The 67,812-nt window shown below is 39.4% G+C and overlaps 1 protein-coding gene across 3 annotated transcripts; it reads right to left on the reverse strand.

Annotated features, from left to right (window-relative positions):
* Positions 1-10,746: 10,746 nt before the first annotated feature.
* LPIN1 (lipin 1) lies at positions 10,747-60,171 on the reverse strand. Of its 3 annotated transcripts, XM_074895625.1 has the most exons (22): positions 60,063-60,171; positions 50,857-51,057; positions 49,442-49,537; positions 47,924-48,258; positions 47,468-47,587; positions 46,211-46,318; positions 41,349-41,478; positions 39,136-39,448; positions 37,553-37,646; positions 36,032-36,219; positions 34,801-34,894; positions 33,367-33,436; positions 30,650-30,727; positions 30,433-30,525; positions 28,966-29,042; positions 26,723-26,867; positions 24,992-25,140; positions 23,277-23,363; positions 20,261-20,413; positions 18,589-18,703; positions 15,157-15,260; positions 10,747-14,314 (listed from the first exon to the last, which is right to left on the reverse strand). In XM_074895625.1, the coding sequence occupies exons 2-22, from the start codon at positions 51,046-51,048 to the stop codon at positions 14,155-14,157; spliced, it is 2,901 nt and encodes a 966-aa protein (XP_074751726.1). In that variant the 5' UTR covers positions 51,049-51,057; positions 60,063-60,171; the 3' UTR covers positions 10,747-14,154. The 3 variants fall into 3 exon arrangements, with proteins under 3 accessions (XP_074751726.1, XP_074751727.1, XP_074751725.1); XM_074895626.1 differs by lacking the exons at positions 30,650-30,727; positions 46,211-46,318; XM_074895624.1 differs by lacking the exons at positions 30,650-30,727; positions 60,063-60,171.
* Between the last annotated feature and the right edge of the window lie 7,641 nt (positions 60,172-67,812).

A 67,812-nucleotide genomic window follows, 5' to 3' on the forward strand; every position in this document is an offset into this window, starting at 1 on the left:
TATTCTGTGCCTGATGCAATAGCTGATTTTTATGAGATAATCAGCCAGAGCTCTCCAGTTATCTAAGGGAAGGCTTCACCTCCCAGTGAGCAATGAAATACTAAACCCACCTGGTGTCAAATGGCATAATTTAACTGGTGGTAGTTCGCACCAGTGGATATCAAAGAAAGATCTGACTCGGTAGCTGCCAAGGCAATGTTAGTGAAAGGTAATATCTGTCCACTACATAACTGGGGGTTGTGGCAGCATGGCACCAGAAAGTCTATGAAATAGAGTATTGTCAGCTTGCATGGGACTTTCATCCCCAGGTTTCCCAAGACTTTTGTGCTTGCTACATCCTGTGAATCGTTCCTCCCTATATAAAGACAACAGAGTTGTGTCCACCTTTGCAAGACAAAGACTAGACTCCCACAACCACTTTACTGATTTATGCTGAAGATCTAGAAAACTGACACAACACTCTAGAAAAACAAGGTTATGGATATTATGATTTATCAGAGAAGCAGGGCTACCACATTTTCTTTATGATAAAATCAAGGCATAATGCATTCAATAATTGCCAATGTCTTTTTTTTTTTTTAATTCCACACATGTTGAGACATGGAAAATTGGGTATGGGAAGGTTTTTAGGAAGGAAATTGTATCTTAAATTTTTAGTATATTTCCATAACTTCCAAGCTTTTCGAGAGTTCCTGATGAATTAGAGGATCTCAGTCCTGAGAACTAAATTTTAACGACCATAAAAGGACTTAAATTTCAGATCATGGGTGCTCAGCCATTCTGAAATTCAGGCGTTATTACAGTGTTTCCAGTTAGGCACCCAAAGTCATTAGTCACTTCTGAAAACCTTGGCATAGAGTAAAAGAGAAAATCTCCAACTGAGCTAACATCCTTCATGTACAGTCTCGTAAAACAAAAACTAGAAAAGATGTCCTAAAGCCCATGAGTGAGTCAATCTCATTCATTGTGACTGTGGTAAGCTGTAAATTATTTTTATTTAATAATAGCTAATACCTGGCTTTTATACAGCTGCTTTTTTCTTTTTTATCAGTGGGCTATAAATGTATTATAAGCTTTAAATGCAGCATCATGGAGCCATTAGTACAAGAATTTAGTCAGTGTAGACAGACCATCATAGCAAAAGAATCCAGCTAAACAAAATATACACCAAAGTATTTGCTCCTTAGAAGACAATGGGAAATTTCAAGCAGGCAAAAATTCTGATGCCTTTCTCACATATTATTCTTGAGAAATCATTTCTCAGTCGGATCAAAGACAGTTATGTTATTATTTCTTTCTCCAGTTTCTTTTGGTTCCTCCTACTAAGCCAAAGGGAAGGAAACTGTATCACACATCCTAGTGTCGGGTTTTCTATTCTGTCCTTCAGAGTAAATAGGCAGGAGGTTGCACCATGGTTCTACAGTGTCTCCCAGGACCACTTGCAGAGCAGTTGCTTAGGCATTTACCCAAGGTTGTATGTGAAACAATCTCCTGGCCCATAAGCCACAGGAATTAACTCAACAGTCAAGGGACCAAAAATCATCCTCAGCACCACTCTCAGCCTGGAATATTTAAATATTGTGGGGTACCTACTGGAGTACCAGTAGTTTGGCTGCAGGAGCGGACTCATTCAGGATGTGCCAGCATCATGTTTCTGCTGGCCAGGCGTGTTTTACCATGGAGCAACATGCTGCCAGCCAAGCTACTGCATGCCTGCATAGGCCTGATCAAGCAGAGGAGCCCTTTGTCAGATTGTTCTGACTTTTTCAAATTCAAAAGTTTCAACCTTACACAGCCAGCAAGCACCAGCGTTGGGCTGTGACACAGAAAAGCCAAAGCGGTGGTGGTTGCCCAAGCAGGGCCATGTTTCATCCAGCACATTAAGTCTGTGCCAGATCCATCACCCTGTGGCTTAGATAAGCCCCAAACTGAGCCCAAGTTGTACTGAGCTCTACTCTCACCACAATATTTTTTCTGTCTGGGGCCAACTTTCCTGAACAGGATTGAAAGTATGTACAAAGCCAGGCTAGAGCTGCGAAAGGAGCCAGTCATCTGGCTCCTCTATGAAGGCCTTACAAAAGTCACTTTATAAGTATTTTTGTAAGCGGTGCTATACTTTTCTGCACGTACCTGTTGCATCATTACTCCTAGCTAAAACTGGTTTCTGGACTGGGCAGGCTGAGGGTTGATTTAAGTGGGGCAGCTCCAGCAATTTTCAAGAGGTTAATAAATAAAGTAAGTCCTTGTGAAATCTTTGCAGACAGCCTTGGTGCCATGAGCAGCTATCATTTTGTTCATGCTGAGCCTCCTGACAACAGAGAAGCAGATGAGCATATAATGGCAGGATCAGGCCCAGTGCAAGCCCATCTCACAGTCCCTCTTAAATAAAAACAGATCCTGACACTGCCATGCAAAACAGGCAGGTCTTAAGGAAGGTAAGAATAAAAAATCTAGGAAGAGAACACAATTTAAACTGCAAGCACAATTTTCCAGGAAAGAAGAAGGGAGAAGTCGATGCAAAAGAAAAGAGAAATACATAATAGGCCGTCCAGAACACCAAAGCAAATGTCCTGGATAGATGCAGCAGTCAATACAATTTTCCGGATATTTTCTTTCTAGCCCAATCCTAGAATACTGTGGCTATGTGTTAGTTTTATATATTAATTTAACAGTTAAACCAACCCTCTGTTTCATTTTTACCTAGCTTTAGAAGCTGAAGTTTCGTTTGCTTTGCAAATAAGAATTTTTTTAATATAAAATGATTCCAGATTAAAAAAAAAAAAAAAAGCCCACACCTGTCAAATTGTCACATAAAAACTTTTCAAAGCATTTTAAAGAGTTAAGGACTACAATATACTTGTATAGCCCATCCTTAAAAGAAATATTACTTTTTCATCCCTAAGTACAAAATATTAAATAGTCACAACAAAGTATTTTACCAGAAAGGATCATAAAAATGATTATCCCACTCCTGAAAATAGGCAATGGTTGTATTTGACTTATGTGCTTATACCTATCGAATTCAAGAAGTGTTTGCTCACCACTGTGGAAGGTGATGCACGTGGTTATTACTAACATATATCAATCAGTTTCACAGGTAAATCAGTAGGTGGCTAATTTGACCAGACATCTGAAATTTTCCATTTTTTTTAGATTGAGAATTGCAATCAGAGTATTATTTTCAGGAAGGGTTATTGCTGTTATCTGCAGTATACCCCAAATGCTCTCTCTTCAAAGGCAGTATTTAGAAATTCACATTAGCCGAAACTCTACCTCTCTGTTTGTCACCAGTACATTGTGGAAACATTATCCCTGGGTCAACACTCATCTTGCTGAATTTTAATGAATGGTGTGAGCCCTTCTGATTTGCATGATAGCTAATGTTTTCAAATCCAGCTGGAGCTAACACCATATCATCCCCTTTCACAGGAGTACCTGGGTGGCAGTGACCTGGACACCTCACCGTTGCCATTATTCAGTGGATGTGATAAGTGCTAAGAGCTTCTGAAAACCAGCCTGCATTTAATAGGTTGCTAAAAATACATAGGCACAGGCTTGCTTGTGAGCCGGAGCCCCTTAGCTGCCCCACCCTGCCTACACACCAGTGTCCCCAGCTATTTCACCTTCTTCTTGCTGATAGGGGTTTGGAAGTGGTCTGATACAGAACTGCATCGCTGTCACTTAGCAACCTTTGCTGTGTTCCCTAAATGAAGTGTTTTATTGAGGAATTCATGCAAATACGGTATTTATAACCAAATCAAAGGCTTTTTCCCTCTGTCACCAGATAATTAAAGTATAATAATTAAAGTTTAAAATAAACCTGTGAGGGCTGTTTCTCCCTGATAGAAATAGAAACTAGGAAAATCTGATCTAAGGTTCTGCTGCCAGTTACTGCGATTGCATTTACCTAATTTTTAACCTCTTGCCTGCTTGCTGTGAAAGGACATTGCTGAGCTGGGGGGCTTGCCAGGAGCAACCACCTTGGAAATTGCCTATTGCCAGAGCCTCCATCAAGCCTCAGCGACACTTGCAGTTTGCTACAGTAAGAACAACTTTAGTGGGAGATGTGGTTGTTTCCTGACTTATTTATATCAGTACAACTTTTAGGTTGGATGAATTTAAGCATTACAGTTTATTCCCGTCTTTAATGTAAATAATAATGATAAAGTATTGTTAAGTATACATGTGAAGATTTGAAGCAACATAGCTGCATGAGAGTCTTGTACAGATTTAATAATACACATATGGGTAATGCAGCAATATTTTTTGCATATACCAAGACAGTGACTATTTAAAAATATGGCCAGTAGCCCTGAATGTCTGAAAATGGCTATAACTGCATGCTCCTCTACTGACCAGATAGGGGGTGGTGGTCATCCCTCTGAAACTCTTGATCCTCTCCACCAGCAACCAGCCCACCCTTGGCTGCCTCTCCCTTGTCTGGTAGAGACAGTTTGGAGTGGGGAGGGAAACTGAGGCAGGGCTGCATGTGGCTGGAGACAGCTTGTACCGTGGGTCGGGCAGCAAGGAGGGTCTTGAGAGGACCATGGGGGGCCATGGATGCTAGGTTCATGAACCAGGATGTTGGTGCTCAGGTCCATCAGCCAGAGTCAGGCTGCAGCTGGGACTGAACGCCAAGAGCTGGCTAAGCCGGCTGCATGGGCACAAGTCCCGCTCAGCCCTCCTTGCAGGAGGGGGTCTCCACCCCTGGCTGAGAACTTCCCGCCGAGCAGCCCCAGGAGGCACCGAGCAGGAGACACAGGTGTGTCAGGCTCTTCAAGTGATTTTTTTCCCACAAGACAGCACTAAAAAGGAAATGAGAAGCGGCCTCCTTCATGGCTGAGATTCGCTCTGGAGGGCTGCTTCTTGCCTGCCGCGCTCCTCCTATGTTGCAACACAGGAAATTTGCTTCTGCTAACACCTGGTGTTGTTTCAAACAGCCAGATGGTCCTAACCTCAGTCTCCTGTAATTGATGGCCTACTTGTCTAACCCTGTAACTATCTCTCACTTTAGACACAGATGCTGCATCTCTCTAAATACCGTTCCACATTAAAACATCCTACTTTCCTGTTTCGCATATCAATCAACACAGCAATTCTTACAGAAACCAGCAATGGCCTGTGTAAACCAGGAGACAGTGGGTGTAAGCAAGCAGAGATAAAATTATGCAGGCTTAAATTACAAATTGGATGTGTGGTTGAAGGATTTAGACTCACATTGCAAAATTAGCTGGGACATAACCAGCAAACAAACAAACATTATGCAGTGACCCCAAGAGCAGATCTCCTAGCTGTTTGGACTTGGCCCACAAAAGTCAGGATGCCCTGGTATATACTATTGTCTGTTGCAATGACTAATGTTAATTTGGCGTTTCTACACACCCTAACTCTCTGCCCTTTTCTAGTAAATCCAAATAGCCTTATACTTGTAATACCAGTTTTCTGGGTTCTTCTGGTAAGTTGTTCTCTCTGGGTCTCTTACTTCAGGGATCATGATGAAACCTCCTAGAAGCCACCACAGTAGCAGAAGTCATTAGCAAAGCAGTGACACTTCATGAGTTTGAAGGCCAGAAGCTTTTTCCTTGACAAATTAAAGCAAGGAGCTCTGGCCTGTGCTCCCCGCTTCCTCTCAATCCTTGTTCTGAACAGACACGGTACGTGACTGACATAGAACCTGGCTGACACAGTACCTGGGGCCCTGATGATAGACTCAGGAAACTGAAGGTGAATTTACTGAGGCTACCAAGACCTTTTGTTTCCTGATGTTAAATGGAGACAGTATTCTTCCCTCTCTCATGGGCCAGCAACGACAAAACTTGACTGTCAGGTGTTCAGAAGCTGAGCCACTGGTGGTGGTTCAAATATCTTTCTTGCGTAACCCCTCAGTTCTGTATCACAGCACCTCATAGGCATTAATGCTTTGTCCTCAGAGCATGCCTGGGACAGAGGAACTGCCATCATGCCCATCTTGTGCACAGAGAACTGAGGCACAAAGCACATTGAAGGATTCACCTCAGCTGACACAAGATGTCTGTGTTCAGACATGGGCTGGAACCTGTTCCTGACTTGGGACCAGGTTTTTGATCCCAATCAGTCCTTCCATTTAGGGCAGATGGTTTTGATCCTGCAATTTCTTTACTTGTGGTATGTCACCACTCATGGTCTCATCTGGATGTGGTTAAGTCCATGCTCTCATATTCACTGATTATCACCAGGCATGTCACTTTATAACGCCTGCCCACAATTATATGGAAATTATTATAAGAATAAAGAGATCAGGTGTAGGATAGAGATGGACATAGTAAAATTTAGATTGCAGTTTCACAGGACATAGACAAAAGTGTAAGGTCCTGCTTCCCTCCGAACCCATTTAACTCACTAACGCAGAACAAAACTACCCTGGAAGTACAGTGAGGGGGTAGGATGAAGAATCAGGAGAAGCAAAGGAGGAGGCAAGGAGAGTGACTTTTTCCTTTAGACAGTAACCAACTGGTAGATCAGATCAGTCACCCATGAAACCACAGCCTTGTTTTACAAGAATTTATGAGGTCAAAAGAAAATGGAAGTGATTCCATGCCAATGATAAGTGTGGAGAAGCAGTCCAGAGCAAGAGAAGAAATGAGCCTTGCAGGGAGGTGTATTACTGTGTGGGTTCTCTGGTTGTGCAGAGAGTGCATTAGAAAGCAACATGGCTGTGAAAGGCTGAACTGCTCCCTAAGTCACTGTATCTCAATACAATCTGTAACTGACACAAACCAAATTAACAACTCTGCAAAAAACCCCACTCCACCCAATCAAACTTTGAGAAACAAAGACAATTCTCATGTTATTTCCATTCACACAGTACATGGATCAGAAATTAAGTCCACAATACAGGGATTGTATACATTGCATTTTTACATGATACGTGGACCCTTAGTGCATATGATAATACTGGGTCTCCCTCTTTCTTTCCTCTCAGTACTTTCCCAATACAGCTGCTTCAGTTTCCGAGCCAGTTTTTCCTTCCGATTGTCTCTGCCAGCCTAAACTTGACAGCTGAGATAGGTAACTGAAAGGTCATATTTTTAACATGATCTGTTGAATTTCTGCTTTCCCAGCATGTTTATTTGCTCTCAAGTACGTTTTTTTGTACATCCCCATCCACACTTTTGTCTCTAAGAAGCCTGTGTTAGCAGAGCTTTTAGGGTTTTTTTCTGGCCTTTTTGCAGAACTGCAGGGATGATCTCAGCCTCCCTAACATGCTTTAGTATTCCACAGGCTTGCACTAGACAGAGATGAAAGCAGTTCAGGACCAGATAGTGCCTTCTCATGAGATCGAACTGAACTACTGAAGAACTGAAGCACCTCCTCAAGCCCACAGGAAGACCACAGCTCATCCCAAAGCCTCTGGAATGAGAGGTCCCAATATCTCGTTATGTGGCCAGCTGGGATGCACCTGGGGAAAGGAGCTACAGCCCAGACCCAAGACTTAGACCCGGCTCTTTCCAGGTACAGCGTGGACACGTCAGCAAACTGACAGGGCACAAGTCCAGGCTCAGGCATGCAATTGCCTATCCGTTAGCGTGGTCCCCAGCCTAACCTCAGCCAGGCCAGGCAGTGCTCCTCCAAGCCATGACTGGACACATTCTGAGGGTCAGCAGAAGCCTGCAATTACCCCAGCTTGGCAGGCAGGCAGCTGGACACTTGCCAAAGCCTGCCAGTTGGCAAGGGGACCAAAGAACAGTCCCTGCCCTTTACTGGGCAGCAATTTATCTGCACAGACATAGCCACTGAGCCTGAAATATAAATAGTTATATCTAGCAATGGGGAATGGAAACTGTCCCAAGCATCGGTTTTGATGTATTTATGGCTGCTTTTAATGTAAATCTGTTTTCAGTGCTAACCGTCCAAGCTTGCAGAGTATTCTCTCCTTCTACCACCATATTTTTGGCAAAAGTCAGAAACAAATACATTCACATTTCCTACTCCTTTGTCTCCGGCACCCTAAAGGGATGAGTGGGATCTGGAATTGGATGGAAATCTGTGGCACTTGCTATTCACACTTTAGATTGCAGTTGTAGCTGTGCGTATCTGAGCAGCCATCCAGATGCTAATGGAGCTGCTCCTGTGTCAGTAAGATCAGTGAAAGGCCTCCACTGTTTAATTTTTTGATATTTATTGGCTATAATTCAAAGGGCCAACACATACTGAGATACCAGGGAAAATGTCTCTTTTGGCTGTGTTAACAGCAATGTTCTAAGATAAAGCTGTTGGTTTAAAACATGACCTATTTTCACTTTGTACTAGTATTCCTAACTGTCCTGAAAAGAAGGATGTTTATACAATTTTGCAAAGAAACGTGAACTGTTCTGCTCCATTTACATTTCTTTGTTCCAAAATGTATTCCTCTTGTTGAGATTCCAGCAGACAAGGAAAGCAGACACAGCGGTTACTTTCCAACGTGAAACTTAAAACCACAATCTCCTGCTCAGAAAACACAGAATGAGTCACAGGAAGGGGCCACTTGCTTGCAAAACTCATTAAAAGCAAGGCACGGCAAAATGGATTTCCTGTATCAATAAATAGATTGCTGGCAGCAGGCAGAACACCTGACAGTGCTGGAGGCTAAAAACTGGTCCAAGGGTAACCATTAGAAAAGCCAGATCAATTCTTCAGCTCAGAAACTGTATCTCCCCAGTACACAGTTTTCTTGGCATTAGTTGGCTTAATCCAGTAAAGTGCTTAAGAATATGCATAAATTTCAGTGCAGGGAGCAGTGACTTAAGCACATGCTTAAATAGGCTGATAAATTCTGTATTTATTTTCTGAAGCAAGCCTTATTAAAAGGACACATGCATGTGACTAGAGGGGTATATACACTGCAGGTGAAAGTTTTGTTTCCCAGGTTCATGAAAATAATAAGCTCTAGTGCTTACCTAAGCTTAAATTTTAGCTTTAATTGCAACTTTGTTTTGCTGTTAGCAAATACCCCTTGGACACTTAAGCACAGATTTCCTTTTGGTTAATGCTATTCTCTCCTGTTTGGCAAGTAAAGCCAAAATGGCCTTCTCGCCTCTTCTGTGCAGTGCAGACATGCAGGATTTCAGGCAAGACTGCTTAAGAGACAAAAGGCAAAACTCAGCACCTGACCTGGTACTGCTTAGGTTCAGTACTAGGGTTGAAACAAGAAGCTGCTTTTTGGCCACTCTTTTTGTTCCCTTTCTCTAGTTCCTCCTAGAAGAAAACTAAGTTCTCATTTTGCCTTTATCTTTCTCCCTCACATCCCAGTGGCTGGAAGGGTCTTGAGGAGGATCTCTTCCCCAAAGCATCCAGCTGCTGCAACTCCTCTGCACCACTGCTGGGTTTTCTTTAAAGCCAGTTTCTCACCTCTCATTTACAGACAGCCCTTTCCTTGCCTATCCCCAACACACTACAGAACAAAATGAAGGGCTGGATTTTACTGCAAGCAAAAGAGTTAGGACTACCTGAGGTTGTGGCACTGTGAGTACTTCCTTCACCACCCTAGTTTGCTGGGCTTTTATGAAAAGAAAAAAGAAAACCAACCAAAAAGAAAACCCACACCAAGAACAACATCCAGGTTTCATCTTTTTATGCATTCACAGAAGAGTTGAAAGTGCTATTAATTATATTTTTAGGCACTGGCTTTTAGCACCAACCGTCTTCTGCTTCTTGCAATGAACTATCCTGAGGTACTTGATGGCATCTGCAATGCATATTGAATTAAGACTATTTATTTCTGAGGAAAAAAAAAATGATGTTGTATTCTGGGAATATTCTCTACCTTCCCCATGCCATCAAGAAAACCCCAACAACTTCCTGGTCTTTGCTCCGCAGGAGGCTTGCTCCCTCAGACATTTCTACCTCTAGCGTTAACGGGATATTCCAGGGGCAATGAATATGTCCTTAGAAAGTTCAGTTTGCTGATGCAAAAGCACCATTTCTTTGACTTTTAATTAAAAAGGCACCTTCATTTCAAATCCTGTCTCCAGAGCTCCAGTGTAAATGTTTGTACAAGCCAGAGACATACAGAAAATAGAGAAGACTGAAGAATCAGTGACTGCAGGCTGTCCAAATACGGCTGCTTTTGTATTTTTAACACAGAACTTGAGCTGCTGCAGAGCCTTATCAACCTCAAACATCTTTGTTTTCATACCAACTAACACAAGCCCAGCAGTATCACTACACTGCAGTTAGTTTGCTCAGCAAACCCGGCTGAGGGAGCAAAAGGCAGCGCTCTGTTCACACAGACAGGAGGAAAGGGTGTTTGCTTCTCACCAGCAGAATGGCCAATGTCAAAGAAGAGAAGGAAAAAAAAAAGGCTATCTGGTCTCATAGCCATGAATGACAAGACTCCCATTCAAAACATATGGCTAGTTTTTCCTTAGGTCACACCAGGAGTTAGAGAAAAGGAAGATTCAAAAAAAATCAGTAGGGTAGGATTCTTGACAGGTCCAATTTGCTCCAGTCCCCATCTGGTTGCTCTTGGCTCCTTGGTGCTGCTCCCACACCCCAAAACAGCCAGAGCCCAGATCCTGGCCCTGTCTCAATAAATTCTTTCCATTTGAAAAGGGTCAAAGGCTGCAGGTGATCATCAAAAGTGTTGCAAATGCTGGAAGTTACACCGGATAGTCCCAGTAAGAGACACACAATTGAGACTGAAGCTACAAAAGCCACGCTTTACAGAGTTTCAGCAGTTCTGCAAAAGCACTCTGCTTTTATCAAAGCATACAGGAAAATACAAAAGTCAGAAAAAAATTTATATTTGCCTTTATTATAATATATATTTCTACCCTTGTCGCATTCAACAGATCAAAATTAAGTGTTAAAATTTGCATCATTGCAGTAGCACATACATATACACTGTAAATATTGTATATAAATAGGATCTGAAATAATAAACCATATCTACAAATAAAAAATACCCAATAACCTGTTTCTCCTCCCTCCCCAAATTACAGCAGTAACGTTTTATCTTCAACATAACTAACGCAAAAAGTATGGTATACTTTCCCTCACATGACACAGCTGGAGCAGTATGGTCATCAGCTTCAAGAAAATAAACATTAGTCATTCCTCACTGCTGTATATTCTAGTTTGTATATTGTATAAATAGAATATACTGTGATTTAATGTGTCTGCATATTTATGTTAGCCAAATATTCTTTCTGTAACAGAAACCAGGATTACACTGCAAGCAAGGCTGAATACTTTTTTCTTTCACAGAAAGAGTAAGAATTTGTTAAACCATCTCTTTTTCTTCTACATGACTTAACAAAGCAGTTTAAATATTATGCATAAAGTTGCTCAGCTACCCAATCAAAATGTCTTACAGTCTGAAAAAGTATGGTAATGTTTCTAGCAGGTCAAAACTTTGATTTTCACAAGTGTCTTTTCTGTGAGAAAATTCGATAAACATTAGTTAAGGAAACACACATTCATTTCACCGTTCAGCTATATTTCAACTTTCAGATACAAAGGGGTATACAGCATGTCAGAAGTAAGGCGTTTAACTTCACAGAATCACAGAAATGTTGGTGAGAAGGGACCCCTGGAGGTCATCCAGTCCAACTTCATGCTTGAAACTGATGATTGCCAACATTAGATCAAGTCAGCCATAGCTCTGTTTAACCAAACCTTGAAAAACTCCAGGATGGAGATTCCACAGCATCTCAGGGTTACATTCTGTACCAGTGCTGCACTACACCTACAAATCTGACAGAACTGTAATGACCACTCATTCACACTGTCACTTGATTTGAAATACTAATGGCAACAAACCACCCTGAATTAGTTATTTATTAAATTATAAATAAATACATCACAGGCTTTAATTGTGGAGAACTTTCAGGGACCATCTTTTCTGGTGTAAGCTACTGTGTGTGGTACCTTAGGAAAACAGATCTTTACCGTTAAGGATAAAGGCCACAAAACTGACAGCCTCTTCTGAAGAGAAGCATTGGTTTAGTTTTCCTTTTACTTTGCATAATAAATGGATTGAAATAGGCCTTTACCAAAACGGAATTAAAATAGGATGCAGTTAGTATATTCACCCATTTATTCAATCATTAATGACAAGTATTATTAGATACTTAAAGGAAAGTGTAGCTATATTTAGAAATGCACCCATCTCAGTTTGGCAACCTGCAATCCACACTGATTGTCTTTCAGAAAATCCATATCACATTTCTTCCATCTTTAAGTAAAAAATATTTGCATTTTCTTTAAACTTTCATGAAAGCATAATCAGTCTGGGTTGTTAAACATACATTTCTTCTTCTTCATGTTTGTCTAATCCTGGTATCTCTTAAGTGGACATGCCTCTTACCCAAATCAGCAATGTTCGTGTGAAAAGGAAGACCTAGGGAAGGCTCACCACTGCACACTGCAGCTGTATAAAAGGATTGCACTTATATTCATTACTACTGAAGGCACAGAGAAATCATAAATTGGCCCCCTGACATCCCAGATAAAGTATGCAGCACTAAAAGTTAGAAAACCCCTACTATAGAATTACCATCCTACCTATCACTCTTGACATGCAAACCAGAATTTGTTGAAACAGGACAAATGTGACAGAGCGGCTGTTCCCAAACTTTTGGGTGCTAACTGACCACAGTCACATCTTGAAATTTCTCCTGGACCACTCTGCCTTCCTATTATTAAACTCCTAACTAAAAACACTACAAAGCAGCTGCAAAACATGTACCACAGCCTCGCAAGTCACAAGCTGGCAGAGACCGCAGCTTGTGAATCACTGTTTTAGTCATATTGAAATAGAATATACATGGAATCCCATGATGCCATTTTCAGTGTTTCAGAGAACAATTAGACTTTTAATATATTTTTAAAAGGAAAAAAAATAAATAGTTCTTTCTTAGCTACAAGCACATTTGAGAATCATTTGGCATATGGTCACTTGATGTCTACATTTTAAGTACCACATTGTGTAAAGGCAGACCATTTGGAATACATTATCAACTGATCTGCAGTATTGCTTTTAGTACGCACAGTCAAGTCTTAAGGCTGTCAAAAGCAGGTAGCAAAAACAGTATCTACAGCTTGTGTCTGGACAAATAAAGGAAAAAAAAAAAAGATGAAAGAGGAGATTTCATTATCTTGGAGGAGAGTAAATTGCACTAAAAGTATCCATTCTTTATGATACAAAACCAAAGAAAAAATCCATACAGTAAAAACCTGAGATGCATCATTCACCAGCATCAAAGTTCACATTTTAGCCAAAATTATGTTTCAAATAAAACTATTCCATTTTGACAAAATCCTTAGTGTTCCTGGCTCAGTAACAATCTTGAAACTCAGCATGTTCTGTGGGTAAGATATCTTTACTGAAAATCACTGACTTCACTAAGATGGGAACTATGCACAGTAGCCTGTATCTTCCACTTGCACACTTACCTTAATCCAAATAGCTATTCTTGAAGCATGGTACTTCTCAAATTGAGATAGACTGCCAGTATCTGGACATCTTATTTCATTTGCTTTCTATTTAGATTACACATCATTTATTTCCTCTGAGAAGTGTTACTGTGTCAAATCAACAGGCTGGAATAAATCAACACAGCTCAACTGGCTTAGATAGCTACACCGACTTACAACAGCTAGACCAGTAATTAACTCTTAACCAGTTGTTGGTCAAGCAATGGGAAAAAAGAAGAATCATTTGCTCCTTCAGAGAAAGGAATTCTGACATATGGATTGCAATCCCTGTCCGTGTCACCAGATGATGTCAGGAATGGTGAGCATCTTCAACTCCCTTACTTGCAGGGTGTTCTGATGAGATAAAAGATTCCTTCAGTGATGCAGAAAAGATACAGAACCACTTTACAACCTTATGGCATGTTTAACTGCAACACCAATATCACTTTTATTTGATCTTAAATAATGAAACTGTATGGCACAATTTGAGGAGCTGGGTGAGGAACTAGAAATGCAACTCCTATTCCTAGTAAGACTCCTTATCATCTGGAAAAGTGACTATGAAAAAGCATTTCTAAATTTGCTCACAGCAAAAGAATACAATGCTCACAATGTCACCTATTCCAGTTGAACTGTCAGCAGCAAAAGCCAACAGGTGCCCTTTCAATACAAAGCTAAGTCATTCTTTGAGCTGAGGCCAACAGTTTGGAGATGCAGTTAAGATGAAGATGGCTGTACGTCCTGAGTTTCAAAAGGTGGTAGCGGTTCTCTCCAGTAGGTGAACTGACTGTAGGTATCTGAACAAGGGAAGTCTGAAGAATGGCTTCTTCTCAGCAAAGGGAAAATGTGATCTACCACTTCACATAGTCTGACATAGCTGGAAAATAAACAAGTGAAAAGAATGCTGAACCATTTCAGATCTTCTTACTTTGAATTTTTTTAAGTCCCCAACCACTAAGGCATGGCTTCTCTTGCATGGACAAGTCATCCTCCTCAAATGAAGAAAACTGAACCCAACTTTGGTGGCTAGCTTCCAGAGAAGATTCACAGTTTGGAGAAGAAATCCATTCCTTCTAAGCAATGATATTTACCTAATAAGAAACAGATGCCATTTTCCACCTAGATCACCTGATAAAATATTCAATCCCCATATTCTGTTTCTCCATTTTTGTCCAGCTTGGCTCAAGCAGCTCCCTGCTCAATTGATTACTTGTATTTTATACACATATGGCTCCCCCTTCAATTAAGGACACTCTGAACATTACTAAAGGCCACCTCCATTCAGTGTTAGGTGCTACAGTGCCTAAGCATCTTGCCGGAAGCCTTCAGCCCTGTCTTCAGGTTTTGTTTTCTGGCTCTTCTAGACAGGAGCTCCAGGAAAAGGAAGTTTTTGAAGAGGCCATGAAAGCACAGATGGCTTCAGGAAACTAGATAGTCTCATTTTTATGCAGACTAAAACATACACTGATAATTCCTTTACATGATTAAAGAAGATGGAATATATTAAACTAAATACTGAACCATTTCTTTTTGTCAGTTTTTTTTATCAGTTTAACTGAAGGAAAATGGAAAGTATATTTTACTCTAAATTTTTTATGTTTGCTTGAAATATTCTAAGAAATCTTTCATTAGTAAAATCAAATGTATCTTTGGGCAACTTGAGTCATAAATTAGAACAGCAAATTAGTTTAGAATGTGTTAGGGTAAGAGATTACTTACGATGAGATGTTTGTCTTTGCATGCTCTTGTATAAGTTCTCCTTTGGGGTTAACTGTAAATATCCTGTTTAAAGAAACCCCCACCTGTTTGTATGAATAAACATCCTAAACAGAAGAGAAGAAAAAAATAAAAAAAGAAGAAAAGAAAAGAAAAATCATGATTCTGCCTTCGCAATAATGTTTATTCTTGCTGGAATATATTACACAGAAGAACATAATTGCACAGTATTGGTACTAAATTTACCTAGTTATTGTGTATCTGAAATTCTTCAATATGCCACAAACGAAGTCAGTCTAACAAAATGCTCATGAAACAGACAATTTGCAGCTAGGCAAGGAGTTTGCCACTTCAGTTTAAACTACTGATCAAAATCATGTTCATTTTTTCAATAATGTCCCTTGACACAAAAATAACATTCAATAAAAATACTAATGATATTTGGTGTAAAATTTGCACTTTCATTCTTCTTTCAGAGAATATTTAATTTCCTGAGTCCATTGTACTGAGTATCCTGCAGCAGTGTACAGAGGTTAAAACATAACTGACATGTAAAATAGTGATTAGTTCGTAAGGACAAGGTCACAAAAGGAAGTCATAACTGTGTCTACATTAAAACCCCTGGAAACATCTCTTAGCTCCTGAGTTTGGATTTGTGACACACTCATATATTGACTCCATGTCAGAGCAAGGGGGAAAGAAGGGAAAGAAAAGAATATATGTCAAAATAGCAGCAGGGAGCCCCAGCAGGTAATGCAGATCCAACTCTAGGAAATACAATTAGAAGCAGGAATTAAGAATATCTTCTAAGAAAATCAAATTGTTAAGGAAAGCAGCAAATAAGTTTTGATCCCTTCTAAAAAGAAACTTGACAAAAGGAAAGATGAAAATAACTCTCAAAAGATCAGAGCAAAAAAAAAAAAAGCTTCCATTTTACTAATATAAATCATTGGATATTATTTTAAAAGCTGGGGTGGTGAAAGATTGGCATGTTAATAAAGACATAAAGGTTATTTTGATCTCTATATTGTAAAGACTGTCCCAAAAAACTTAAGTAACTGAACAAGAGTGAACAGCAGTGACTTCAAGAATTCAGCATCCTGGCAGTCCACACCTGTGACATCCATGAGTACTGAAATTTCACTGAGTTTGTTCTGGGAAAAAAAAAAAAAAAAAAAAAAAAAAACCAAAACAAGCAGCACAGAAATTTGAGAAAGAGATGATCCCAATCTTCCCAAAGCCAGTGGCACATCTCATACCTGAAGACTGCACTCCAGCAGTGATCAGAAGAGTTACCAGTAATTCCTTTAGAAACATTGTTACTGCTTTACTTGAAATTTCATTGAAGTACCCATGAAAATAATTATTTTATTTCCCCGAGGTTCAAAAAAACAGAACCAGAGGTAGACATCATCCGTAACACAAAACCACAGAAGTGTTTAAAAAGTTATATCAGAACCATATGTCTAAATGTACCTTGATAATGGAAATTAAGCTGTATGATATAACAACTTAATGTAGCAGTTGGACAGTGAGGAACTCCTGTCCTCTCTGACATAATGCTTCTAAAAATGTAGTTTTGCTAAAAAGTGAAACTGAAAAAGTTACTGCTAATGAATGTCAGCAACCCTAAAAAAAAATACCAGAGATGTGAAAACAAAGCCCCACCATAAAGGCATGCTGAATCCTCTCAAATGTAGTGACAACATCCATGGTTTCAGTGCCAAAATATCTTACCAGGCACATCTGTCCAACATTTAGGCATCTAAAGTGCCCAGTCTCTGAATGTCCATATTCGAACTGGCAGTGGCCTGTGTCCACATTTATACTGATAATTTCCCCAAGCTATCAACATTTCTGCTATAGTGAACGTATCTCAACTCTTATAGGGCTGAGCAGCCAGGGCTGGAGTTCACAGTCCTTAGAAGCCTTTAGCTCTCCTGGACTCAGCGAAGACAGACAGTCACCTAGCACCTGAATTACTCTCCAGACATGTCCCATTCTCTCCACCAACTAGAGACACAGGTAACCAACTGAAGTCTTCTCTTGCTAATCATACTAGGAAATGTCAAGGGCCATTCTCTCAAGACCAAATGGCATGGACAGGATACAGGTATACAGTTAAGTGGGCTTAGCTTCCAAAACAGGGTGGATATAACCCAGGGTGCATGCCAACAGTCCTTAGCCATAAACCTCACACTGGTGTTACCAGGCTTCTTGTTACACAATGCTGTACCACACATCAGTTTCTACAGGAAGTATTACCTGCCAATACAAAACTGGAGGAAGTACCACACACTCTGTGGAGCTCCTGGGCACAAATAAGGGGCTCATCTGCCTAGTTAAGTTCGCATCTAAACTCATGTGCCCAGTGAAACTGTAAACATCTAAAGAAGTAGGTTTTTTATATATTCCCTTCTGCTTTCAGAGATCTTAAGTGAAACAAAGCTTCTGTTTTTCCTTAGGCACCTATGATGATACCTATACCAGTAAACTAATCACTAGTGTGATTGCCCATTCTCAGAGATAGAAGTCTCTTGACATTGTGTCAGTCTTTTTAAACTCTCTATACCCCTCCCATCAAAAAACTCCCAAAACCCCAAACAAAAAAATCCCAACCCAAAACCAGCCCACAACAAAAGCCAAGCCCCCACCCCCCCAGTATAGCTATATCAAACACCCATTGGGAAGAGTCCATTCCCCATACTAACACATCAATCATATCCAGGAATTGCCTGGAAAACTGCTAGCTGCCTGTGTCAAAACAGTCTCTTAGATCATGTTAACAATTTAAAAGACAGGATAATCACATGCCAGTGTCCCTGCCTGTGTCCTGGCCCCTGAGACTGTTTCCTTTTCTGGATGCACAAAAGTATTCTTTGGGCTAGGACAGGAGTAAGAAAAGCCTAGAGCCCAATTATACAGCCTTCAAATGGGTGACAGACACATATCTTCCCCTCTTGATGTCGAACAACATACCACTTTCCATACAAAGTGTAACCTTTTGATTTCAGTGGGACATCCAAGTTCTTCTGAATGTACTGAGTTTGAAGTCAAACACCCACCAATATTAATCTGAAAGACTTTCTGTCTGTCCAGAGGTATTTCACTGACACTGTATCAGTGTGGAGTAAAATGAGATCGGTGTTTTCATACGAGCTTAAGGGTTTTTTACATAGTTAGGATTTTAACCAGTATTTACAGTTAGGCTAACTTATGCAGATATAACATAATTACTTTGCTGCACATCCATCTCTCTTTGTATCCTACATTGTGAGGTCTTTAAGGAAGAACCTTTATATCTTCCTTTGTACAGGGCCTAATAAAATATTCTTAACTCCCATTTAAAGCTTTTAGGTTCTAATGCAACAGACCTAAGAAATAACAGCAACGTTTCTGTTCTTTGCAATAGAAATAAATTCAGCTATTACTTACAGCAGGTCTGTTTCCAAAAGCAGCATAAAAGGGTTCTGTGTTAGGATAAAACAAGTTTTTGATGTCTGTCAAACACTGAACTTTAAATTTTTCTGGCTTCTTTTCTATCACCTCCCTGAAATGATAAAAAAAGGGAGGCTGAATAAGTACACATGAAATACAGCACAAACCATTTTATTTTCTTTATTCAACATTTTTCACCTAGCTAGATACTCCTACAGAGTCCCCATCCTTCTTCAATATATCTTCATAATTTTTTTTTTTAAAAAAAAAAAAAAAAAAAAAAGAACTGCAATTACCATATGTGCTAGAAGCACCTCAGCCTGTTAAAATACTTCTACAGTCAGGGTCCTCCACCACTGCTAATTACCAGAAGTTAAGGAATAAAGGAATCTTCTATTTCTCCTCAGTTGATCCTTACAGTACACAGAATTCATTAATGAACAGAGGAGTTCTCATCTCTGGGCAAAAGCCCTTTCACAACAGCTTCTCTTGGCAAGGAGACTGAACAGGTGGCAGAGTCTGGAGTTCCCATAACATAGGAAGATGCCAGCATGACACAAAAGCCCTTAAGAAGCTCAGAATCCCACATCCTAGCACCAACACATATGTCAAGGAAGATGTGAATAGTACAGAAGCTTCATAGGAGTAATACAGCCCTTTGGAACAGCAGCTCCATGTATAAACCAAAGTTTGAGAATGTGCAAAAGAGGAATAAAACCATCTTTCCTGAGTCTCACATGCACCTGATCTCAGAGCCCTCAAAGTCACAATAATTACATCTAAAGATCACAATGAATTCATTTATTGCCTACACATCACAGCAGTTACAACAGTGTACACTGAAAGATGGACATTTTTTAGTCTAAAGATACCGAAAGAGTATTAAATATATTTCTAGATATGAGGAGCATAAGATAACAGTAACTACTCTTTCACTGCATTTATTATTTAATCAGTCTAAGTAGTGCTCTGTAATACCTCCACAGTCTCTTATATTTAGAACACGACTGGTGACAGCCTGTGGCATGTCAATCAATCAGGAGAACATCTGAATAACTTCCCATTAAAAATTCTAATGAAATATATCCTGTCACAGCAGCTTTTAACAGCTTAGAATATTTACAGTAATTACTTGACATGCTCCACTGAATTAGGAAGAAGGTACTATTCAAAATCTGTACTATTATTATTCACTTATTACAGTTCACCACCTAGAAAGAAAAACATTGTCCACACAGAATCCCACACTGCAGTCAGGAGTATAAAAAGTTAATTTCACTTTCACATTGATTTCTTCAAAACCCACCAAGTAATATTCTTCCATGAAAAATATTTATGACAACCTTACAAGAGTGATTGTTATTAATATATGAATGTTTTTCCCATAGCTAAATATTAACACGACATGTTAAACGCATGAAGCCAACAGGCCATGCATATTGGTTAACAATGAACATGGACGTATATTGAGGTATGTCTAAGAGATAAACTAAGCAACATGACTATCCACTGAATTTTTGTCTAACGAAATTTCTTCTTAAATAAATTTTGCACTGATATGCAAGAAAAAACATTATGAGTGATGTCAAGCACTCACATAAAAAAAGCTGGTAATACAGCCTCCACCAACTTCTGAGTTTGTTTCTGCTTAAAAGTAAAATTGCATTACCTGTGAAAAGCTGAGAATAAGCTGCTTGGACTCAACAACACTGGCCCTTGAGGCAGCACAGTTCCTCGTTCATTGACCCAGTGCAAGTATCCTCTGGTCATGTCTGCCATTCCAATAGCACGGGCCGAGCAATACAAAAATTTATATCCATTTCTGTGAAGGGAAATAAAAGAAGAAATTACTGCAAAAATAAAGAAGGTATTTTGACATTAATAATTTTGTGGTTTATTTTTGCATGAATCAGATTATGACTGTTAAAACAGACTTATGTTTAACCTAGACTTATTTAAAAGGAATAAAAACATTTATGCCAGAAACTTGGGTAAGTAAAATCAGTCTATCTCCACTGCAGTTAGTGTTTTATACCTAAAGAGGGTTCATTTATCTCTGGTCTTCTCATGACTTATGACTTCTTATGGTTTTCTATCCATGGTTTCTAAGGACCCATACTCCTTAGAATTAATTGAAATGGTATCTGCTAAGAGGAGAGCACTTGGCATAAAGCAGACAGTGGTGTATTAGTCTTTGCTGTATTAACAGTGTTGTAGCCCTGCCTCTTGGGCCTCTGAAAATAAAAGGACTAGTCTATGTGCAGCAGTAATATATTTCTTCAAGTTGGAGCAAATTTGAACTTCAAAACACAGTATGAGAAGTAATCTTTGACTTGACATTGAAATAAACATTACAGAGAGGTCACAGGTTACCCTTAGTTCTGTTCATGATAAAACAAAGTCCAGTGATGTTAGTTCAACCTAACAGCAATTTACTTTGCAAGTCCTATAAAGAAATTATTGTTCATAAAATAAAGAACTACTGTATTCAGTGCATACACGGTCATTAAATCTAACTATTGAACACTTATATGGTGTTCAGCTGTAGTATCTAGCCACTACATAATTAACTCGGGTAATTAGAAAAACAACATGACTCAAATCTATTTTTTTTTCCCTATCTTTATGAACAACAAAGCCCTAACAATTGACAGTGCTGGCAGGCATAGAAATAACAATGCAATTTAAAAAAATTAATTAACATTTTCACCAAATGTAATACAGAAGTTATACACAGAACTAAATACTTCTCAGCATGTGAATTATCAGGCTGTCCTGTCTTTTCTGTGACCACATATGCCTATAAAGAATAAAAGCACAGACAAGTGTCTCTGGCATAATTTAGATTCCATCATCCATAATTTATAATTTATCAGTGTAAAACAAAAAGCAATAAACAAACTCTAGCGTAACCCTAGTACACAGAACAAATCAGATTAACTAAGAGGACAGTTGTGATGTGTACCAGAGGCTCTTCAAACATTTTACTGTAACAGCTGAAATTAATGTAATAAAAGATGACCAATTTTATTTTCTGTATAAAGCAGAAGTACCAACCTGAACAAACAGCAATCAGTAATCCTCCTTCTAAAAGTTAAAATCAGATACTTCATCCGATCCCATTCTGACACCAATTAATTTTTCTCCTCATTTCCTTTTTTCCTCTCAGTTGCTAATCACAAAAGTCACCACAGTCTGTCTTTGATCTGCCGATGTACACAGTGGCTTGACTATGTTGCAAAATGTATTCAGGCAAACAACAGTACACCTGTACTTTTGCACTAGCCTTGCTCATCTAGAACTACTCCCACACACCACACATGTGAGTTGGCACAGCCTGACTGGTTTTCTCCTGTTCATATTCATCAGAGGAAATATCGCCTCTTATTTTTTTGGAATATCTTGTTCTAGATCATACCAGGATATTCTCCCTGTTAATGACATTAACTGACCTGAAGCACAGCTGATCTACTGTTGCCCAGTATTTCTTCAACAGCTAATGGAAAAAATAGTTTTTTCAAAACATCATTAGATCTCAGGTATACTGTGCTATTTTTTGAAAATGCCCATCTTTCTCCATGGATTACACAGAGCATACAAGCCACAAGTAAACATGATGAATCCAGGTCCTTCCACCCACAGTGGCACAGAAGTTATTTATTACTGTGGACCGACAGCCACTAGTGCAGGTCAACTACTGAGCTATAACATAGCAGCTCACACTGGTGTTGCCAGGTAAAAGCCTGCTCCTCAGGCTCTTCACAAGTCTTACTGACTTTCAGTGCCTTTAAGTTACACTTGAAGCAATGTTTACTTACCACCGACTCTCAAAATTAACCAATGTCCAAAAAATATTTTAAGACTGATCCTTCTTAATTTCACAATTTACCAATGGAATAACAACAACTATTTATATAGAGATAATAAAATGTATAATCATCAGTAGTAAAGATAATCATCAACATCTTTGAATCTCATTATTTATACAACAAATAAAACAATACCATTAGCAGTGAGTATCCAAAATGGGTCCATTTCTACTCAAGATAAGACACTGCTGTGCTTTGGAGGTGAGATTTATCTTGCTTGACTAGAAGCCTAATGTTTAGACAGCTCAAGTCTAAACTGCCCACTAAACTCCCTTTCTACTCACTGGAAAGAGGGAACCCCCCCAAATGGATTCATCCCATATGTTTTAGATTCCATCCCTAAGTGACTCCAGGCAAGTCAAGTTTGCAGGAATCTATAGTGACTACCCTCGGCTAAATAGTCCTTAGGTATTTCACAATCTCCTCAACAAGGAGGGAAGGGAAGGTGTATTAGCAACTTATGAATAAATGCTGCTGCAACTACCAGTTTGCAGAAGAGTTCCACTGGCTGCAACGACACAACTCATTCAAATTACTGCAGTTTTTGAACTAACTGGAGATATCTGTTTGGGATGGTTGGAAAAGCAGTCACTACTCACTGATAGAGGGCCTTCACTTTTGTTACCACAAGGCAGGTTTTTGCTCTAGATATCACAGAGCAGATGCTTATACTGTGTAAGCATCACTGAAGTGACAAGATATCAATGAAATTGTCACCCTTATAGGTTAAGAGAAGCCTAGAAAAAATTTAGATTTTTATGTATAAATGAATAAACACAAGCCACAGATGCATGAACAGATTCACTGAATACTCACTGGCTCACTTTATGGTACAACTTTGCGATCCCTTGGTGTGTCCAGTCTTTGCCAAGAGTCGGCAAAATATGACCTAAAGTATCTGACCTGAATAAGGAAAAAACAATATAATTGAACTAAAAAAAAAAAAAATCACAATACTCATAAGAACAGTTGAGGCTAATACAAACCCCACTAACTTATTTGGCTAATGGGAAAGGAAAATAAAGTTTTCTGTAAGGTACTGATTGTGATCAGAAGAGGATGATTTTATTCCCCCTTCTTTTGAAATAAAAAACCAACATCCCCATCCTTGGCCATGTTGTTTTAATTACTCTTGTGCCCTAGGACTTGTCTTCATGGATAAGGTCATGACCCTTAAGGTAACATGGAAGTTACAGCATATAGGCTATGAATCAGACCTGTGTAGTAGGCCAGCCAGTACTAAGCATACTTTTGAGGTTTACATTAAATGTTTCCTAAATAAACTAAATCTACCCATAAGGGAAGTTTTATGGGAAATTGCAAACACGAGAGAAGTCACATTCTAGCTTACTTCAAACTAACTTCTCCACCCAAAGCTGGCAGTTGGTCACATATAAAGTATTGTGAAATAGTTATACTGTTTTCAATGTACTTCCTGCTTTACATGAGAGAGAATTATTTACACTACAATAACATTTAGAAATCCCAGCAAATAAGCACCTCACTTGACTAAGCACTGTACAGATACACAGCAAGAAATCCACACCCTGAATATCTTGCACCTTAGAGAGGAAAGCACTGAGCAATGGCTTAGGATGGACTTGCAATGGTATTGTAGGGTGAATTGATTCAGTAACTCTCTGGTCAGCTCAAAAGGAGAGAGAAGAATATTTTCAATTCACTTTACTGAATCTTAAGAAAACAAAAGGGGTGGGGGAAATATTAATTTATGTTGGCGAAAAAAAAAAAAAGTTTGCCCTACAATGGATAAATCACAATGAAAAAGAATTTCAGTTTAAATCAAGTATTTCAATTCACCCCAGATCGCTCTTGGAAATTGTTTTGCCTTGTTCTTTTTTTCTAATTAAATATAGCAAAATTTGATTTAAAAAAAAAAAAAAATCAAAACTAAAACAAAATCTATGCATTTCATTTTAAAAGGTCAAAAGACAATGCTTATATTTTTAAGTGCTTCTCTGTTCCACTCACAATTGTTTCCCCCAATGTTAAATAAATAGCTAACTAAAAATCAGCAAGTAAATGAATCATTTTGGTCACTCCAAAATTGTGGTGTTTACCCAAAGTACTAATGTGAAACATTCCATCACATTCTAATTCTGACATTGATTTTGGCATCTGGTCTTCTAAGTAATAATGCCTCTCACTGCAATGCCCCAGTAACGCTTTTTAAAACAGAATTCACGTTTCTTCTTTTTGATGTACCCAGTATACTTCATAAGTGTGATGCAGAAAAAAGTTATGATTTTGCAGAAGGTCCTCCAATACTACTGTAAATACTATCATGAAACACCAACAGATGACAAATAATGGACACATATGTCATGTGTCTTTATTAAATTAACAATTCAGCTAATGATTCTTGCATTGTTTGAAAGCCAAATAAACCCCACTCCACCCCCTCCAAACACTAGAATATGATGATTCTGTGACTCAAAATTCCCTATCACTTTTTCCTTTAGTCCAAAGGACTTGTCCTTGCAGATAAAGCCTCTCCCTGTGCATGAACTCACCGTGTGATTGTTCCATCAATGTCAGAAATAATAACTTTATCATCCCAATTCCACAGGTAAATGGTGCCTTCACAGCGGCAAGTGCCTTGATACTGTGTTGTAACACTAAAGGTCACATCATTGGGGCCATTCTTGAGCTTTAAGCTTTTCTGCAAAACATTATCAGCAAGATAACCAGCAAACTGAGCATGTGAAGCTAACACAGTGCAAACACAAAGCCACACATGATCATTGCCTTGGTCACACTGAATCTTACTGCTCTCAGCAGAGCTATTGTCTAAATAATGATAGCAGAGGTTTACCCTGTGTGGTGTACATTGGGCATTGATTTATAGAGCGGGACAAAACAAGTAAATGAAAAGAAAAAAAAAATCTGTTTCACAGTCAGAGATATTAGGAAAAAAGAAAGAAAAAATAATCCCCCGGAGTTCACATAAACTAACGAATTATGGAATAGGGACTATCTATGGGGGTTTTCCATTCTGAGAAACAGATACATATGCAGAGAGAAATGTAGGTAACAATGAGTTCCATGAATTCTAATTAAGAGCATTTATATGGGGATTTGTGTTCAACAGTATTACATCTCTTTCCTATAATAACCCACCTCTCATACTATATGATCTATCTCTCTCACTTCCCTGCCCTTCCCTTCCACTGCCTCCTGTGTCACTTAACGACACAGTGGGCAAGAGACTACTGATTAGGTTCTATTTGTGGTCTCAACCATTCATTTTCACAAAACCTGCAGGAGTTTAAGTGTCTCTTCTTCTTAGCTATATTTCACTGCAATTGTTCAGTGAGTTAGAGTGAAAATAAGGTGAGAATGAAGAACCACTGATGGGTAACTGATGAGTCTTACCCACTGTTTCATCAAGAACCCATCTAAAAGTAGTTTTAACTTCAGCTAATTTCTGCAAGGTTTCTGTATCTGATAAGTATCAATATATTTCTGTAACCCTTGCTCTCTCTTTGAAAATTACCAACACATCCTATCTGTCTCTTGGGAAAAATTCTACATTTCTTACAAACTATTCAGGCAGTGAGTGATGGCCTGTTTAATGCTGTACGCCTTGTGTGGGTTTCCTTCAAAAAACTAATTTGCTGTAGATAAGATGACAAAAAGTATTTCTCTAAAGCAGCCCATTTTTCCGGATGAAATTGGAATGTGCAGAACACAAAACTGTAACAGCTTTGTCACCATTAGTCAAAACGCCTCTGTCACAGAGGAAGAGAATTGGCTCCAAAGAAATTAATAGCCTGGCCTCACAGTAAATTCACAAGCAGCTCTTTCAGAAGGTACTAACAGTATTTCTGTAAAATGTGACTGTCTGACTATGAATGAGGGGAAAGGAGAGAAAGAAAAAAAAAAAAAAAAAAAAAGAGAAAAGAGGCCTGTGGGTTAATATACACATACACAATACAAAAAGGATGTGGTTCCAGTATGCTTATTCAGGTGACAAATACATATGCTGCAATTTAATTTTGATATTTTTCTAAATGGGATCCCATTTCTCCCAATATCTGAACCCCAGCACTTCCTGTAAGGTACAACATTCAAGCTTAATACTGAAGAGAGAAGGGAAAGTTGGGGGTTTTTGAAAAATATAACAAGAGAGAGAATTAAATGCAAGACATAAGAGCTAATTAAGCTTTGCAAGCCTGAATAACAGTATTGCTCATGTTGTATTAGAAATGACATTTCAGAACAAAGATGTAAAATTAACTCACAAGCTGGTCAGAAGTGAGTCGAAGTGTTTTTTTGTAACTGATTCCAGACAATAATGAGAGATGACTTGAGTTGGTTTGTAATGCCCCGAGGTTTTGTTTGGCAACTCTAGGGTCTTCATCACTTGAAGAAGATTCATCTTTTATTCTGGAACATTGCACACAGAGAAAATGATGCTATCATGTCAGTAAATGCATCTCAGTATCCATTAAAAATGCATTAACAGTGAGTCACCAAATAAGTCATTGATTCTCTGCTCCCAAGCACTGTCTCAAAGGTCATTCACATCATGGCTTTAAATATATCAATGAAATGCCAAATTTTCATTCACATATATTGCCCATTACTCATACTTGGATCGTTCTAGCCATTCACTTGTCTATTAGCTATTTTTCATTACATAAATTTAACAGATGCAAATTAATGTGCTGTATTGACTCAACAATCTCATAGTGGTAAAAAAATAATACCCATTACATACTGTAACAACAAAAGTTCCTCAGTTCTTAGAAGAAGAAAGAGGCATTTGTTATGCTGGCTTTCTCTTCCCCACCTTCTCTCCTTCCCCAAAGAATTTAGCAATTACTAAGAAAAACCCAGGTGATTAACATTTTATTATAGAAAGTAACTCCTTCTCTTTCAAGGAGCAAGTTTAGATAATGGGATTATTCTTTTCCAGGATTTTCAGGATTACCCAATTCAGGATATGATGATGAAAAGTCACAAAACCTGACCTGCTTTACACAATTCTGTTTAAATACACATCAGTGTGAAGAGAAGTTGCTACAAGTATACTGTTGAGTGAACTTCTTTGTTTCAAGCGTAATTTTTTTCTTCCTGCTACAACCATCTTTTTCAGAGATTTGTTAAGGATAGTTTTCTTCAGAGAGAAAGCTTTCCTGCAGTAAACAAATCCATCACCTTAGATTGAAGGTAAAATATCCTTTCAGATCCTACAAATCTCATCCTTAAAACAATCAGCATTTGGCCTCTAAAGACAATCACACCTGGATGTTGTTTGATGTTAGGAAGTCTTGACCCAATATCAAGGTACTGCATGTCATGACTAGCAACACTTAAAAGCCTGCCTTATTCCTTTGTAACATCAGATCTCAAAAGCTTACTCAACATCTCACTTGTCGCATTTTGGTTGCAAGCAAAAAATTCTTAATGACAGATTCTAACTTCAGTTAAAATTTAAACAAAGAATACCTATTACAGAATCTAGAATCTAGTCTGCTTGAAGTCTTAATCTCACTTTAAAGCTTAACTTTAAACCATGTCAGAAAAACACCTACATGTCATCCTTAAGAGGAAAATCAGCCTTTCTGATCTATTATGTTGCTCTCACAAACTCACAGGCAACTGAGATAACAGCTAGTCTCCTACAGAACGAGGAATCTTCCTTCCAGCATATTCACCTGGACTGCAACTGTTGACCTCCAGAAAGAATGGCATCTAATGCTTTTTTTTTTTTTTTCATAAACGTGTCCTTGAATTTAACTGAATGAGCATAAAGCATATTTGCATCTGGCCCTTTTCAGCTCTAAGTGCAGAGAGCACAGAGATGGGCTGTCTTTACAGTAAGATCTGTATGTACAGGAAAGAGGCAAGGTAGGAAAAGCTGTCCCTGGCCAACTCATCCCTCCAAAGCCTCCAGAGCAAGTTGAAGTTCATTTTATGGAACCCTCCTTAAAGGAGAGATTCTTGCCATACAGTATGATTAGTCTGAAGCACAAGAAGGAAGAGACTTCTGCAGCTCTTGAAAGAAATAATAGAAAACCATGACTACTGCCTGTGAAAAAAACTCCAGAAAATCTTAGGCCCCTGAACTTCCTCAAATATGCAGGAAGAAGTTAAGTTGTCAGGTCATAATTATAAGTAAATCAGAAATTTTAGCAACTGGGATCTGACAACAGCATGGGGTCATCTATGATGTTCCCTTAAAAGCTCTAAAGAGATACAAACAGCTGTGGAGAACTGCTCCAATTGTTTGTTTTCGAGGGGCTGGAATCTGTGTCACAGAGCTGCCAGCCAAACCACAGAAACACCAGAGTGCACTCACAAGGGATGCAATGCTGCCGTGGGTAAGACCTTCCTAGCTGCACTTATCTGGTGCAATGAATAACAAATTAAACATATTTCACTTCAGTATTTCTTTGTTCAAATATGAGAGGAAGCCTGCTTTCATTTTTAAATGGTAACTCCTCCTGGTCATTTCAGGTACAGGTAATGTTGGGAGTACCTGTTTGCCATGCTCATCTGTGAAGAGTCTTCTCCTGGAAGTCCACTCCCACTTATACCTTGCTCTGGCTTTGTTTCCTGTAAAAATACAAGGTACAGGAAGCTGTGCATCTCCTCTTGGGTATAGAGCAAATGTTTTTAGAAAAATATTTGAAAACCAAATTCTGTCTTGTACAGACTCAGTAAAAATCAACAGCATGTTTGTTTCCTTTGCTTGTAGTCAAAGTAAAACTTCATGGCTTTCTTAAAGAATAAAAGCTGCATGAAGAACTAAAAATTGAAAATATAAAACTCGTAAGAAGAATTAAGATTAAGGTTTTGCATGGCAGAAGTACAGAAATGTCAGATTTCACATCTAGTACTGTTGAAGTTCTGGGATCAATCCCATAACTACTCAGTTCATTCACCTCAAATAGCTAGATTTCACCTGAAAAAGCAAAATATGGCTCTGAAGAAGAAGAAAGAAAATTACCTTTTATAGAATCATTAAAATCTTTAATTCAATAAAACTTTCCAAACTGCTTTTACCTTACATAGATGCTAAGCTCTATCAATTTCATTCCACAAGATTTTTAAATAGCAAATGACTGAGAGACACAAACAACAGTAACTCTTTCTATTTACAGCTGTCACAGCCCAAGAGATAACCAAATACTTCCAGAGAGAAATTCTAAAAACTTCAAACTGCAAAAACTAAAATCTCATCCTCTGAAGTCCATACCCACAGATCAGTACAATGGTTATTTCATGCAAGGCTAAAAAATGTTCATCGACTGAGGCACAACCATAAAAATGTATTACAAGTAATTTTCTCCCCTCCAGTACTAATGCTTCAGTAGTATAAATTAATATGAAGAGTTTTTATTAGTCAACTTTAAAGATTAAATGTGTCTAGACAGGAGATCAATATTTCATATAAAGCTTTGCTTTTTTCACTGTTCTTTAATGTTCATCCATGGCTTTAAGACTGTTAGCACAAACTTTTAATGCTTAGAGAAAAAATTCAAAAAGACTTTAAAACTAATATATAGTCAATTTTTCATCTTAGGTTTTGCTGAATTTTACAGCTCACACTACTCATAAATATGTCTGTTCTTCAATTATCAAAAGAAAGCTGCAGAAAGGTCGGTAATCTGCATGAAAACATTAAATTAGTGGCACAGCTCTTCGATTCTAGGCTCCCAAACGCATATTTAATCCACTAGATAATACCGTCTCAGGATTGTGTAATGAAAATAAATGCAGAACCAAAACACTGCAGGCAAATGCTTCAGGTAAGGATCTGATCCAAAGCTTTCTGAAGTCAAAAGTCAGACTTTAGACCACATAAACATCTTTTAATGTGTATATCCTTGGTCAAATTGAATACGAGTTATTGTCAGAAGTGAGGTTCTGAGGGATGAATATGGAGTTATCCAGTCTTCCCACTGCAACCAGAAGGAAACTTTGCTTGCTTTTTAAAACTTACCTCTTTAATAGTGCTGTTCCGCCCTCGCCATGAAAACCACCACCTTCCACCTTTTTTGGGCATCTTGTCCCTCATTATAGATTCCACAGTGGCCTGTGATAAATGGATGGTAACATAAAAAAAAACCAAACCAAAGGACAACCTGATATATGTAAATGAAAGAAAGTACCAAACACACAATTTTAACTGATAATAAATACAATAAAAGTAAACATACTGTCTGTGGACCATAAATTCTACTAAAGCAAAATCTAATGGTATCCAGAGCTGCTCTGAAGTAACTTAAGCATGAATACTTATGGTATTTTTAAAAGGAAAATGAAAAAGAGATAAAATCAAAGAAGAAAAAAAAAGCATAAATAGATATTAGTATAATGTCTAGAATGGAGAACCTACTGTTTAGAAGTTGAAGTTACTTAGTGCAAATTATATTTAAAAAAAAAAAAAGAAATCACTTTCTGAAGGAGCTCTCATGCAAAACAGTAAAAAACCCCACATGCAAGACTGTTATTCTCATTCAAAAATTACTACAAAGTTCATATTTAATCGCCAGTTTGGAAAAAAGCAAATACATTACTAGCTTTTATGAGTTTAGTCTGAGGCTATGAACTTGACTGACAATATAATAACTGATTTTTTTAAACCCTGGCTATTTTTCATTGGTTATATACAACAGACCTCAGTAAAGAAAAGTTTCTTTCACTACCGATAATGACGGAAGCCTTTATGCATTATAACAAGGAGAGCTGAATTCTTTCACTCAGAGAGCAAGCAAAAGGCAAAAGGAAAAATATTACAGTAAAGGTGGCCACAGTGTTTGGTACGCCCTAGAATAGCTTAGCCACTGACTGCCTGAGATGATAGCATCCACTGTAAGAAAAGTCACCAAAATAAAACCGTGTCATTGATTAGTGATTTAAAGAGAAGTAATAAATGATTCCAAGAATTCTTAGCAGTTAAGAAAGAGGGTTGAGTTCAGCTAGTGTATGGGACAATGCATCCCTTTTCTCAGTTTTCCATAGGTTCTCTTCACTATACTATCTAAAGCATATGAGAAAAGAAAAAAATGACAGAGGAATACAGTTGAGCAAATAAACTGAGAACTTTTTAAACAAAAGTAAGGAAAACAAGAAACAGATGGAGATACTGAGAACAGAATGCCACTGTTGAGAACAACAGCTACAATTTAAGGAGGTTCTCAAACACAGGAACAACTTCTAGCAGATATTCTATTGACTTTTAATGAGATAATTCACATGCTTACAATTAGAGAGGTGTTTAAATGTATTTTGTGGAACACGAGTGATTTTTTTGCAAACCTCATTTTTCATCACTTCATAAAGCCTGTTTTGATTAAGTATCTCAGTATTTCAATTTCCTAGTTCCATTATTACTGCAAATCAAAACTCTAATTAACAAGTCATTAAGAAAACTAGTAGGATGACTGGTAGTATAAATGAGTAATTCTAGTTTCAGAGGTACAGTTCAGCCAAGTAAACCTTCCCAATCACACGGACTGTTTAAGTTATATATACTGGCTTCTCCACTAAACTAAAATTGCACTGTCTAGAAAGTTATCAGCATTCAGAATGTAATTTAACCATTAAAAAAAATGAACACACTGAATTTTACACTCCTAGAAGACTTTTCTTAACTGATAACCTATATGAATAATGGCATAACCATAATGCTGTTGAAAGAATTGCCGTTTCCCTTAACAGCAAAAATACTTCATATCAATTCTTTCAACTTTCCCATCCTAGGCAAAACCCAAAACGTCCGTCTCAGGCACCAAAGTGTTTAATTAAAAATGCAGTTACCTTGCATTATCTTTATCACCAATGAAGACCCAACAGACACCTATCAAGGTCTGAATCATGCTGTGGAATTGCCCAACAGAGTAGGATAACTATACACCCTCCATATGCATTTGAGTTCCACGGGATGAATCCCACCTCTGATGATTACTAGAATATTTGCAGTAAACTGCAAAACATCTGGCTCTGCGACATCCTTGAAATTCAAGGCAGGGTTACCAGATGTTTGATACTTTTAGGATCAATTTTCTTTATATTGGGATGCTACAGTGCAGCTACACATGATTGCATACAAATCTAATGTGGCATTAAGAAAGAACCCAGTGGCAGAGAGTATTCTGGGCTTTCAAGGAATTTTTATTCCACGTTCATGGCAATAGAGATATCATTTGAATTCACGTAGATTAAACCCAAAAACATGTGAAGTGCTGCATATGGCAGAAGGAAAGTTTAGGTTCCAAAACATATTAAATCCATGGCATTATTTTGTATCCTGGTTAGCCAATGGTGACTACTTCTTTATATACATTTACAGTAGTGTGTATTTCTGTCCTGAGCATCTATGTGCAACCAGGTCACATGGAATTGGACTAAGTTCATCAACACGTTTAACATAAGCCATCATATACGATGTCATATAGTCATAGCTATCTGCCACTACCTACCCAGGTTGGTTATGAGCAACCAACCAGAAAATAGAAAACTAGCAAGCTACAGGCCTTCCTTATCTAGCAGTTAAAGCTTATTCACTGAGGTTAGAAGTCCTGGCATCTATTTTTATTTAATAATATATGCTGTACACAGATAAAATGGAAAGCAGTCACCATGTATTCAGCTACAGAAAATATTAATTTATGTTTACAATCCATTTAATGAAGGAAAACAGCAAGTTTTCCTCCTTTAAAGTATTTGTAAAGATCTTAGCCTAGCAAATAAACACTATTCACAGACCAAATTTAGTCATGCTTATTTAACCCTTAGCATAAGCTAAATGAATGGTTATGTGTGAATAGATATTATTGATGGGCAGATTCTCTTGTACAACAATCCTCTTCCCTGCCTTAAATAGTAGAATGTCACAACTCCTCCTCTGACCAACCTTCCTGTTCAATCTCACCTTTGGCAGAGGTTTCTGAAATGCCTGCATTGCCAGCAGAAGGGGACCAGCTGTTGTCCAGTTGTAGTACCTAGGCATGCAAGAGAGACAATTACTGCATTTTGTAATCCCAAAATTGTAGTTCATAATCTACTTAGTATTTATCATCTGGTAGGTTAAAACCATCAAGCCTCTTCAGCACAGGTCACACTCCAGCCTGCACCAGTAATAGCAGACCCACCTTATTCCACAGTATGTTCACAGGTATTTATCACATGTACTTTTCAAGGAATGCAAGAGAAGTAGAATCAGTATTTGTCATACATTCCTCATGTTCATACTATACCTCATTAGCACAGCACAAGCTACATTTTTGACAAGTTGTTTTCACTGCTTTTCCAACAAGGAACTACATAAAAGTTAGGGGCCATAGTCTGTAGGATGTCATGCTTTGGATATTACGTGCTGAACATGGGCCAACTCTTGTTACAGACGGTAGGACAAATACAGTATTATCATCCATCTGCCTAGGGAAGCTGAAGCTCACATGACATCCAGAGAGTATAACAGTAAGATTCTCACTAAGTACTCCTCTCCCCAACTTATCAGTAGGCAGGTAAACATTACTATCAAATTCAGAGAACTATGGCAGGGAAGCAATAAATGACTCACCTCAGACCACAAAGAGGGTCAAGTATGAGGCTGTAACATACATGATACAAATGATCACATAAGGGTTCACAGGCATGTCAGGTTTGTATGAACAATGTCTATGGCTAAGGGTAGCCTAACCTCTTAAGTGCAGCACAATTCCATGATCTCCCCTCTACTCTTTTAACATCATATGCCAGGTCCAAGGAGCTCTCAATTTAAAGTATCCTCCAAAAATCTGCATCTGTCATAGACCATAGTGCTGCACTGCTGCCAGCAATATAAACATACAAAATAATGTCTTAACCTTGCAGAAATAGAAGTCTCATATTCTGTGGGTGAAGTTCGACAAGTCTTGAAAAGCAATGCCTCCATAGAGGCCTATTAGCAAAATATTCAGTATATACAGACAAAATGCTGGGTAGAGTGCTTGCAAGCAGACTGCCATATCCCTATAAATATTAATTATTCAAACTGGCTCAGGGCAAGCATTAGCAAGTTCACATGCTATTTTATTTTTAATCTGCAAACACTATTAGCATTTAATACTAGCTTCTTGAAATTCAAATTGTGTCAGTTAGCTGTACAGGTTATCTGAAAATGCTCTTTACTTTCAATTTAAAGGAGGAAAGGCAACTAGAAGAGCCTGAATTCACTAGAGAGTTGACACTTTCTGGATGAATCTAAGCTATGAACATCCAAAACCTATTTTTCAGCTACAGTTAAACTGATCTAACACACTGAAGTGCTACAGAAGTGTTTTTGTTACAACAGTGAAATATTTTTTTCCTGAAATATACTTACTTATTTCCAATCTTAACCACAAGGTTAGGGTCATCAATGATAGCAGGATTGTCCACAAACTGCTGATATGTTACTGCATGTTCTAAGAATTCTTCTGTGCAGGGAAAAAAAACACATATGTAAAGTATGAATTTACAGATGCCCGAGATGGGCCAACCTAAACCTCTTAGCATCTCTCAGACACATAGTTTTCACATTCAGGGTCAGCCCTTCATTACGAGGATGCTGAAATTAGCAGCAATACGAAAGCAAAATGTTCAGAGACACTCAATCTCAGAAGATGCTGAAGGTTTCTTTGTTAGATGTTGGGTGTCTTTCCCGTTCAAAATACAAGCTAAGGGGTGGAACCGTGAGGGAGGGAAATCAGGCTTCTAAGCAAGGCAAGGAAGTACTTTGTCATGCCTTTCACTGATCCTCTGTCCAAGTTAGTAGCAGGAACTGATGGGCTCAACATATATATAAACCCACAGCCAGAAACTTAATGATCACTTGTAAAGACTACAGCAAAGTGAAAATGTCTACAAATAAATACCCCTTCCACTAGCTGTGACTCATTTCACAAAATCTATGTAATTTACAAATGATTCAGATAACAATACAACTCCAATGAGTAACAGTATATTTGAAATGTTTTAATAACTAGCTTCTGAACAGCAATCAGTGTAGCATCAGGGTCATGATTTTATGACACCGTATTACTGGAAAGTGCAAGTCATAACACATTTATCCTCACATTATGCAGTTAGAAGTTCAAGGCACAGAGCAGTGTAAATGATTTATCTAAAAATCACACAAGAAATTGGAGGCAGAGAAGGAATTTAGGTCAAAGTTTCCAACTTCTCCTAGTTTCCTCATTTACAAACCACCTTTTTCATTCCTGACACCGACAGCTGTGAATTTCCTAGCTATACGCTGTACCAAGTGGTAAAAGTATCATTAACGCTATTGTGATACAAAACATAGTACTATCAGGAAATAAAAATACCAATAAAATACTTACCAAAAAAATTTAGCATATAGTGGATTATTAAAATATGTTTAAAATAATAAATCCTATGTAAGTCTATTATTTTAAGTATGAAAAACTCTAGGAAATTTATCATTATAGGGACAGTATTTATCTTCTCAACACATTCTAAAGGACAGCCACAGGAGGGCACTGCTTCCTCTGTCTAGGATACTAAAATCTGGCTGACAGCACATACCTATAATTCAGAAAGTAATTCTGTACCTTTGGTTATTTCTTTGTTGTCAGTAAGGCCTCCACAGAGAGAAATGGCAATCGAGGGCAAATCTCGAATTCCATCCGAGGTGTTTTCAACTCCACTGTCAACACCAGAGCTCCCAACAGACTGTGGAGACTGGCTGGCAGACCGTGTCCCTGTCTCGTTCAAGTTCTTGCTTTGGACATTATCCCCACTGGAAAAGTAAAATCAGGAATTCAGTCTTCATGTATTCATTCCCAAATTTGCTCCCTTCAACAATCACCATTTACATTTGACACACACTTAGGAAAAAAGGAAGAAAAAAAAAATTTTGCTTGGTTTTGTCATAAAATTTAAACAAAGTAGCATAGGCCTCATGTACCTTCAAATATTAGATTGCTTCTACTTACTTGCCTAAACTATGCATGTATAATTATAGCTTCACTTATTTACAAGAGATAGGAAAAATAAGACAATAAACTGTACAATCTTAGTAGACATAATAATGCTACTGTAAGCAGTTTATGGTAGTTAAAACTATTACTACACAGGAACGAGAATAAACATATTAGTTTATCATTTAATGTATATTAATTCTATAAACTGATAGCTAAACCCAAAACAAAGGATGTGTATGTTTGTGTATTCATGTATATATAATAAAATGCTCTACATATAAACTACTAGGATTAAAATGTTAAGAAACAAGAAATCATTTATACCCACTTTAAAAATCTGTGTATAGATGAGATCATTATTACAAAGTGCAGGTTCATCCAACTCTGCTTGCTATTCCAGATTTGTATGAATGTACATAAGAAAGGAATTTTCAATCCAACTTTTTTCTCCGTATTACTAATCTGTCTCAATTTTATTGAAATGCTAATATTACAACAGCTGAGTTTAAGCAAGCAAGAAAGAAAAACAAAATATGCAAACTAATTTAGCTGTTGCTCAATTACTTCAGTCAAATGACTAGAGTATGATGTAGAAAGAGGACTATAAATAAGAGGGTCTAATAAAGATGGGAACAAGTTGGAAATTTTATGTTCAGGGTGCATTATTTTCATAAATAAATCTGTCCTGCATCTTCCAAAAATTATTTTCTAACGTTCATATTTATAGGTGATCACCCACAGCAGAACAACATCAGAGCAATAATTTTGTGCTAATACTTTTAACAGTAAGAAATGTTCTTCACAGTAATAAGCAAGGACATAGTGATAAATATATTCCAGGTCCAATTGTTCTACCAGGGCATGTAAGACTCACAAACATCAGTGTACATTACACAATAACCCACCATCAATATATGATGCTTAACTGACCAAAATAAAAAATCAGTTTCAAGCACACTTCTCAGGCCCAAATGAAGAGCCTTCCAAAAGCTCTAATATTCCTCTCTAGGGTTTTATTTTCCTTCTGCCTTCACCTCTGCTTGGATTCTGAAAAAGAGGTCTTATCTGGTTGGCAATTAAGAGTTTGATCTGAACTGGAAGGTGGTAAGAGTTCTTTAAATAGTAAAAATATAAGCAAAGGATTTATACTTCTTGGGGAAATAAAGTGCAGCAACTTCTGGATCCATGTCAGTGAGGTCATCTAAATAGACACCATCAGCACCAAGATGCCGGCTTCGTTTGTCTGTAAGGGACAGCACAAATAAGCCTATTAATGAGCATTTTCTGAGTAACAAGCCAGAACTGCTATTACTGTCTAACTATTCACTTTAAGATTGAGAAACCAGACAAGTTATAACAGTTTATGAACTGTATTTGTATAAAATGGTACTGTCAAAAATTTCAAAACAAGTTGCTCGTATACATTGCTCAGACTTTGAATACACAAAACAGGACAGCAGAGGACTGGTTTGGAGATATGCTGAAGCCTCCTATCCCAGACAAAACCACTGGGAATTAGAAGTCAGTGGTCACTGAACAAAAACAGCAAAATGAAAAATTTCTGAGTATTTGCATAGGCCTATTATCACAGTAAGGCAATCAGAGCATTTAATCTCCAAGAACTAACCTTCAATGCCCCCTGGCAAAAGGGAAATAACAGACTATACTGTAGTCACTAATACAGTATAACTGGCTTGTTAGGGAGACAACTTGTTTAGCACATACAACTGCTGTGTTGTGCGTGCACATGCACCATTGAAGGGCACAAGACAACCCTCCTAGGTCGTTCACTAGTACCAACACACTGAGTCACTGTTGTCCTGTTGTTGCTGGTACATTCAGACAAGTAACCACTGTAAGACCAAAACCTAATCTGGAATTTATTTTAAAACCCATGACTTCTCACTGTCTCAATTTCCAAACATCAGAAAAGCCATCAGAAAAAAAGTTATGTAAAGACTGAATAGTAAGCAGAGAAACACTGTCATTTTTGTCTTCAAAGACAGTAGAATGCATGGGAAAGTGGCTAAGAAACTTGTACATTTACTGATTAAAAAGCAGCTGCACAAACAAGGCCTTATATAGGGCTTACATAATTATAGAATAACAAGAGCTCTAAAATGTAACATTTGTAAGCAAATAAATTTGATGTGAAGATTATAATACTTATTATAAAATACCACAGATATAGAGCCCAGAAGTTAAGAAGTAGAAAAGCAATTACATTTCACAAATTCAGGACAGGATGTGTACCAGATGGAACTGAAATTGCTCCTGTGAAACAAAGGCACCTTATTTTATAGCAAATCTGTTGTTTGCACAAAAGACGTTCTACAACTACAGCTGAGAGGTTCCACAACTACCAGCAACACATAACAACTCAGAAAGTAGCCAGAGCAGGTAAACCAGCAGATCTACAGTGTGTTTGTAGCAAAAAGTGAAATTTCAGAATCTGTCAAATATGGATGAATTTGGAGCAAGTTTTGCAGTCTTGCTCATAAACACAGAGCTGCCAAAAATCCCAGACCAGGGAGAATCTTTTATCTTACTACATGGCTCCTGGACATGATGCACAACTCGAGTTTTGAAGGTTCTTTCCAAAGCTTATCTCTTCACCAGATCTGTAAATGCTTTCAGGGCACAGATTAATTTATGTGGCAATAAGGTGCTTTATCACCATGAAATTTAAAGACAAAATCATACATATAAAAGAGCAGATTCAACAGCTTTACCTTTCTTTCTGGAAGGAGAATCTGTCTTGCCAGCTGTTTGGGCGGAGCAAGCTGCAGCTTGTTTTATTTCTTCACTGGTAAGCAATGGTGGTACAGCTGCTCCTGAAGATTCTATCTCTGGCTTATTTGTCTCAGCTGGTAATGGGTCACTTTCATCAGCAGTTGCTACATCTGCTTGATGTTGAAGGGCAGGTAGAGGAGATGCAGTGTTAAGCTCCTCTATAGAAGAACTTTGGATGACCCGAAAGTGAGTGCTTTCGGAAGGATTTACATCCACCTTGCTGGGTTCCTTTGCTTTGAGCAGAGAACTGGCCTGTGAGGAAAAATAAACTGATTGCTATAAAGCAAAGCTCTTAAAAAAATGCAACAGCCAGAGTTTAACCTGTTCTGTTTGCTCCAGCAAGACCAGATTCTCAAGGTAATCAACTACAGCACAAAGCTACCGCTAGCTGAGGAGGAGACTACAGTGTGCAAAAACCTCTCTGCTGTGCATTTGCTTGTGCAAAATTCATCCGTATCTTGGGGCCAGGAAAGATTTGTTCTGCAGTGTGTTCTTCATTTTCCACTCACCTGTCTGGGAGCAGATTACAGTTCTCACCTTGCCCTCCTCCCTTCCTGTGCAAGTCCTAGCTTTTTTTCAGAAGGTAACCCTGACAAACATGGGAAGGGAGTGCAGACTGGAGTCCTTACACAAACAGGGTGCTCTCAGGGGCCAGGACAGGAGTACGCTGTCATACAGCTATACCTCTGATTAAGATTTTAAATCACTTTATAGAACAATTCCAGATCTCTAAGTGTGGGACAGGGCATCTTCTTACAGAGGGGAGCTGAACTCCTACAGCAGCAAGCTGTATAGCTGCTATAACCTTCACATCATAGCAAACAAACTCTTACATGAAGATCAACAGCATCTAAAGCATAACTCCCAGTTCAGATATGGCCACATCAACTCTGAATAGCTTGCCTAGTGACACAGAGAGGGACTGCAGAGGGAAAAGCCTTCAAGAATAAGATTTGTAACACACACCAGGCTGGATGACTGGGATAGAGATGACCCTAAATTCTAGGCTGGAGATGCCAATTTGAAACTCCTACATGGACCTGTGCACTTAAATCAGTCCACTATGTACAGAAAACAGCTGTCAATTTTCTTGTAATATACATGAGGAGGAGAATAATGCAGATGAGACAGTTCATCTTTGGCATATTAAAGAGGCCAGAGCTCTTCTGAAGGAATTAAGAATTCTGGATTCCCATCCTTATTTTTGTCACTAGCTACCAAGAGTGAATTCAAGGTAAATTATAGTAGTGTCATTATAATTCTGGTGCTGCCACCAGAATGCAGAAGTCTTCTTTCTGAGGAGGATATCTGCTTCCCAAGCCTGCAAAGCAGGAATTTTGTTTCTTCATACTGTTTCTGACCCCATCACCCCTACAGTCCTTTCTGCAGAGAAGCCAGCCTTCAGCAGAAGGGGACAAACCCTGCACCATCACTGCCCCCATAGCTGCAGTATGCCACTGGAACTGGACCTTTATTTTTCACACCCTGAGGCAGGTGTAAGCCCTAAGTCTCCCCTTTCCTGTATGAATGCTCTGACTCCACAGCTATCACAAGAAGCTGACCAGTATACAACTGACCTGCAGTGTATGCAGCAGCACATAGCTATTGTGCAGCAGGGAGACATTGCTGCTGGCACACTGCAGATCCTGCCATCTAGCTGGGCCAAATGGCTTCAGGGAGGAGACAGGCACCAAGCCAGTCAGCTCAGCCAAGAGAACAGCATGTCTGGGCATGCAGAGATACAGAACTGCAGGTGTTTCTGGCTGCTTATGTACTCAACCAACTGATTATAGTTTTTGTGAATCACACTGATAACACCAGGCACCTAATTTCCATCTAAGACCATTTATGAATTTCAGTGATTTATCAAAGGACATTGGGTTTGATTTTATGTTATTTAGGCTACTAACATTTGCAAGGTGTCAGGTACTTAATTTTCTACTGTTTATCACTTGTGTTGAGAACATCCATAGCACAAGGTACTTTCCTGTAGCTCCTAAGGAGCAAGATGCAATTCACTTACATAAAATTGCAATGTTTTATGTAAAACCAGAATCTATTCCCTCTTCATCAGTCTGCAATAGAATTAGCGCTTGTGACCCATTAAAGCACAACAGATGCTAGCAGGATTTAAACAAATCACATTCCATACCTTTGCAGCCTGGGGTAGCTCTCCCCATGCCCAGTGCATGTGGGGATTATTCTTCAGCCCACTTCTATCCATAGGTTTACTGACTAATTCTGAGTCACTCTGAGGAGTAGGAGGGCGTGAACCTGATGGGCTGAAGAGAAACAAACAAAAAATATTACAAAACCAGAAGGAACCACAATGCACTAAGCACTTTCTAAAATGATACCCACCAACCCAAAGCACTGAAGATCTAAATAATCATTAGCCAACTGAAAGTGTGAAAGCATGGAAAAAGTTTATAAACAATTCAGCATCCTCTTAGACCAGCATTCAGAGGTCTCATCCATTTTTTAGTAAGTGCTGTCACACAACCAAGATTTGAGGAGCTGAAAGAGATGGAACAAGAGCACTGGACCTGAACATTTCAGAAGGATTTTTGGTATTCTGTGTGGAAAAAAGAATGAGGGTTGTACAAGCAGCAGTAGATGAATAGATGTTAGTATTGTTATAATGGATGTGAAGTGCAGAAATTACTCACTTGCATCAACAAGACATTTTATCCTACCTAAGCACTAAATTAGTCTAAGGAATCCAGCTGATTACTTCTTTCCATGAACTTGTTCAGTTCTACCCTCAGATGCATGTTTATTAGGAAACGAGCAGGAGAGCTACACAAAGAATTTGAGTTCTTCCAATTAAAAAATATTTGTTTTGCTGACTACTTAAACTATTTAATAAGTAATTAGTAAATTATCGGTTTGTAGCATATTTTTAATGTGATGAAGTCAATGTGAATTCCAGTCAGCCATTAATAAATAATGGGTCACTGATTTCAAGGATAAAAGGAAAAATTCTGATTATCTACTCTGCCTTTCTGCATAACACAAGTCATAGTATTTCACCCTGAACCCACTGAACAAAGCCCATTATTTTTTGTCTGACCATAGCATGTCTTTGGTATACTCATACAATCCTAATTTAAAAACTACAAGCAACAAAAGAATCCACAACATTTCTAAATCAAAGGTCCAAACTGAGTTACTTTCACTCTCAAAACCGAAAAGTTTCCTACATTTAGTATAAATTCTTCTTGTTTGATTTGTTCTTTACCTTCTCTGGATAAACTGAATATCCAAACCAGTTTTGCTTTTGTAGAGCTAGCTGGTAGGGAATTCACTAGTCACAGGAAAATAATTACTTCTCACTAACACTACGCAACGTTCAAAAATCTGTGAATTTCATATCTGAAAAAATAGCAACCTAGTTATCTATATCAGTCCTTGTTTTCATCTAAGTTGTAGTAAGATATACTCTGTGGACAAATGCTATGACTTTTTAGCTACAGATAATGATGTCATCTAACTAAACTGTAAAATTTATAAGCAATACCACTGCAGAAGATCTTTTTTGGTCCTAAGAATTTCAAATTTTTATCAATCCTACCATTTGACAGATGAAGGAATCAATACCATGTGATTTTAAATGTATGTTCAAGCTCTAACGATTCATGAAATGCCTAGTGGATTTTTCAGCAACTTCTACATCTCCCACTGACAAGTTTGTAGGATTTGCAGTATTTTCCATGCATCCCGGGGCCCACTGAAACCTTGGAAGTCAGGTGCACGTTCACTTCAGAAAATCTCAGCAGACAATAGTGCTTCTCCTGCTGCTTTAAGCCCAAGACATCTAGATTTAAGGAACTGTTGTCACTGCATGAGTTAATCTGTACACACATTGTAACCTTCAAAATACCTACTGTTTACTTAGAAAAATCTCCAGTCTGGGTCTGGGGTATGTTCAGCCCAGGTTTACCTGGGAGAACACAGGCATTGCTTCAGTTTGGGCTAGAAACTCTGCATTTTGCAGTGAGAACACTGATCAGGGGGAACCTTGCCTTTTCCATAACTTTCCCTGAAAATATAGTTCCCTTGTACACTCAAATAAGTGAGGAAGAAGCCCAGGCTGTTACTCAGCACCAAGAACCATGATGTATATTCCCAGACACACACGTGAAAGTGTCATAAATAGGGCACCTGCACATGTACATATGTTAAAACAGGCGGAGTTCTGCTCTGAGAAGGCTCCTGCTGTGAAAGGCTGCCCGATGATCCATGCACAAGTCTGAGTTACTGGTTCAGGGTAGATATAGCTATAAGTATAACCATGGTAAGTTAGGAACGGGGTGAGCATCTAACCCCCAAAATACTGCCCACTCTCCCAAACAAAGTACACAAAATACACACTAGCTACTGAACTTTCAACACAAGCACAATGGAGACAATTCTCATTCTATAAATACTACTTTTCTGTAAAATAAAATATAAGGACTTAGTAGTAACAAAATGTTAGATCTTCAGAATTATTCTCCATTGATTTCTCCTTGTAGGTTAGCGTAAAAAATGCCAATACAACGTCAGGGTAGACTAGAATTTTCATTGCAATGTCATCTTAATTTAAAAAGCCCAAGACCTAATCAGATTGCAAACATGCATCCACAAGGCAAAAGGGGTAAATTATTTTGTTTGTATGAAAGGCTATCAAAGCATTCTCATTCTTTATATCATCTGGAACACAACCTGGAATTTTCTATGTGACCCACAAACATTACTACAGGGTTGGTGGCTTCCTGATGAGAGCTGGTTTTCCATTACAGAGAAATACCTTTACTTTTTTCTTCATATACCATATTGTTGTTTAATACTCAATAGATACACTCTCCAACTAATATCTCTCTGGAACAGCAACAATAATCCCTGTAGTTTATGGACACATATGGCAATTATGCCTACTACTGTCCTGTTTGTATACTTTTTGTTTCTATAGTTTTGCTTCCATATGTAATGCCAGATGTCATCTCCTTTACTCGCACTGGGACTACTGTGGCTGCTACTCACTTCACAGTATTGCCACCAAAGTAAAATGAAGACTAACAAAGCTCATAATCACATTCCTTTAAGGTTTTTTTAGCTCAATTAGGTCAAACTAAATCCTGAATTAATGTTATGCTTGCACTGGGCGTCAATAAGGCTGAATACTAAGACCATGTGGGATCTGTAACCCAGTGACAGTATCCTGCAAATGCATCCATGGACCAGATTCAAAATGGGTCCTTTATTCCTCACACCAGCAAGACCTTTGTTTTGGGCTGAACTATGCTTTGCAATCCTCCTGTACATAAGTTAGGCACTCACCCAGCCCAGCTTAAATTCTCTTGCCTTACATAGATTGCTGAGATATTGCAGAACAAACTAGAGCCACCCATCCTGTCAGCACTGCACAAGAAGGAAGGGGAACTTCAGACATTTAGATCAGCATATATGATTCACATCCCATAAATGCTGATTATTTGTGTCACAGTCCTATGTACTCCTTAACAGCTATGATTGTACTTAATGTAATCCAATGTCAAAGAACTTGGCCTGTAGTTGGCAGTTCTGCAAGAGGAAACCACCCTCATCTTTGCAGTGTTTCTCACTGAAAGCAGAGAGCCCTGAGAAAAAGTCCTGTCTTGACTGAGGTCAATAAAGCAGGAAAACATAGTCAGAAGCAAAGAGACCTACCTCATGTACATGTCACAACAATATCCAAGAGCCTCTGAACCTCCTTTGAGGTGGCCATCAGAGTTTCTTATTTCACAGAGAAAAATGGTTGCAGACACAGAGAGGGCTTTACTCAGACAAGTTACACAGCTAAAGTGCTGTACTATCTGGACTGCAGGACAGGTGAACCCAGAGCAAAGTCCATAGAGCCACCCAGAGCACATCACTGCTCCAACCCAACCTGTGTGCTTGCCCTTCCTTCCCATAAAAAACACTGAGATCAGCCTTGAATGTCCCAGGATCTCACCTCCACTTGGTGCTGCAACATGGTCAGGTTAAAGGGGCAGACCTAGAAGCTGGGAAAACCTCACGATTATTGGTTTTGATACAGCCTTAGGCACCTAGTATGGCATCTAAGTTGAGATAAGCAACAAGCAATTTAGCTGAATTTATTACTCAAAGCTTCCTCAGCATTAATGGAGAATTGTAGAGATCATATTCAGACATCTACTTAATTTTTTTTTTTAACTGAGTTGCTGTGACTTCTCTCCATTTATTTAATGAGGAGAAAGGGTCTGGCTGCAGAATCTCGATACATCTCAAATTTAAGGTATCATGAAAAGTGTCTGTATCCACTTTTAGCTCAGTAGAAAAGGGTCCACAGACAGAGGAATCCTATACTACAGCAAAGGCTTAATCTGGGTCTTCTAAACATTAGACAAGATGCCTTGTCTACTGTGTCGTCTTTACTCTATAAAATGCTCCCCCACTGCAATCCAACACAGAAGTCCTCCTTCCCCCCAAATCAGGGAACAAAGGAAGAGAAGCTGTCTTTTCATACTGGGTTCCTCCCATTATAAGCTTTGCACTCCTTATTGCTCACTTAATCTGGGGGCTTTGTTTTACTTTTACTTTTGCAACCTATGCACAAGCAAACAACTCAGGAAAACCATGGGATAAAAATGTAACTGAAATATACACTGACTGTAAAAAGCCATATGGAAATGTTAGTCTTCAGAGGAATGTACGCTTTCACTAAGTTTTCTTTTTTTGTAATCATCTTAATCAACTTCAGTTTTAACCCAGGTTTTCACTGGCCTGGTTTTTATATTAGCCATCTTTATTCAACAGATTCATCAAAGCTAACTTACCTCCAGTCAATGCCCACAAAGAAGCAAGCAAAGGAAGTGGTTTTAGTGTCACTTTTTTTAAAAGTGTCTGGGTTAGCAATAAGTGCAGTTATAAATTCAACAAAGTTCACATACTGTGAATGTGTTAAAAGTGTATTAATGTGTTAAAAGAATTAAAGAGCAGCCCAGAAAAGAGGGAGGACAACTGTTCTACCTGTCTGGAGGAGAAAAGTGAGAAGGTTGTTGAGGACAAGAGTTAGATAGGCCTCCGTCTGCTGGAACACTGAGAAGGGAGGATTGCCCTGTGCAGTCTATAGGCTTACTGGACACCACAGCATGTTGGTAGAAAGAAAAACAGGGTGTCATTATTCACAAGTGCTGATTAACATAAGCTCTTTGTGCATTAGCTACATGAATGCTGAATTTACATCTAGAATTTTCAAAATCCAGAATACTGCAATCAAGAAACAAACGGAACATACAGTTCAAAAAGCCATCGAAGGGGCAGTGTATTGACAAATGCTGTCACCAGACTGGTGAAGCTAATCGCATTAAGCTTTACAGTCAGTGGAAAGTTTCTTCCAGAATCCAATTCAAAACATTAAAATTAGGCCCTTGCTCTGAAAAAATCTCTCTACTCTCCCTTCCTCTGCCCCTCAACTATAGAGGCAGTATATTGAGATTAGACTTTTTAGGATAAAGTCTTGCAAATATTGCTCCACTCCAATAGTCTGCATGGAGGGTGTAGGGCACGTGCACAGGGGCACAAACACACAGAGACCACTGGAATTATAATGCAATGCACATTAAGCAAAAAAATTGTCCCTTTTGATAGCATTCTGTAGACACAAGAAAGGAGGTCCAAACTGATCTGTTTTGACATCAAAAGGTACACACATGCACACAAATACACAAACAGGAAAAAGTAAGCATTACTGTGAGTGTGGTTTTCACACAGTAGATATTTCATGTCTAACTGTGTAATTCAATAGATTAGCATTGAAAGGGACACAAGAAGTTCATATTCTTAATCATTAAAAAAAAAAAAAAATCTTGTTTTTATACATCAATCTTGCAAGTTCTTAAAAGTATTACACCCAAAGTACTAAAGATTTATATACCTGCACTCACTGAAGTCCTTACAAGGTGTATGCATTCAAGCAAAGATTCAGATTTCAAAAGTGTTCATCCTCCCTACAGTACTTATATTCAAACAGTGACATTAACAGATATAAACATTCTTCAGAATTTGTGGACCTGCATTTGCATGCATGCATTTGTTGAATCAAGAACAAAGCTAACCTGAAGTCTCTGTACACTATCTTATTTCAAACAGAAATCATTCATCTAATAGTCGACAGCGACCATGTTTGATACCAAAATTTTTAGTTAAGATTTTATATAGCACTAGCATATAAGACATTAATGAAAAGAGGAACATTATTTAGAACTGTACTATGAGAAAAAGTACCTTTGAAGAGGTGACCATTCTCCATCTGAATGAGGGTAAGATGCAGACTGAGAAAATGTAGAAACTGCAGCAGCCTTTATGCCAGATACATCATCAACAAAGACATCTGGAACAGGGATCCTATGTAAAGGGAAAGATGTGACATTTAAAAACCATACTTGATTACTGAACTTTTATATACTTCACATAACAAAAAACCCCTATTGCAGAGAAGAACTAGTGTAACCTGAACTGAGATAAAGGTTATCCAACTCACACCTTCTAGTTCACAGCATGATGTACTTATGTTTTGAATGTCATTTTCCTGATTTTTGTAACTAACGTTCCCAATAGGTTTTTAGCCTAAAGCTTTTTCTTAAAGAAACATGTCCATCAGCCACATGTGTTAGAAGGTATGGAATGGAACATTAATCCAGCAGTAGGTTTCCATTATGTATCTCAATTCCACTGTGATACCTTGAACTGTCCAATGGTTCTTTTTCTTCCTCTGAGCTAATCTCTATAGGAAACATGTCTTCATCTTCTGATGTGTCTCCAATGTCTTCTCTTTTTAAGCTGTCTATTTTATGGGTAGACTTCCTCCTCTTTTTCCTCCTTTTTTTCCCAGAGCTACAGACTGCAGATGTTTCAGTAGAAGGCTGGGATCCATGGGCTTGGGGTGGTACTTGTGAGGATGCACTGGTGTCCAGGTTTCTTATCCTGTCTGTGGAGTTCCTCTTCAGCTGAGCTTCCATTAAAGCAGTTCCCTCAGACAGAATGGGAGATGTAGAGAGATGATAAGGAATTACCTCCTGAGAAAGAAAAAATTTAAACCATGAAACATATTAGTTCCTCCATCAGTCGTAAATCTAGTTCTAAAATCTATGAACAATTTCCAAAATCTAAGCCATTTATTCATCAGAAAAGTAGCAAAGATTAGGATCATACTGAGCATCCAGATGTCTATAGCATATTAAATTGTTCCACAGCTACACCTCCTTAGACAAGACAGGAACAATACTCTTAACAAAGAGGATCCTTTGAGCATCTACTACTGGCCAGATTATGGCATGAGGCTCTATCCACTTGATAACAGATATAGAGTAGAAGCAAAATCCTAGTTTATAACCTGAACATTTTGTAAAATCCAACTCTCCTTCACAGTTCAGATGACAGATAGTAGTCAGACAGGTTTATAACTAGGTCACACAAACATTGTCTTATTCAGTCATATATATGCATTTTTAGACACTCATGGAAGTATTTCTAGTGATTTTCAGTCACCAAATAACTGTTATCACACAGGAGATTTAAAGATCAGAATATAACCAGTAGTATCATACTCAATGTAAGAATCTGAAAACTCATCCCACTCTGGACAGTGACAAAAACTGTTGGGATATCTGAAGAGACATGCCCGTAAAAAGCTTTTCTTATGCTACATTATGTGTGGACTGTTCAAAATTATTGTGACCGTAACTTATATAGGCTAGTATTTAAATCACACAGCTCAAGAGCAGGCATTCTCATTTAAATATAATACCACATGAATAATAGTTGCAAGATCACGTCTTTGGTGAGTACCAGAATTATTGTGTGCACAAATATTTACAGGGCATGTGGACTTTTACTGGCAATCTGATGAGTGTATATGTTCAAAGTAAAGATATCTGCAAAAAACAGGTCCATGGACACATTAACTTCTGTTGTACACACCTTTGGAGCATGTGAACCCTGTACATGTTATTTCTGCTCACACACTGGCACACACATAAACTATGATTTATTTTTCAGTTATGTGATTACCTTCTTTAGATTCTTCCATATCTCAGTAACTGCATAGTATCAAACTTTCATAGCAGAAGATTGTCCAGAAACTTTCAAAACTATAAAATGGGTGAAGATATATTTTTCAACAAAATTCCTAAATTCAAAACTGACTCTGAAGAGCAGACATTGAATTTTTAACAAATTAAAATTAGCTTTGACGCTTACCTGATCATTATCCATCTCCTGCACAAAAAATGCCTCTCCATTGTCTCCTAGTTTCATGTGCAAATCTACAGCCTCTCCATTAATTTCTATGTCAACCTGGAAGACAATAAATATACGTCCCTATGAAAATAAAGTTTTAGGTACACAGTTCCTGTTCAGCTATCCTACTGCTGTCACTGGACAAATGATTCTCAGGGAGATGTAGGAAACCTTATAAAAAACATAAAATAGTGAACTTCCCTGTTTCTCTCCTCACCCCTTCACAAGGCCATCAATTGACAAAATGTTTTTTCTAACTCATTCAGCTCATTGCTGGTTTGCTCCTCTACTCAGGAAGGTTTATAGACATTATATAAAGGTCTGAATCTTTTAAAATGTAATTCCAAATGCCTCACTCGCAACACAGACCTTTTTGCTCTTTAATTCATAGCCTAATTTTGAACTGTGCAAGAAGTACTTTCACAAGCAAGTTCTTAATATGCTGTGTTTCAAATTCATTAAACTGACCTCTCTTTACACTATAGGAAACTCAAATAAGAAAAATCGTTTTACATTCTCAATGCAACTCAGGTCTCTATTTCTTCTGCACATTTATCTCACTGCTATACAGTCCCAACTGTTTCCCTTGATTCTCAGGATGATATCTCTGACTATAATCGTTCTTGGCACCAACTCAATTTTCACTGTATTTTTTTTTTGAGACTTGGACAAGTCTACATTTATGCTATACTTCAGGATACAGTATGTTATTGTCATGGTAACATTTTCAACTTTTACCCATTCTAAATATTGGAATTCCTTTCTGATTTACATAAGAGTTGAATGAAGTCTGCGATGACATTAGGATCTTTCTGCTGAACAATTATAGCTACATCAGAACCTAGACTATATGTAGTTACAAATTATTTCCTAAAATAATCTGTCGTGCATTACTCACCGGCAACTTTGCATCTGATATCATACTGCTAGGTCATTCAGCCTGGTTACATTTATCTCAAGGTTTTCACTACTTTTTCTAGGTTCAATTAACCTCAACATTCTGTTAGCTGAAAATATTACTTCAATATTACCTCCCTCTTTGTAACTATCATTGAACATGTTAAACAAAGGGATCTTAATACACTAATGAAATCTAGCACAGGCCCAAATTAGTACATTCAAAATTTTGCTCTACTGAAAATAAATGGTTCAAATGTCATGACTTGTTTTGGTTTTATTATAGTCAATGTCTTACAAATTATGCTTTGAAATGCAAGAATCAGTAAACCATTTTAATTGAACCTTGCATCAATTTGGGCACTTTATAAAGAATGTCGAAAGAAAACCTTGACTAGCAGACCACAGAACATTCAGTAATTTTCATGCCATTAGAGTTAACCCACAGACAGACATATCAAAATTGACAGTTTTCTTACCACTTTCTCCCTAGAACGTAGAACTCCCATTTTCCCAAAGCGTACATGGAAAGGGGAACACTGCAGATTTCCATCTGGCTGACGTACAACAATTATATCTATACATCCTGACAACGTGGCTGGGTTTAGTCCCTTATAGAGCTCCTTCACAGTTACAAACACCTGTCCTGCTAACTGTCCGACGTAATTCATGGTTTGGACCTGAAAGGCAAAAGACAGAACAGGTAAGATTTTGATCCCTGCTTTACATTTTAGAGACGTCTGAGACAGAGATTCCAGCAGTACGGTGGGGTATTCTCCTGTTTCACAAATTAACAACTTCACACAGAATCAGGATTTCCCACCTAATTTATTTACAGCTGACGCACATTTGTAAAGAGCTATTAAAAGACAAAAACAAAAGAGAGCTTGTAAGTCAGAGAATTGTAACAACTTTCAAAGTTCATAAAATCAGCTGCATTCAAAACCACTGTCAGACTTTTAGTCTCTGCAGCTCATAAATGTCTCCAAAGTATTAAATCCAAAATAACATCTCCTCCTACCATTTATTGTGCCCTCAACACCAAATACACTTTTCTCATGTATTTCTACAGGCTTTAAGGGCAGGGCAAGTGAATGATTTTAAGCAGATCTAATTTCCCCTACACTGAAGTCAAAGACTATTTTCCCACTTTACAAGGATTTCTCCTGTTAAAGGATTATTATAATGTGTATGCACAATAGGTAAGCATTAAGATTTGACAAGCAACCTTCAATCCACAGCATCTGAACTTCAGAGTCCTTTCCAATGCAACTTTACTGTGCTTGTTTTAAAACATACTTTTAGTATCAGCAGGTTTATTAAAAATTAGGCATGTGTTGATGGTTGAAGTGATTTGCTTTACTTTCCCTGCTCCTGGATTTATTTAGTATTTAGCATTTAGTGTCCTACTTCTATTCCATTAATGCATGTGCTCTTCATGATCCACTGATAACACTTACTCCCTCCCCCTAGACAGGACAGCATGCATACATACTTAGACATACTTAAAAATTCAGAAACTCTTTTAAGGGCTCTCAAAATATGAATGAATTTAAACCGATACCTTCCTGCACAGCAGAGATTTTAAGGACTTCCAATGTCCATTGTTTCCATTATTTTTTCAACACCTCTTGCAGATTCTAAAATACTGATTTCAGCAAATTCCCTGCGCACTCAGTATAAAGCATATGCCTCACATGCAAGTTCTTTGCTAGGCATCACCTGGACATCAATAAAGAGATATTTTCAGGGTAGGCAACACTAAAACTCCCCCTGATGGTGATGAGAACAGAACTGAGCTCAGTCTAAGAGGCAGTCATCACACTGAGCTGCACAGCATGTGTTAAGCAACATCAGCTGCTACAACAGACTCTCTTTCAGCTGTGTTCTTTCATAAACAACAAAAAAAAGGTGTGAAATGCTGTAAAAATAGCTTAAATTTTTAACTGTGATTTATACTTAGAAACAAAAAACTATTAAAAGCATACAGTGAAAGCATACAGTGAAAGAATTACAGTAAAAAATTGGAAAGTTAGGAAATGCTGCCATTAAGCTTGCTCTCTTCATGCATAGCTGTTTAATTAATTAATGATCACCTGTGTTTTTTTCTAAAAGTCCCTCCATACAGGATGGACTGAAGCTTTGCTCTCTCTGTTTCTACTGCAATACATGAGCATACAGACACAAACCATGCTCTGAAGGAAGAATTATTTATGTTCTTTTGGGCTTTGTGATACCCATCACTACATTGCCCCTGGAAAGTGATGGTGGTCTCCCCACATGACAAATGGGGAGCTGAATAACAAAAATATTAACATTCAAACTAGGCACCAATTTTGGAAACCAAAGAGACTTTTAAAAAGTATTTAGTATACAAGATATTAACTAATGAAAGAACAATCTCTAAACACTCTTTGGAGAAGCGTTTCTGCACAGCCTTCAATTAAGGGATCTAGAAAGTGCAACTACTGAAAAGTCAACACACAAAAACTTCATGGTAGAAAGAGCCACGATTATATTCAGTTCTTCAGCATTCAACTGGTATTAGCACTTCTGGGCTCCTATTACACATCAGAAACATGCCTTTATGAATTCAAATCTAGTGGTAAGCTGTTTCATAGGGAACTGCGCTTGAAACTCATGCTGCACCCTATGCTGTGTCATGGAACAACAGGTTGGAACAGACCTGCAGAGGTCACCTAGTCCAAAAGTCTGCCCAAAGGAGGGGCAATTTGGACCAGGTTGTCCACCACCTTGGTCTCATTAAGTTCTCAATGTCTTCAAGGATCGAGATTTTTCAGCCTCCCTGCACTCCTGTTCCTGACTGCCTGTCCTTACAGCAAAAATTTTCTTCCCAGTATCTAATGTGAATTTCCCTTGTGGCAACTTGTGCCCATTGCCTCCTCTCCTATCACTGTGCACACTAAGATTCTGGCTCCATGTCCTCTATACTCCCCAACAGGTAACTGAATACCCTGAAGACTGAACAAAACTAGCTCTCCCAGACTCTCTTTTTAAGTCATAAACTCTTGACCCCCTAATTATCTTGGTGGTCATCATCTGATCTCTAAAAAGCTGACACCACACAGGCATAGGCCTAAATTCAGAAGTGAGCCTCCAGGGTGACAGATGACAGCAAACTTTCAAAATTATCCCTTTGCTTTGGAAAAATACTTCACAGTTTCTACTGTGGATTTTTCTAACCTAAAGCATGTAAGAAATACGTTTCTTACTGAGCCAATATTAAATTTAAAGATGGCTACAATTAGACTCAAAATTATACGGTGTAGTTCACCCCAGTTAATGCTTGGTCTGCTGAAGCAACAAAATTTCTAAGTGCAAAACAGCCACAACTTCCTTGGTGGGGAAGGAGTTGCTGGGACAGTACATACACCCCACTGTTTGGGAGAGTTATGGGCAAACAATCCAAATATGAGGACCCATACATCCTCTTAACAAGTTATACCAGTAGGTCTCCTAAACAGAGAATTTTGCAACTAATCTTGTTCACAACAAATCTTAGCTGCACTGCCTGCACTGTTTTAGGACACAGAGATTATTTTTATACTCATGAATTAAAAAAGTTAGACACCATCCTCAAGCTCTGAGGCCAACTGGCACAGCACAGCTTGCTTCCATACAGTGAAAGCCTCTGATGCCTTAAAAAGAAAGTGCTGCATTCAAACCATTAGCTGGTGATGGACACTCCTTTAAAGCTCGGCTGAACCTGACCTGTGCAACAAAAACACCGCAGAATTAAAAGAAAAACTGGAAGACTCATCATATAAACCCCACTTCCTCAGGAAACTAGACAGAAATGGTTTTATATTTCAAATGTAGCAAACAAAAGATGTTGTAGCAAAAAGGGGGGAGAATTCAGAAATTGGACTCGGATGTAGGCCCTTTATCCTAACTTTTATACATGCCAACCAAAGCTGAGACTGTAGTCTGGGGTTTTAAAGTTTATACTCCAAACTTAAAGTCAGTCCATACTCTGCCAGTACTCCAGAAAACCAAAAATTCCTCAAATCCCAGAGAGACTGCCTGTGGTTTTGGAGCAACATTTTACTCTGGATACTCCAAGAAGTCTTTCACTTATTAAACGGGCAGCAGCAACTTCAGCAGTAAACATGAGTATACGTCATGGGTTAAACCCTCAGTGCCTGCCTGATAATTATATTGAATTTAGTGAAATTCTTCTTCTCACACCATGCTAGTGGACATAGAATAGAATATTTTTTGCTCCTGGGAAAATTCAGAATCCTTTTGATCTAAGCTTGCAGCAAGTGAGAACAGTATGTACTGCTTCTGTCAGGATTGTCAAATGGCTTGAGTTTTGGTCTTTGCCCCAGGAGAGACTCCACAGCTCTATATCATGCATCCATTATGAAATCAGAAGTATTTTGTAGTATAATTCTTATTGTCAATTTAACTAGCATCACCTGCCAGGAAGCTCAGAAAATTTCCAACTCTTTTGAAGGAAAGACAGCAGTCATTTTTCAGAATTGATCATCCTATGGAAAAACAAATGAAAAATAAATAGCTAGGTGTTCCCTTATTACTTAGCAAAGATTGACCTAACAATGTTAATTCATTACAGTCCCGCTCTACTGGCCACGACAGTAAAATCAAATACACCATCATCTGGATAACCCACTTCTTTCATACAGGTACATGTCCTCTAATTCCACAGAAAAAGCTAGTAATTGTGCCTAGTGGCCCATTTTTACAGTCCAGCTCTTCCTCATACCACTTCATCTTTCTTTGCCGCATTTTATAAAATAAAATACTGAAAGTCATATGACTACAGGCTTTTTTTCCTTTCACCAGACCCAGTGCCTCCTCAGGTGCCGCAACACAAGACATTACAGGTTAAACATCCACACACACCCAAATTACTTAGGGATACAAGTGCTATTCAACGTGCTCTAAAGACAGTCAGTTTTTGACAAAAAAACATGATTTAGGTAGCATGCCGTAAGGGTAATTCCCTTAATTAAAACTACAGGAAAACACCAGTACAGAAGATTCTGAAGAGCAGGACAAACATCTCTTGGGACTGGTTTAGGAACAGGCAACTGTAATCTCCAGGACAAAGACTATCACTGTGCCTGTGTCCAAAGCAGCAAACCAAATCGTATCACATCACAGACCTGACCAGTACAATTTGGTCATCTATACCAAATCTATTTAAATTACAAAATCTGTTTCTGGTACATTTTAGGCACAGGCCAACAAGCACTCTCCCAACAATTCCCAGGCACAGCTAATGAGATAAAATGGACTAGGGACTACTCCCAAGGCCAGTTTAACAGTCATCTCCTTCTTAAAGGTCAAGAGAGGTTTATAGAATAGTTGTGAATAGATGGTGGTAGCTGGTCTGGCCACCGTTGACTTTGGCAGCATTCCGTTCACTAGCAGGGATGTAACATTTAGGTCCCTTTCATCCCCTTTTCTCCAGTTCTACAGTTATGACTCTGCAGTGGTTTTGTAGACCATGAGAGGAAGATTTGCAGCAATGTAAACATAACACAGACCAAATGCTTAGCACAGAGAAAAACAACACATGCAGACACACCTTTCAGCTACGCTTTTAATACCTGATGTCATGATGGGACCCTGGTTCATGACTGAAGTGATAGGTACAAGCACAAAACAAATTGACTTTCCTAAGAACTTCTCTATTCAACTTGTGAAATGGTGAAAGGGAGGCAAAAATTGATGGGCTAACATTCAGTTAAAATAAATAAATCACTACAGCTCTGCTGCTGACACTGAACCTATGACAGTTTACCTGATCCATCTGGTCCCCTGATCTGCCCTTGGCTTCTGTTTTGAAGATGCAAAGCTTGAGAGAGACCAGACTATATTTGGGAACCAGACTGTGGCCCCTTCGAAAGAATTACTCCTCATTTACAAAAAAATAAATTATTTCAAAGGCTCCTGGGTACTGCCACTCTATTATTACATATGATTTATTTCCTTGATTCTGAAGCAGTTCAGCTTTGTTTCCAGTATTGAACACCAACTCCCTCTATGGCAGTTAATGGAATTTACTATTGACATATTCTTTACCACAAAAAACAGTATCAGAGGTTACATTCTAAAAAAGATTTATGATAAAAATGTAGGGATTTTTTTCAAAACTAAGCTTAGCCTTCATGTCTGTACCACAACCGTAGTAATGACGACTTCGTAACTACAAAAGCACATAATAACCATCATTTTATTATTTTTAAGAGGTATTAGTAAATGGTCAACACACTGTAAAGTCACTAATGCTGTGTAACCATCACATTCAAACCTCTTAATATTTTAACTCATTTCAGGTTGGAAACTGAAAATCATTAAGAACTTTCAAAAGCCTTTTTCTTAACTATTGTGTTAGCTCCCACATCAATCTAACCCAAGGTCACTCTCATGAATTCCCATCCCACTTTTTCCAGTAAATTCCCAGCCAGAACCCCAAAGTTGTACTTAGAGCAAAATCAGAGCCTGGATTTACTTTCTCTAGAGAAGCAGTGAAGACATGCACAGGACTTCAGGAGACCTCAGTTTAGGTTCCTGCTTTCCTACAAGATTCCTACACAGCCTTGGGCAAGTTACTAAGGCTTAGATTTTAGAGGGTGTTTAACTCCCCTTGGCCTCAAACAGGTTCTATGACTGTGGCTGTACTTCAACTGCAGCATGCCAAGCAAGACACAGACAAGCACTCTCCTTGCCCATTCCTTTTTCCTGGGAAAGGAAACCTGGACACATGACCCACAAGCAGCCATGACCCTGATTTGGACAAGGTGTGGAGGGAGAACTCCAGAGTACTCTGCTAAGCAGGGTGATTCCGGTTGTTCTGTAAATAGGAGGGTGAGCTCCATTAAAACATGATTATGTGCCCATTTTGTCTAGACTTCCCCATAGCCACAGCAGCATGGGACAGACTCATCCCTGCAAGTGATTTGACAATACGTCTGGTCAACCAAGAGACAGGTGCAATTCACTTGCATGTCCCAAATCAGAAAGCAACATGCAGCATGTGGCTGCTAGCTCTACACCAGAGTAAGAATATTTTGCTTCCTTCCAGCTATATCTCCAGAAATATTTTAGGTTTGGGATTATTCTGGGTTTAATTCTGTTAGGAAATATGTGATGCCTACTCCAAGTTAGCCAAGGCCAGTGCCAAAAAACACGATTTCTTATAATGGCCAGAGAGTCAAATGAATCAAATGTCAAACTTATCTTCCAAGCTGCCAGTTCCTTCCAGAACCCATTCACTCATAGTCACTCACAGATAAGGACTCTGAGATGACTTTTCACTTGGTTCTGGTATTGCACTATCTTTCAAATAGTTGAAACATTACTTGGTCCAATACTTCACCAAGTCCTCATACAGGACAGAATATTTTCTTGAGAGCAGCTATAGTTAAAAATTCAAACTGAAGACTCAAAACTTGCCTTTAATGAATCCTCATGTTCAAACGAAGGGAGGACTGGCCTATAGTCCCACAGTCAGGGTTGGCACTCAAGAGTCCAGGAGAATTATTTCATGGCCAGCTGAAGTTTACAACCATGGTCCCCACACTAACCTCCCAACCATACGTTCCTAACTCCCCCAAATCTTGCCCTTGTGTCAGCACTGAAAACTAACACCACTAAAGCTATAGAAAAATAATTTCCAGATGGATCAATGGGATGATCTGACTCACCACATAACCATACAATTGCTACTATTAACTAAAGAGAGAAGCTGAGAAAGAACTGGTGGTGGGTAGCACCACGGACACTTCTTTTTGGCATTTCAGGCAATCTTGAAATCATACCTCAAGACCTCTCCTTTCCCAGAGATCTCCTGGACACCCTTCCACATTTCCTTGGATCTCTCTGCACCTCAGCTTCCCAACCATACAGTGCTTCCCCCCTCATGGAGACACTCTGGGAACGTACAAGGCTGACGGCCCTTTGGACTGACGCTGCATAAACAGGATCAAACTTTACAACAAATTGAAAAGTACAGACTAATGCCTGAAACCAAGAATTTCTGAAATAACTGGAGAATATATGGTAAGTCATGCATTGTGCTGCCCTGTGCTACTGTTGTGATGTCAGAGGAGGAACATAAATGAGGGTGGAAGCATAGCAATAGCTCTACACTATCCTGATAGCACATGTGACTTGGCACTCTTTCAGTGAGACTGGAAAACAAATTTGTCCATTAGGCCATAACTTTAAATTTTCTACATTATCAGAGTTTAAAGTAAGTTCTTACTTTATTACTGCTTTTGATGATGGCTGTGTATATGCATGTTTATAGATAAACAAATGTATGCACCTGCACATCCTCAGGTATGGAAATGGGACAAAGACCAAAACTTATCCCACTCCCTTACAATAGACCACACTGAGTCAGGTAAGTAGATATTATCAAGTAGTCTATATTTCGCATTAATTACTTTCTGCTTTCCTGATAGCTCCAAGTATCTAAAACCATTAGAAGCTATTTTCATGGCTTTTTGCCTAAAATCATATCATAGTTATGCTGAGTCTTTCCCATCTTATCTCCTTCATTGTCTCCCCACTTTTTCTCCAGTTCTTTTCATGGAATTAGGCTTATTTTATTGTAACAACCATCTGACTTCTAACTGGGTACACTGATGACAGCAAAATCTTATCTATGTACACTAAACGTTTGCCAGTATTTGTTTCCAAGGACAGCAGAGACACCAGAAAAGCCACCCAGAAAATAAAATAAACAAACCACTCCAAAACACCCTCCAGACTGCAAACCAAATCAGAGGTCAATAGATCTACCGAGGTTGGTGACTTTACATGTGAAAGGAAAAACGATCTGCTAGTCTGCAACATCAATGCTGAGATCCTGTTATCAGTGCAGGCCTCTACACAATTCCGCTTTTTGACAGAGATAACAAAAATATTACAGTTTCGTCTCTTCCCTGCCTCCACAAGATGGCATTCCTTATTGTTGACGGTTGAGGAAATACACTAATCAACAGAAAAACTAATAGCTGTTCTGGGGCGGGTGTGTGTGTGTGTGTGTAAAGAATCGCCTAAAAGAAACCCAAAATATCTGCAAGTTTAGTTTCATATGTAACAACTGCCCTACTGCCAGCCGGGCTCTGCTATGCCATTAAATCCGTCCAGCCTGTCACTGTTTTCATTATTGCATCTCAGGGAAAGTATTAACGAAGCAGTAGTACCAATGCAGCAATCTGCACCAGCAGTTGCCAGCCAAAGACAAGGAAAATATTATTTCTAACGTGAAAGGGAAGTGGCGGACTGGACTTCACCAGCTCACACAGCTCGGCAGGAGCCGGGACCCCCCCCGCAGCTGCCCAGCGCTGGGCACCTCCCTCTGAGGATACACCCGCAAGGCACTCCATCTCCCCTTTCCCTCTAACCCCGCGCACAAAGCGCTCTCAAGCCCAGACAAACCCAACAGCTCCGCTGCCTGCTGCCCCTGACCAAAGCCACACTCCTCGGCAAGGAAAGGCAGATGCCGCGGGCGGCCGCCCGGAGCCCCGCCGGGATGCCCAGGCCGGCGGGACCCGCTGCCGCCACCAGCTCCAGCCCTCGGCGGGGCAAGCCTGGCCCTCCCCGCCCGGCTCAGCGCCGGGGAGCGGCGCTCCCCTTCCTCCCGCTCCCCGCGGCGGCCGTCCCGAGCCCCGGCACCCACCTCTGCCGCCCGCCGCCTCCCCCCGGCTCCGCTCGCCGCCGCCTTTCTGCGCGCCGCCCGCCGTGGCGACAGGGACGCACCCGGCTGCCCGGCGGTGCCGCCCCGGAGGAGGGGCCGCAGCGCCCGGAGAAGGCGCGGCGGGGCGGGGAGAGGCGCCGGGCCGGCACTAGAACGGGAGCTGCCCCTGCCCGACCCGCCTCCCGCCGGCGAAGGGCGGCGGCCAACCGGGCCCGGCGGCGGGGAGGCGCGGCGCGGGGCGGCGGCCCTCGGGCCCCTCGCGCGGCGGCGCCGAGGCCTGGCGGCGCTGAGTCAGCGCGGGGCGGCGGCGCCCTGAGGGGACCCGCGGCCGGGGGCGGCCGCCGGACCACTCGCCCCCGCCGGTCCACTCGCCCCCTCCGGACCACTCGCCCCCGCCGGTCCACTCGCCCCTGCGCGGCCGCGGCGCCTCCCGTGGGGCCGCCCCGGAGACCGGCGGGCGCGGTCGCGCTGGCCGCTGCTCTGCCGTGGCCGGCGGGGAGCCTCGGCAGCTCAGGGTAGTATTTTTATTTATTTCGGCCATTACTTCAAGCTTGAAATGATAATCACAGAAATACTTTATTTTTTTACCGGCTCGTCAGTCGGTGTCAAAAATGTTTGCCAAAGGAGACATCTTTATTCAGGTTGGCAGATGGGAAGGCCAGAGGGCAGAGAAGGCTGATGGGCACGGGCTGGGGCCGGCGTCCCCAGAGCACAGCACTCACGGCCATAGGAAGCGCTTCTTTCGGTGTCACACGCTTTGTCGTTGTAAATAAATGCTATTAAATAAAGTTTTTCCACCAGATGGATACCAGCTCCCTTCCACTTAAACTTCCTTTAACACTGAGTGTCTTAGACAAAGAAATAGGGAAGTGGATGTCTTGATAAAAATTAACTGATAGAGGAACCTTCCGGGCTTTTTTCAGGTCTGTTTACAGAAGGCGGAAGAGGGCGGTGCTCAGGGAGAACAAATGAGCAGGAAACAGAGTAACACGGGAGAAAGAGGACAAAGAATATGCACCAAAAAAAGGATCAAAGTTCATCAGCTGAAGAAGCATTTTAGGCTTGAAAACAAGTTTTTTCAGACCTGGATTTTGTGCATTTACATGTTCTAGTCCCCAAAATGTACACTGAAGCCTGGAAAGAGTTCCTTGTCGAGTAATTTGTGCTTAAGCCTTCCGTTTTCTATTAACTTTCCAGTTATACTGTAAAGCAATCCCTGTGCATTCTCACAGAATCGTCTAGGTGGAAAGGACCTTGAAAATCATCTAGCCCAACCGTTAACCTAACACTGACAGTTCCCAGCTACACCAGATCCCTCAGCGCTATGTCGACCTGACTCTTAACACCTCCAGGGATGGGGACTCCACCACCTCCCTGGGCAGCCCATTCCAACACCTAACAACCCCTTCTGTAAAGAAATGCTTCCTAATATCCAGTCTAAACCTTCCCTGGTGCAACTTGAGGCCATTACATCTTGTTCTATCTCTTGTTACTTGGTTAAAGAGGCTCATCCCCAGCTCTCTGCACCCTCCTTTCAGGGAGCTGTAGAGGGCGATGAGGTCTCCCCTCAGCCTCCTCTTCTCCAGACTAAACACCCCCAGTTCCCTCAGCCGCTCCCCGTACGACCTGTGCTCCAGACCCTGCACCAGCTTCGTTGCCCTTCTCTGGACAAGCTCGAGTCATTCAATGTCCTTTTTGTAGTGAGGGGCCCAAAACTGAACACAGGAATCGAGGGGCGGCCTCACCAGTGCCGAGTACAGGGGTCAGATCCCTTCCCTGTCCCTACTGGCCACGCTATTGCTGACACAAGCCAGGATGCCATTGGCCTTCTTGGCCACCTGGGCACACTGCTGGCTCCTGCTCAGCCGGCTGTCAATCAATCTCCTTCAGGTACTTACCCAACTGTAATTCTATAACTGTTTTTCTGCACATCCTTCTCATGTAGTTCTGTTAACTCTGTCTCCACATTGGCTAGTCTTTGTACAGCGCACAACTACAACAGAACCTCCGGGTGACAGGGCCTGTGGCACACTCACAGACTCAAATCCCTGCTTCTTGTTCTCCTCCATTCCCACTTACACAGCTACACTGATGAGTTCACCTCGATTTTAGAATAAAAAAGTCAGTGAAGACAGTTTCTGCCCAGATATAACAAAAAAGGGTCTTGACTTAATCCCAAAGAGAAAACAGTATGCAACTGAGCCCAGAAATACCTGCAGTTTCGTTTCGCAAACATATTGTATCTAAACCCTTGCCAGTGGGCAGTCGGCAGGCAATGAGACGTGCTGGTAAATAATCCATCCCTGATGTAAATACAAGAAGCTGTGTCTGTGCTGGCTGTGGATCCTGACCAGTACTCTGCCCACCACATTCGTGTGGAATATGGTCCCGTATTGTGTTTCCTCTGAGGGGGTGGTATCCTCCAGCCATCACCGTCCAGGACTGCTCTTGTTTCACTACGGTCTTTTACTACTATACCAAAATAAACCCACGATCATAACACACTGAATCAAAACAACTGTCTTTCCACAGCCTCAACAACACCCACCCTTCTCTGCTTCTTTCAGAAATCCAGAAGCTAGAGCCTCAGCTTTGGAAGTACTGTATTGTGTTTAGTTATTCATCATGTCCGACCATCTGCTGCTTGACGTAAAATAACCCACAGAATAATGCTCTACATTTTCAATGGTTCCATGTGCAAGATTGTGTTTTCTCTTCCTACAGAGCAGTGTAAATATAGCCATGATACACACAAGATGCTGTAGAAAGTGCCAAATGCTGGCACAGCAACAGTAAGCTTCCGTTAACAGCAGGGCACCATCTCCGTCCTTCTGTGCTTTTTTACTCTGTTCTCACTGATGGTGTGACCATGGTGCAGTGCAGTGTCCCTCAGATTACTTCTTTGGAACAACCTCTGCCAACTGATTCTGAAATCTTTACTTGTTTTGTGCTGCACTTCAGCTCATAGCTATTCTCACCAGTTACATCTATGCAGAGGACCAAGCACTAGTACATAATCATCTGTACCATCCAAGTGTTAGCATGGTCATGGCTGTGGTTTTGGTTCTGCCCGGTGCGGACTTTGGAGGACACTGTGGTCAGAAACATTTCTGAAAACGTAATCTGGAGTTACCCACAAAACTAGATAGCTGTGGGGGTACGGTCAGGAGGCATGCTCTGCCCTTGCAAGAGAACAGTTCCTGGCAGTGTCATTTCCAAAACACAGGAGAAAAATCCTGTAGCATTTCCCTGTGACAGGTTTCTTTCTGGAGGCATTGTGTTGGGCAACACAAGTTTGTTTCTCAAGGTTTGAATTAATCTGTCCACAAACTTTTGAAGGACATGCTCATGAAATTTTTTCTTTCCACTCCTTTGCTCATCTGTTATATCCATCCATTATTACCTAACTCTTGATTCTTGTCCCAAAGAGCTTGTAGTTTACTTATTCACTCCATGTTTGTACAGTTCCGGTACAGTGGAGCTCTAGCCTGTGATCTGGGCTCATAGTTAATATGAAAATACAAGTAAGAAGAAAGTTGAGTGTGTCGTCTTCAGTATCTAATAAAACTGGGTTTAAAAAAAATGTTTACAAGCACAGAAGAGTCCAATAAAACTCAGGAACAGATTCCTAGAGAGCATTACATAAATTCATGCAGGGGGGGAAAAAAAACCGCCTTCAGTTCTAGCTTGGAACACTAGATTTTCCTGGCAAGTATGTTGCCAGTGAGCAAAATAACCACTCAAACCAATAATTATTTAATGCATTATCAGTAATGTCTAGCATTTCCCTTCCCTAAAACTGGAGTTCATGTTCAGGCATATATTACCTGGGTTATGAATGAGTGCAAATGTTAATGCATGCACACTGTGCATGTAAAAAAGATTCAGTAAAAAGGAAAGTTGTGCTTTTAGCTTTTAATTATAATGAACTCATAAGCAAAGATGGCTCTGGAGTCTGGTGCTGACATTCTCTATATTAGTATTGAACTCAGAGTAGCTCAGGTAGTATAAATTAAGAGTTGATCTAGTTTTTTTTCCAGTGTAAACACCAGAAAATAGTTGGACTCTGATTCTGTAATTACCTGATTAAATGTCCCACCATCTTAACAAAGGAATAGTTCTCCTAACATAAGTAGGTATCTTTATACTGTACCTACAGTTACCCATGATAATTTGAATTCTCTGTCTGGTTTGCATTATTTTTTCCCTTTCTTTTTCTTTTCCCTTCAAGTCCAATTATCCAGTACTTCAGTTTGTCCTTCATTTGAAGGCACAGTAGTGCTGGTTATTGTAGTGTGTAAATCCTGGCATTTAATCTGCCTCTTACTGCTTGATTTATTTGATAACTTTTTTTTTTAAATGTAAGTAGTTGCAGTGATTTCTAAAACCTTTGCCCGCCCCCCTCTTCCCTCTTGATTTTAACATGTTGCCAGTTTTGTCTGTCCTGCTGGTTTTGCTTTGTCTCTATTCCTGGGATCAGCTGTTCCTGCTGTTTCAGTATCAGGTGCTTGAAGATCCTAGTAAACAACTTCGAAAAGAGAAAGAACACCGTCCTTGTCCAACATAAAGCCATACAGGACAGACTTTATTCCATATGAAACCATCTTGCTTTGGGCAGTGTGTTCAATGTGTCATATCTAGGCAGATGCTTCTGGCCTGCACCAGCCATCAAGTCTGACGTGCCTGAGCTCTTTGCACTTTGCCACCTTCTGCTTCTGAACTTTGCTTTCCATATGGTTACAGTGAATACGTATTATAATTGTCACAGTTGCACATGTTAGCCGATACAGTTCTGACATCATTTCTTATTTTCATTCTTTGGCCTCACTGTTAACAGGTGAGATGATGACATCATCCTCAGGAGCACTGTGATGTCATCAGAAGTACTATCAAGTTTAAGTTATCAATGAGGCAGGGGTGTGACAGGTGAGAGGGGAAACTGAGATTATTATTTTGTCAAATGATCAAATGTGGGTTTGTAATTTTTCAGAAACTGCTGCAGCTGGAATTAGAGGCAGGGCAGGAGGCACTGGTCATGTACCAAAATTATCATCTGTAACAAGAACATGCTTATCAGCTCTCATGCCATCAGGGCTTGCACTGTATAACCAAATTTGATGTGGAACCAAGTGCTTTTGGACTTGGTTTTGTGACAGATACACTGTTTCCCTGCCTGCCCCCCCCTCCCCCTATATAGTCTCCAAAAGGGAATCTGTGGACAACAAACTACCAGACAAGGTTTTTTGCCTTTTCAGAATATAACAAGTCTCAATGATGAAGGTTCTCAAAAGAACCTTTCTTTTCCCTCTAGGTCCACATCCAGCCTTGCAAAAACATGAAAACCTCCATGCTTCCTTTATATCCTAGCAGCTCTTTCCACAGTTAAAATTCAGTCCTCAGCTACAAAATACTTGGCTACTGAGAAACAGAGGCAGCTATTGACTGCTATGATCCAAACAAGGCCAAAGCAAAAGAGTGTAGGAATATTTAAATTAGGAACAAGAGAGGCTAAATATATCAACCTTGCTGGAGGTCTACTTGTACCAGTCGAATCTCATCAGAAAGTAATTTAGCTCCAAATCTGTAAATAACCAAGCTTGAGCTCCTAAATAAGCTTAGAAAGTCCTGAGCCCTGATAAAGCAAAGCTATCACAGTGTATGAGATTAAGGATATAACAGTAAAATAAACATGTTCTTTCTTCAGCCAAAGCCTGGAATTCCTGCATAGGCATGTTCAAACACAGACCTGTACTCTGTTCAGGCAAAATACATACTGATGTTTAAATCCACGCACATACAAGAAACAAGAGATAATACGCCACTCCATGGAAAACCCCTCCACCCTGTTTTGGACTGAAAGGCTTTCCAACCCAAAACCTAGCTTTGCATCAGTCCAGTAAATCTATGCATGACTAGCAAAGCTTTTGCCCAGAATTCTGTTTTCAAAGCACAGCAAATCAAAAGCAGGATCATCAACATTATTTGTTTAAAACAAAATAGTATAAAACACACTTTGAGAACTTCAAACAAAGCTGCTCTACTTCCCACAGTATAACCTTTTCTTTATTATTCCTGTAACTCTTGAAAACTAAAGTAGTAATCTTAATCCTGAAGAGGAAAAGATATTTGGAAACCAACTTCTTCTGTTGAGAAGATTGTTGCTTTCCTCTCAGCCTCATGTCTGCTATTTCTACATCAGACTGCCTACCAATATTGGATAAGCCTTGCAAAGAGATTCTGAAAGTTATTGCTCACGGGTTGTAAAGTAGCACATCTTGATTAGTTCACTGTATTGTTACCTCCTTACTATACAAACTAGTCCCTCTCTCCTGTAGCTAGCAAAGATGTAACAGCTATAGCCAATTTAAGATAATAAGAAGATAAAGAGACATTTTGTACAAAGCTTTTTCTTACAGTAGACTAAGCAATAAGTGCTAACAGAGCTCAGCTTGAAGTTCATTCTGTAACTCTACGGAAACAGTGAAGTGTCTAAAACCAGATTTGTAATAAAAGTTACCAAATAATATTTGGTGCTTCTCACTGTGACAGAAAAATTCTTCACTTTTGGGCAGACCAGGATATAAAAGTAGTTGTTCTCTGTGTGGCTCCTGATGAATGAAGGGGCACTCTGTCCCTTGCTTGTAGTTACAAGACACAGGTTTACTTGGCTTTGAAGTTAGAAAATTGTGCACTATTTCAGGTACTGTCATTAGTTCAGGCTGTCATAAACTGACTGAAAAGGGTTTTAATCTCCCCTCAAGAAAGAGGCAGATGGAGGATTGTGAGCAGTCTGTCAGAAGAGGCAGACCCTGTCTACTTTCTCCCCCACCAGTGAATGGATGGAGGAGGCCTCTGCAAGCTCTGCCTGAAAGTCCCCCTCTTCAGCCCTATTTTTTAAATTTTGCTTTAAAAAAAGTGAGATAATCCATCCCCTTTCTACTATTTTTTTTTTTCTCACTGTCAATTTTCTTGAATATTTGAAGTGGTAGAATGTAACCGAGTTAGGACTTTTTTTTTAAACATCTGTGTGTATCATTTAAAGGGGCACTTTTCCACTTTTCCCAATTCAGCCTGTGTAGCCGGTGTGGATCCTGCTCCTCCATCAGAAGGTCTTCTGCTTCCCCTCCACAAGGCTTTCTGTAACGGTGAGGCTCGCAAAAGAGCGCAAGTCGGTTCAAGGGCTTTGGCCCTCAGGTCTTTCCACACAGTCTTCTCATTCCTTCTCACATGTGCTGAGCTGTGAGGACACCTTAATCTGGCATCATGGATTTCAGATCTCTCTGATGTTTAACCCCTAGATTCAGTATCAGGTGATTCAGGGGGATGGGTGAGATACTGTTTGAGGTAACCTGTTCTAGAGTCATTTTCTTTACAATTCCATTCTTGGGGATTTAGTGATTACAGTTTATATCAAGGACTCTGCTTGTTCTGGATTTAAAGTACAGTCATTCCTTGAATGCTTGTGGTAATAATTTCTTCAGGCAAAATTTGAGCTGTATGGAACAATGATAATGTTTAAAAATATATTTGTCTTAAGCAAATGATCTTTTCAACCTTACTTGCTGTCAGAGCTGACTTAATTTTACTGTGTGGGAGCTGATTTGTTCTCATAATACTGTTACTGATAAAGTTCACAATCAAGATTGTGTTGAAATTCTGGAAACAAGTTGAGACACAGAATTAAATTCTGCACATTCAGTCACAGGACAATAAATTCTCTTTAATTACTTAC

This window comes from Athene noctua, chromosome 1, assembly GCF_965140245.1.
Source record: "Athene noctua chromosome 1, bAthNoc1.hap1.1, whole genome shotgun sequence".
Classification (NCBI taxonomy): domain Eukaryota; kingdom Metazoa; phylum Chordata; class Aves; order Strigiformes; family Strigidae; genus Athene; species Athene noctua.

Excerpts from the sequence above, each read along its gene's own strand:
- LPIN1 (XM_074895625.1), bottom strand. The coding sequence starts at position 51,048 with ATGAATTACGTCGGACAGTTAGCAGGACAGGTGTTTGTAACTGTGAAG. Across the intron at positions 34,895-36,031 it reads CAACAAAGAAATAACCAAAG|AAGAATTCTTAGAACATGCA; the intron begins GTACAGAATTAC and ends TTCCCTGCACAG. Across the intron at positions 30,526-30,649 it reads GAATTTATGGTCCACAGACA|GCCACTGTGGAATCTATAAT; the intron begins GTATGTTTACTT and ends CATTTATCACAG.